The 51,594-nt window shown below is 38.8% G+C and overlaps 4 protein-coding genes across 7 annotated transcripts; 1 reads left to right on the forward strand and 3 right to left on the reverse strand.

The window, feature by feature from the left end:
• The first annotated feature begins 1,356 nt into the window (after positions 1-1,356).
• On the forward strand, positions 1,357-7,660 carry LOC126601914 (probable glucan 1,3-alpha-glucosidase). Its single transcript, XM_050268687.1, has 6 exons — positions 1,357-3,079; positions 4,927-5,200; positions 5,277-5,412; positions 5,931-6,141; positions 6,250-6,456; positions 7,033-7,660. Exons 1-6 carry the CDS (start codon positions 1,472-1,474, stop codon positions 7,399-7,401), a joined length of 2,805 nt encoding a protein of 934 aa, XP_050124644.1. The 5' UTR covers positions 1,357-1,471; the 3' UTR covers positions 7,402-7,660.
• Positions 7,661-8,470: 810 nt separating this feature from the next.
• On the reverse strand, positions 8,471-16,243 carry LOC126601911 (auxilin-related protein 2-like). The gene is made up of 8 exons (XM_050268684.1): positions 15,360-16,243; positions 11,876-13,556; positions 11,679-11,799; positions 11,475-11,575; positions 10,882-10,947; positions 9,906-9,995; positions 9,239-9,415; positions 8,471-9,045 (listed from the first exon to the last, which is right to left on the reverse strand). Exons 1-8 carry the CDS (start codon positions 16,004-16,006, stop codon positions 9,007-9,009), a joined length of 2,922 nt encoding a protein of 973 aa, XP_050124641.1. The 5' UTR covers positions 16,007-16,243; the 3' UTR covers positions 8,471-9,006.
• A 9,181-nt stretch (positions 16,244-25,424) lies between these two features.
• On the reverse strand, positions 25,425-35,648 carry LOC126601920 (ultraviolet-B receptor UVR8). 3 transcript variants are annotated; one of them, XM_050268696.1, is made up of 12 exons: positions 35,300-35,646; positions 34,834-35,020; positions 34,302-34,448; positions 33,970-34,051; positions 31,012-31,167; positions 28,921-29,094; positions 27,437-27,508; positions 27,197-27,328; positions 26,967-27,085; positions 26,481-26,566; positions 26,275-26,327; positions 25,425-25,803 (listed from the first exon to the last, which is right to left on the reverse strand). In XM_050268696.1, the coding sequence occupies exons 1-12, from the start codon at positions 35,421-35,423 to the stop codon at positions 25,717-25,719; spliced, it is 1,419 nt and encodes a 472-aa protein (XP_050124653.1). In that variant the 5' UTR covers positions 35,424-35,646; the 3' UTR covers positions 25,425-25,716. The 3 variants fall into 3 exon arrangements, with proteins under 3 accessions (XP_050124653.1, XP_050124654.1, XP_050124655.1); XM_050268697.1 differs by having other exon boundaries at positions 27,197-27,268; positions 35,300-35,644; XM_050268698.1 differs by lacking the exon at positions 31,012-31,167 and having other exon boundaries at positions 35,300-35,648.
• A 3,968-nt stretch (positions 35,649-39,616) lies between these two features.
• LOC126601923 (DNA polymerase delta catalytic subunit-like) lies at positions 39,617-48,139 on the reverse strand. Of its 2 annotated transcripts, XR_007615860.1 has the most exons (9): positions 47,775-48,139; positions 47,449-47,522; positions 47,264-47,346; positions 45,068-45,144; positions 44,296-44,432; positions 42,993-43,139; positions 42,732-42,823; positions 40,035-40,106; positions 39,617-39,923 (listed from the first exon to the last, which is right to left on the reverse strand). XR_007615860.1 is itself a non-coding variant. In XM_050268700.1 (7 exons), exons 1-7 carry the CDS (start codon positions 47,965-47,967, stop codon positions 42,761-42,763), a joined length of 774 nt encoding a protein of 257 aa, XP_050124657.1. In that variant the 5' UTR covers positions 47,968-48,139; the 3' UTR covers positions 42,533-42,760. The 2 variants fall into 2 exon arrangements, 1 of the variants encoding a protein (XP_050124657.1); XM_050268700.1 differs by lacking the exons at positions 39,617-39,923; positions 40,035-40,106 and having other exon boundaries at positions 42,533-42,823.
• Between the last annotated feature and the right edge of the window lie 3,455 nt (positions 48,140-51,594).

Genomic DNA, 51,594 nt, shown 5'->3' on the forward strand with positions numbered 1-51,594 from the left:
GAACAGAATTGGTGATTTTCTATGGCATGTAAATGCTTGACGTGATGTACGGATTTGGAAAAGAGAAAACGGTCATAACGTTTTCAGGGTAGAGATTACTTCTAAATGGTCATAACGTGGTAAACACGAGATAAATGTGAGTGTGCTCACCTTGGAAAGTGAGCTCATTGATCACAATTAATATCTGTCTACATATATATTTTGTAACCCCAAATAATTAATTAATTTAAAAGAAATTGAGTAAGCACACAAATTAATTATAATAAATGTAAATATGATGTCGATATCACAAGAATTGCTGAAATACCTATTTAACCGATTATTGATCGTAGTTTGTAGACTTAATTAAACAAACAATAGATTAAATTGGAAATTTGATTAAACTAAAATTTTTAGTAAAATAATTATAGAGGGTGAAAAGAGTGACAACTAAGAAGGAGAAGGATTTAGTGTTTCGCCTTGTGCCTTTATTTATACTATTTCAGGGTAGAGATTACTTGCATCCCTAGTGATACAATCATACAAGGATAATCTTATTACATTCTTTCATCTACTTTATACAAGAACACTTAATATATAAAATACTAGGAACCGGATCCCCTTCGGATCCAATAAAACTGAGCCTACTGAGCAAGCGATCCAGGACGTTAAAATTTGATCAAACGGCTCAGATCACCTGTTCAGCAGGCTCAATATATATGGATTCGGTTCCAAAATACTACTCTATAACAAAACTAAAATAAGAATAATAAAAAGACAAACAAACAAATATTTGTTCTAAAAACACTTTCTTTTATTTTAAAAACACTTCTAACGAGTCATAATGTGTTGGACACGAGATAGATGTGTGTGCTCACCTTGGAAAGTGAGTTCACTGAACACTGAGGGCTGGTTTGGTATTGCTGTGCTTTGAAAAAAAATTGCTGTAAGAATAAGTGGCTGTGAAAAAAATCAGCAAAGTGTATGGTAAACTTTTTTGTAAAAGTGCTTTTGGAAAAAAAAGCAATCTGATAGTGGGTCTTTTCATTAAAGGAGCACTGTAGCTCCGTGTGCTTTAAAAAAAAGCCAGTTTTCCAAAGCTGCAAATAGCAGCTTCAGCTTTTTCCTTTGATTTCAGCTTATAACCCTTACAGCTTTTTTTCATGTGTGTTTTTTTTTTAAGTACCTTATTCCCAAACCACGTCTGACACTGACCAAACGTAGAAAGAAACGAATGGAAGAATTACCTACTTGTCCAAAATTTATCTTTCTAAAATGTTATTTGTGTGAAAAAAGTTATTGGGCTGAAAGAGAAAAAAGCAAAAGTATATGGAGGCCCAATTAGTTGATACTTGGGTCACCCGGGTCAATACCCGAAACACCATCAGTGAGAGACTGACTGAGATCTGAGAAGAACGGAGGAGAAAAAGTCCTTCTTGCACATTTCCCTTGCTATTAGTCCTACTGAGAGAGGTATGAACAACGACAATCCATGAAGATGGAAATGGAAAGGCAGATCAGAATCCCCAATCGAAATCCGACGGTCTTCGTTTTCCTTCTACTCCTTGTCAGTTGTCAGCTGTGCTCCGTCGTCTCCTGGAAGAAAGAAGAGTTCAGGAACTGTAACCAAACCCCATTCTGCAAACGAGCCCGTGGCCGCAAACCCAGCTCCTCCTCCTTCGCCGCCCATGACGTATCTATCTCCGACGGTGACCTCACAGCCAGGCTTGTCCCCTCCGACGAAACCCTGGAAGATCAAGACCAAATCAAGCAATTGATTCTCACTCTTTCTGTTTACCAAGATGGGATCTTGCGGCTCAGGATCGACGAGGACCCCAAACTTGATCCACCCAAGAAGCGTTTCGAGGTTCCCGATGTGGTTATGCCGGAGTTTTTGAGCAAGAAGCTATGGTTGCAGAGGCTTTCAACGGAGACCATCGGCGGCGATGCAAGTCCTTCGTCAATCGTCTACTTGTTGGATGGCTACGAGGCGGTGCTCCGGCACGATCCCTTCGAGGTGTACGTGCGCAAAAAGGGAGGTAATCGCGTAGTTTCTATGAATTCTCATGGTTTATTTGATTTTGAGCAATTGAGGGTGAAAAAGGATGGTGAGGATTGGGAGGAGAGGTTCAAAGGGCATACAGATACGAGGCCTTTCGGCCCGCAATCGATTAGTTTCGATGTGTCCTTTTACGATGCTGATCATGTGTATGGGATTCCTGAGCGTGCTACAAGCTTTGCTCTGAAGCCCACTAGAGGTCCTGGGGTTGAGGTTTCTGAACCCTATAGATTGTTTAACTTAGATGTGTTTGAGTACATTCATGATTCCCCATTTGGACTTTATGGTTCCATACCCTTGATGATTTCCCACGGCAAGTCACGCGGGACTTCTGGTTTCTTTTGGTTGAATGCTGCTGAGATGCAGATTGATGTTCTTGGAACCGGCTGGGATGCAGAGTCTGGCATTTCTCTCCCTACGTCACAATCTAGGATCGATACACATTGGATGAGTGAGGCAGGTATCGTCGATGCCTTCTTTTTCGTAGGACCTGGACCTAAGGATGTAGTCCGCCAGTACACGAGTGTAACTGGAACACCTGCAATGCCACAGTTGTTTGCTGTGGCCTATCACCAATGTAGGTGGAATTATCGTGATGAGGAGGATGTTGAGCAAGTTGATTCTAAGTTTGATGAACACGATATTCCGTATGATGTTTTGTGGCTTGATATTGAGCACACAGATGGGAAGAGATATTTTACATGGGATAGAATGCTTTTTCCACATCCAGAGGAGATGCAGAGGAAGTTGGCTGCTAAAGGTAGGCACATGGTTACTATTGTGGATCCTCATATTAAGCGGGATGATTCCTACTTTTTGCACAAAGAGGCCACAGAAAAGCAGTATTATGTTAGGGATGCCACTGGAAAGGATTATGATGGGTGGTGCTGGTCTGGTTCATCATCGTATTTGGATATGTTGAGGCCAGACATCAGGTCCTGGTGGGCTGAAAAGTTCTCTTATGAGAATTATGTTGGCTCGACTCCTTCACTGTACATCTGGAATGACATGAATGAGCCTTCTGTCTTCAATGGTCCCGAGGTAAGTTACTTAATTGCCACTGTACCATGCTTTTTATTGAGATTTGATTTCTTTTTAGTCATATATTTATGCCTTATTATTTCAATATAATATTCTTTATTGTTATTCAATGTTAAGGCACATTTATTAAGTTCAGTCACAATAAAAAAGGTCGTACCCAGTAGCATCATGAACAAATATATGATTACATTAAGGAAGTGGGATTATGTAAGGAATCAGGTTTAATTGCCATAGCGACATTTTTTGTCTTTTGTATTCGCTTGGAATCTCTCACTGCATTCTTGGTCTCTAGTTCTTACATATTATGTTTGTTGCAGCATTGATATCTTTTGTGGAATTTCTTTGTGGTTAATATTTTCCCATCGAATGTACATTGTTTCCTTATAGACTAGTTTATTGAAATATAATATTAGAATAGAAAACTTTATTCGAGCAAGGATGAGGTGGGCATTTTGGTTTACAGGCATCAAGTTCTATAGTTATGACTCAACCATATCCCTGTACTAGCCTAGTTTGAGCAGGCAAATACTTTAATAATACTGCTGCTTGAGAATAATAGGGGGAAGTTGGTCAAATTTGAGGTTCTGAGAAGATGGAATTTTTAAGTTGGTCGTAGCACAAACCAATGTATTAAAAGCGTGAGGCGTGGGGCGTGAGGCGAAGCCTTACGGGACCTTAAATAATAGGGAATTGCTCAGAAAAACAGAGGAAAGAGGTGAGAAAAACAGAGGAAACAGCAGGGTTTTAGATATAAGAGTAACAGACTTGGCCAAAACGACGTCGTTTTGGGCCAAGTTATTTAAAAAAAATTAAAGACTTGGCCAAAACGACGTCGTTTTGGACCAAGTCTTTAAAAAACAAAAAAAAAACCCTCCTTCTCCGCGGTCGTCTTCCTCGTGAAGACGCCGCACACCTGCAACCCTAAACCCAGATGGCAGAGCTTGAAAACAGAGCATTCGACTTCGATTTTGGGTCGGGGATGGATCTGGGAACGCCCTCCAACCGCCTTTAGGCGCGCCTCAGCCGCCTAGTCTCGCCTTGACCACGCCTCGGCGAGTTTTCGCCCACTCCCACTGGGCAGAGGCGTTATCACTCCCGCCCCGCCTCCAAAGCCGTCTAGGCGTGCCTCGGGGCGCGTCTTTTAAAACATTGGCACAAACTGAAAATCCGGAACATACAAATGAATTTAACATTGATTTCTTTTCTTTACTTGTAAACCTTCTATTCAAATGTATGCTTAATTTAGGTGAATTACACTCAAGATTTCTTACCAATACTGTCTTCTATATTAGTTATGATGTCTAAATTTGCAATGGATTTAGGATTAACTTGTGGCTTCTTAGACTGGTTTGGAACTGATAACTGTATGTCTAACTCTGCGAATTAACTTTGGCCTATTGGTTGAAAACAAACAAGCGTACTAAACTCCTTGTTAGACTAGCCTAAATGCAGTCTCTAAAGCTTGAAATCAGCTCAATAATTTTTCCAAGTCAGACACCAGTACAACTTAAGTTCTTAAACTCCCTGGGAATCACTTACTGTGGATTTTGGAGTTTATAGTCCTGTATTGCTTATTTTATGTCTTGGTCCATTGTCAATAAAAGGATAGGCTTTAGCTCGTTTATGAACTATTAGTGAGACAATATGTGACTGACTAAGAATGAAATCAACCTGAAAGGATTAGAGAAACACTCTCAATTTTTCATTTTTTGCTGATGCTGCATTAGAGGACCATAGGAAATTGTGATTACTGAGTGTTTATGACTTGTTTGGTTAGCCCCTTTTTTTCGTTAATTTTAATTTCTAGTATACCATCTAACCATCTCATGATTGTTGACCATGACCAGGTTACAATGCCTAGAGATGCTTTACATGTCGAAGGTGTAGAACATCGAGAGTTACACAATGCCTATGGGTACTACTTTCACATGGCTACAGCAGATGGGCTTGTGAAGCGAGGTGATGGAAGGGATAGACCTTTTGTTTTATCGAGAGCAGTATTTGCTGGAAGTCAAAGGCATGGAGCAATATGGACAGGAGATAATTCAGCTGATTGGGATCACCTTAGGGTTTCAGTTCCAATGGTTTTGACGCTTGGTATTACTGGGATCTCATTCTCAGGTATCAAAAGCAATATTTTTGTATTAACATGAAGTTTCTTTTTCAACTGGTGCTCATGGCTGTAATGTTGTTACAGGTGCTGATGTTGGTGGTTTCTTTGGCAATCCAGAACCTGAGTTGTTAGTTCGTTGGTATCAGTTAGGAGCATACTATCCATTTTTCAGAGCCCATGCCCATCATGACACCAAAAGGCGAGAACCATGGTTATTTGGGTAGGAGTTCCCCTCTATAAGATGATTTTTGCCATTTTAGAATGTTCTCTATCAAGTGAATATCGTACTATCTAATTCAGACATAGGCCAACTTATATTGATTTAATTTCTCTTTGAAAGAAATGAAATGGAATATTTGTAGTACTTTTGGTGGGCAAGAATTCTATGATGGTTAAGTGCCTTTAGATGAACAGTGCTGTGATACTTATGCAATATGACCTGTTGATGCTGCATGAGGGATGTTAAACAACATAGCGTAAACTTTGGACTTTGGAGTAGACATGATTGTCATCATTTTATATGATCAGATTGCTTGCTTGGTCATGTTTCTTGTGAACATTTTAATGTCTAGAAAGATGATATTATTATTGCTTGAAATGTCACAGGAATCATAACCTGCTCAATGAAAAACTGAAACGTGTTTCTATCTGATTGAAAATTTGATAGGAACATTGCTGGTATAGGATATTACCATATTTATCACTTAAATCACTCAATGGTCTTTACCTTGATTACAGGGAAAAAAATACTGAACGTATTAGGGAGGCCATACACACTCGTTACATGTTGCTTCCATATTTCTACACATTATTTAGAGAGGCAAACACAACTGGTGTTCCAGTTATTCGTCCATTATGGATGGAGTTCCCTTCTGAAGAAGCTACTTTCAGCAATGATGAGGCTTTCATGATTGGAAGCAGTCTTCTGGTGCAAGGGATTTATACAGAGGTAGTATAGAGGCTGATATTACTCATTCATTTAGCTTTCTTCCCGTCTATCTGTTTTTGTGTTCTCCACTTTTGATACTGTTGCCATGATTTTACTTTGTTGTACTAGCGTGCAAGACATGCTTCAGTGTATTTGCCTGGGAAGGAATTATGGTATGACACAAAAACTGGAGTCACATACAAGGGTGGTAAAACCTATAAGTTGGACGTTAATGAAGAAAGTATTCCTGCTTTCCAAAGGGCTGGAACCATCATACCAAGGAAAGACCGGTTTCGTCGAAGTTCCACACGGATGGTGAATGATCCATACACACTGGTATGTTTTTGACTTTAAAGTTAAGGATATTTGATTATAATAGATAAGCTTTTGTATGTATAGAAGTTAGAACAAGGATTTCTGCATCTTTGATATAAAAATATCCATTAATGAAAGATGTAAATCCATTTGAGGGCTCATTGGTTGTCTATTTCCTATCCTTGCTTGAATCCCAGTCTCTTAGGTAAGCATCAAAGAAGATCCTCAGTTTTTAGTGTTTCCGCAAACTTCATCATGTCGAGAACATAGTTGAACTTCATCACGTTGATGAAATAGTTCCTGCCCATACGTCTGAGATGAACAATTTAGCAAGAAAATCTAGAGGGTGTGGCTTTTAAGATTGGGGGTTACTTCTGTATGGGTCCTAGTCATGGTCAATAGAAATCCACTTTTTTGCACACATGTCCAGCCTATGCCAATTTGTTTACATGTTTTAATTGAAATACGATTTAACTGTGAAGTTGAACACTCTTGTTGTTTCTTTCTGTAGTACCTTTTTCTAGTGAACTTTTCTTTGTAGCATGAAAAGTGTACGCTGTAGAGTGGATGGTTGTAATTTTTTTGTACATGCTGCAGGTGATAGCACTTAATAGTTCACAAGCAGCCGAAGGTGAACTTTACGTAGACGATGGTAGAAGCTTTGGATTTCAGGAAGGGGCCTACATCCATCGTCGTTTTGTATTCTCAGATGGAAAGCTCACATCTCTTAATATGGCACCCGTTGCCCCTGGTCAAAGTCAGTTTTCTTCTGAATGTGTGATCGAGAGGATTATTCTGCAAGGACTCTCCACTGGGCACAAAGGTGCTCTAATTGAACCCGCAAACCAGAAGGCCGAGATTGAACTGGGCCCGCTTCTCCTTCATTCAAAGAAAGGCCCAACTGCAATAACCATCCGCAAGCCGAATGTCCGCGTCGCCGATGATTGGGTGATAAAAGTGTTTTAGAAATTTAAATTTTTCCTTGCATTCCCATGCAGTGAACTGATAAACTGCTGGTAGGACGTTTTTTCTTCCTGTTTTTTTTTGGGTTAAGTGGGATGTTTCTTAGATTAGTAATACTGCAGGAAAACACTATATCCGTCAGATATACGTTTCCGTTTAGGTGAGTTCTTGTTGTGGTTCCTCCGTAAGTGGCGAATCGACACCTTAATAACTCGACCTAAATGGCGAGAGTGGAATTGGAATTGATATGAATTTCATCTGATCGGTCTTCGTTATGCGACCAAACAAACATCTAACATGTTTATTAGCGGCTTGCTTGACCCCTACGCTAAACGTAATAATCTTACTTCAGATGAGTGTCGAGTAATCGAACTTGAATACGCCACCAATTGATTCCATAATGCAGCAGCACCAATATCAATATCGGATTTCGGAGGCTCCGGTGGGGCAGGTCACCAACGGTTGACCTGTCGATTAGAAATTTGGACCACCAAATTTGCACTGCTGGTTCCTGCAAGCATATTCCACCGGAGGACGAGGAGGACCAGGAAAAGAAGCTTGTGAATCGTGGATTCCACTCTCTTTTTGCAAAATTTGCATGTGAAAACCCTAGGTTTGGATTTTTTGCCATCACCACCGCCACCACCACTGTCTCTGGGTTCTCATCTCTCGTCTCCCATCTCCTGTCTCCCTGAGTGAGTAGAGATGGCTCTAAGCTAGAGTTCGATGATGAAACCGAGTTTAGAGGGTTGAACAAGGAGATCATGAGGACAATCTTTTTTTGGTGTTTGAGTACAAGCATCTGAGACGGCTGAGATGTCGGCGGCCTCGGAAGAAGGGCTTCGATGTTCTTCTGCCATCCTGATTAACTAATTAGAAAATTTAGGTTTGATGAAAATATTGAGGGACATCAACGCCTTTTTATCTAGGGTTCGAATGAAAACGTCGATAAAAGTAAATTAACCACAGGTTTTTCTCAAATAAATTCCCAAGGGAAAGCAAGTTTTGCTACTCGAGCTTTTCCGAATTACCTGTTAATACCGAAAGAAAGCTATTTCGAAAAACAAAAGCATATACAAAGCAGATTGAATTCATCAAACTCAGAGCTCAATCAAACATTCACATACGAATAGCTTTGATGTCAATACAAATAATGGTATATATAGTCAACAGAATGTGCCATATCACAAACAAATACAAAAATATAAAGTGCAAAATCTGCTCCCCCCCACCACCACTCACCCACCTAAAAATATGAAGTGAACCCCTGAATAAAGATGAGTGCAATACCACAATATGGTATTGTACATCAACCAGCCTTTCCCAGAAACCGATCTTTTGAAAACCCTATAACCCCTGAATACCCTACACAAACAATTACAAGAGACCAAGGGGAATAAAGAAAAGGGGAATATAAGAGAATACCGACCAGGCATCTTGGCGGCCAACGGAAGCCTCTCTCGATATATTTTCAAATTCAATCAAAATTCCACCATCAGCGATGATAAGTCTTTCTTCTGGAAAATAAGCGGATATTCTTCTTCCCATGTGACAAAGGATTTGGTTGCCAAATTACGTAACCCGAAGCAAAAGAATCACTTGACAGTTTCAAAAAAGCTCCTCCGAATTGAACTTGTTCCAAGCTTCCTACATAGTGCCATAATTCCAGGAGTGCAATTTCAGAAGCTTGTACAATAATACTAGTGCCACACCAAAATAGACTTGTATAATAATATTAATGTTAAATCAAGTAACTGAATCGGAAATAAAACCAACTGTTATGGGATAACGACAAACAGATTTTCTAGAATACAGCTTCATTTATAAAAATGTTATATACCTTAAGAAGATCGAACACTTTCTCGGCTATATACTTCTGTTGAAGATTCGCACCCTTCTGTTGTACCTTATCAGGATGAATGCACAAAGTTGCCTTCCTATATACTTTCTTAACTGAGGCAGCAGTAATCATATCCGTTAAAGAAATTGGCTGCCAACCACACTCAGGCCAGAGCACCTGATGGTCATTCAACAATTCAGGTCAGTATAAGCAGCACAAGTTACAAACTGTGGAAATATTTCAATATTCAAAGTACATCCAATGCTATCAAGTAATTTAGCACAATTAAAAAAAAAAAAAAAACAGGTTTTATATATGCTCATGGGACTAAAATTGACAATTTAAACAACTTAAAACTGATTTGGCATTCTGCTAAGCCTCCCTCTCTAACTGCCATATGCAGACAAGAACACCAACATGCAAACAAACAAACAAAAATCTAATGAGCGTTCTCTCAAACCTCCAAGCACATGCCACGAAACCTCTTGAACACTCTCTAGTAGGACTTCACCGATTTGGCCATCGATCATAAGTCATAACCCACCATAGAAACCATTGTTCCGTAAAGAATATTTCACAACTCCAAACCTTGACACGTTTAAAAGAAAAAAAAAAAGAATTGTCATAATGTGGAGCTTAAGGATGGCAAAATATTATTCCAACATACATATTGCATGGTCGATAGCAAAGCACGCAAGTTCCCCTCTTTCCCTGCAGCCCAACGCTTGATCTCAACATCTAGTGTTTCAGCAATCCTCTGAAGACATATACAAGAATAAACCATCAGCGACAACTCTATAACTTCATATGAGCTTCAGTACAGCTCAGATGCTAAGGCATGAAGAGAAATAAACAGCGTGCAAATAAAAGTAAACATACACATACATACAAAAATTGATGACAAGCAAAAGTACTATGCCAATTCAAGAATTATAAAATCACACTTATAAGTGATAACACTAGCTTCCTAGGCAATATTAATCACAGATGTAACTTTGTGGCACACAAAATTAGAAGGCAAGAAATTGAGTTCTATATCTACAAAATGAGAACAACTTTACATCTTACGAAAACAATGCCAAAATATTTACATCTTTGGTTGGTAAACTCACACACATAATTATATGTACACAAATCGCACGTCAATATAGTTCTTTATATAAGACACTAATAGTTCGTGAGCATGTGCATGTAGGAGAAGAACTGAGTTGGCTTAAGATTTGTTAATAGTCTTTTCCCCTTTATGCTTCTTACCACAATCATCCCTATTTATTAAAGTTGTTTAAGATTTGTTTGGAAGTTTTAACAATATATTAGTCTTATTATTGCTTCTAAATTGACAAAGAAGATTATCTTAGTAATACTGCAGAATTCTAGACTAAAGAGAATAACTCAATTTGATTCCAAACTATAAAGGAATTTTTACGTTTTTTTTCTTTTTGTTCATTGTTTTTGGTCATTCCACTCAGTATTAGAAAGCAAAAGACAGGAAAGACAACCTAGCACAACCTTAGATTGAATCAACTCTAGGTCAATAACAACATGCCCAAACCCATATTACATGCAAACCCTAGTGTATACATCCAATTAAACAGAAAGATTCAACACATAGAACACATTGGAAGAATGGAAGATAGAATTACAGTTCTCTCCACTTGGTCTCTTTGGGCTTGAAGGTCCCTCTCATTCTTTTCAGCAAGTGCTTTCAACTGAAAATCAAAGACAACAATCCAAACTTCTCAGAAATGATAACAAAGTTAAACATAGCAGAGACGTGTGTGCATTATATAAATTAGTTCAGATCTGAGGAACATACAGTGAGATTCACAATGTTTTTCAACAATCCAAACCGTCAAGCTTTTAGGTCTTTTCCCAAAGATCATCCTTGCAAAATCACTCCAAATCCAAAACTATTTACCACTCAGTTAAATGGTTGTTATTTTAGTATTTTCTTGAAAATACCGTGTTCCTCTATTCTTCACTACAAGTCTACAATCGGATGTCTTATTTGTTTCCACTGTGTCTAAGTTTTTGCAAGGATGATCTTCAAATAATGAACTAAGAAATCGATGGTTTGAATCACTGAAATAAAATTCGGACAGGGTCCCACAAGGTGTCCTTCAAACTGGGTTATTTGGAAAATCCCTCAACATAAGGGGCCTGGAGGAACATGTATCTTTTCCAAATTTATTCAAGGGAACAAAAAATATGTAAATCTAATGAAGAAACCACATACCGTACGCTCCTGGGTCCTTTGGTGTCGTTCCAACCTGGCTCTTCGCCTTTCTTCAGTCTCTCCTTCAACTTCCTGGAACTCTCCTCCAGAAGATGGAACACCTTTTCACAAAAATTAGGAAAGTTAAGCAGAAGCAACATTTTACAAAGAAACACAAGAGTATTTACAATCAAATAACTGAACTGAATACGAGTTCCCAATTACCTCCAAAAATTGCTGAAAGATCATCAACAATATTTGTGGTTGAATTTGCTTTCCTTATGTTCGAGGAAGTAGTGGTCGATGCCTTTGGCACTTCAGGCTCTTGCCTATTCTGAAATGGATCCTGAAAATATACAGCCACTAGTCAAAACATGATTTTCAAACGCAAATGAAAAAGAATTTTGCAATATTGTCCTTACCGATGAGTTAGCCCTAGGTCGTGGTACACTGCTAGCTCGCCCCATGCTGAAAAAGTGCTCAAGATCATTATCACTCCTTTGCTGGTTCGCCCTTGCTGCAGCAGCAGCTCTTTCGCGAGCCTCTGCAGCAGCCCTTTCTCGAGCCTCTGCAGCAGCCCTTTCTACCGCAGCACGTTCAGCTCTAGCCCTAGCTGCAGCAGCTCTTTCTTTTGCTTCCCTCTCCTTTGCTTCTGCATTTGCTCTTTCTCTGGCTTCTGCAGCAGCCTTTTCTGCTCTTTCCTTTGCCTCTGCTGCAGCTCTTTCTCGAGCTTCACTTTGAGCTCTCTGAACAGCAGCCCTTTCAGCCCGTTCTCTAGCTTCAGCAGTTACCTTGTCTACAGCAGATCTCTCTGCTTTAGCCCTTTCAGCTTTCATGCGAGCTTCATTAGCTGCTCTCTCTCGTGCTTCCCTAGTAGCCCTTTCCACAGCTTGTCTGGCCATATCCCTTTCCCTCTCCATTTCTCTGGTTCTCTCCCTTTCCTTTTCAAGCCTCCTTTGTTCTCTCTCTTTCTCTTCCCACGCCCTCTCAATTTCCTTCTCTTTCTCCACTCTACTCTGTTCCATATCTTCCTCTTCACCTTCCCTCTGCAGACGTTCGCTGTCAAACCTCTCCTGTTTTTCTTGCATAACCTTCTCATCCCTTTCCATCTGTGCTTCTTTACTTCTAGCAGCCTTTGTACTTCCCCTCTCTCTCACTTCCTTCGCATGTCTGAATTTAGCCTCAGCTCTATCCATAGTCTCTTTCATGGCAGCAGCAACTGAATTCATCTCCAATTCTTCACCAGCAAGGCCATTAGCGTGTTCAGAAAAGTTAGTTTGGTTCTTACCCCTGGCAAAATCCTCAAGTTCATCAATTGGAGAGTCACCCAAGCCTCTCGCTGCAGCAGGGGCTGACTTCGGAGCTTGAAAGAACTGTGTAGAAGATTCAGTAGCCTTCTTTCTTGCATTTGTGGAAGCAGGGGAACCCATTCTTGCCTTTGAAACTTGCACTGGTCTTGGAGGAGGAGGTCTTGACGGTGGTGGAGCACTAGTGGGCTGAGTCATTAGAGGGATCTCTGATACAGTGAGCCATACATTATCCAATGAATCCATGTTTTCTTCAGATCTTGGAGACCTATCCACTTGTACATTTGTTTCCTTAGGACTAGCATTTACATAGGAAGGTGGAGACATATTTTGACCAGATGATCTGTGAGAATCGCTTGAAACTGTAGGCATATCAAACAAGGTCTGATGAGAATCCCAATGATTTCCAATAGGGGCCTTCTTTTGAGACTGGTTATCTGGACTTCTCACAGAAGGCTTCACAGTTGATTCTTTACCAGTTGAAGCTCTGCCATTATTTGTGCTTGTATCTGCCCTTAAATTGACATTATCATTTCCCCTGTAATTTCTTCCCGATGAAGATGTTGGGACTGACTTTCCAAGGCCATCAAAGGGATCAATATCATCAAATGCTCGCCCAGTATCAACAGATCGACTATCAACCTTCGAGCTTCCTGATTTCGAAAGTCTACTTATTTCTTCCAAGGGGTCACTATACTGCCCTGATACTACAAAAGGATCTTCCATCACATTGGAGTTTGTTTTAGACACATCATTGGCAGTCGTTTCATGGGGCCAACTGGCCTCTGAGGTTGACCTGATTCACAAAAAGACAGTACAGATGCATAAATGTAACAAGATTTTTACTTGAAATGAACATGAACATGCCATTGCATTAACACAGGAAGCAACACAGCTAAAAGTGGTTGATAAATTTAAATATAAATCACAACACTGCAAGTAAAAAATGAATCAACATCAATTTAACTGCATACATCTCGTCTACCCAAGAAAAAAATCAACAGTGAAAGATCATGAAATTACCCAAAATTAGTCGGTTAAAAAGTGCATGACGCCTTCATGCTAATATAAGGTCAAGCTTGCCTGAAACTTTTAATTTTAATTTTTTTTAATTAACTGAATGTTAACCATAGAATACAAGCTGGATGGATGAAGTGGAAGAGTGCATCCGGCGTGTTGTGTGACCGCCGTATGCCACTAAAGCTCAAGGGAAAATTTTATAGGACGGCAATAAGGCTGGCGATGCTGTATGGCACGAAATGTTGGGCGGTGAAGCATCAACATGTACATAAAATGGGTGTAGCGGAGATGAGGATGCTTCGTTGGATGTGTGGGCACACGAGAAAGGATAAGATTAGGAATGAGGATATCCGAGGTAAAGTAGGAGTAGCCGAAATTGAAGGAAAGATGAGAGAAAATCGGTTACGATGGTTTGGACATGTGCAAAGAAGGCCTACTGACGCTCTGGTTAGAAGATGCGACTACGGGACAGAGGTCCAGGGCCGAAGGGGTAGAGGAAGACCTAGGAAAACTTTGGAACAGACTCTAAGAAAAGACTTAGAGTACCTGGATCTAACGGAGGACATGACACAGAACCGCGCGCAATGGCGTTCTAGGATTCATATAGCCGACCCCACTTAGTGGGAAAAGGCTTTGTTGTTGTTGTAACTGAATGTTAATCAGTGCTCTTCCCTATGAAATAATATATGCATAAGCTCAAATACTATATGAATCAATTTGCATATATAAGACAATTTTGTCTTTCCAGATTGTTAATCTTATCAATTCATAAGGTTGATTATTGTTTAAATAACTGGTCACAATTGTGACAGGAAAAAGAATAACCGGTCACAAACAACTGAGCCTTCTCCTTATCTCTCGTTTGACAAAACTATACCTAATTTTTTTAGTGAATCAAAGAGGATCATGCATCATTTCCCTTCATAGTACAATATGACAATGAATTTAAAGAAATAGGATTGCACTTTCATCTGTAGAGTTTCTTTTCCTCCTTATGCCGCTGAGTTTGTGCCTTATTTTCACCCTACACAGTTCAGGGCAATCAAAACACAACATTGCGGAACCAAAATCTGAAACCTTAGCTTATGTCAAATGTAAGTACAGCATGAGTATCAGACCATAAATGATCTTCCAATGTCCATATCTCCATTCAACCGATCCAATGTCACCCACTAAAAGTGAAGAATAGCTTGATCTATCACTATCATTCATCAGGACTTGGGAATAAATGTCGATTCAACACAAAATACAGTGCAAGCCTAATACAGAAAATTTAGCATTTTATCAATCAGCGTCCATAATATATGAGTACAAACTTTCGAACTCAGCGTGCATGTTGATCCTAATGTGGGTAATGCAAATCGATCCAAATTGTTCATCATACAATATTCTGTGCTTAACCAGTTTTCGGGTACATATCCAATAGACAATTTACCAAAATTTTAGACAATGCATAATTCGCCTCACACAATTGATCTAATTTGAACTACTTATGCCTGATCAAACAAGAAAATAACGTGTTCCCTAAACATACAAGCACAACACATACATATACATTAATGATGGCAAACACCAATACCTTTCACTAGGAGCATTACCGCCTCCAAACCCAGGTAGCAAATCATCGAAGCCGGGCACGCCCTTCTCCACTTTATCCGATCCTCTGGAGCCTGAGCTTTTCAATTGGGGCTCGGCCTTGCCAAACCCGCCAAGAATGTCATCAAACCCACTGGCTCTACTACTCCCTTTGGACGGCGGCGACGTCACCGACGAGAAAATGTCCTCGTACTTAACTTTTGCAGCCGTGCTCTTCAGCCCCGGAACGCCAACGAAAATGTCGTCGTCGTAAACGGGTTTATCGTAAACGGGCCCCGAATTCGTGGACGATGACTTTGGAACCGAATCAGCAGACCCACCAAACATTGAATCGAAGTTGAAAGCCGCATCCTCGCCGCGGCTCTCCAATTTACCGGAATACCGCGCCGACCCGCCAAAGATATCGCCATAGTCTTGACCTTTAGAGGATCCGAAGATCGAATCGCGATCGTCGGCGATTGACCCACTAAAGGAATTGGTGGCGCGAGCTGATCGGGAGGTCCCAGTAGATCCGAGATCAAAATTTGAGGGCTTTGATGAAGAATTAGCAGAAGAAGCAGACATTGGGGCCGATTTGCCGGAGGGCTTGAAGCCGAAATCGGAGGCCAAGAGACCCTCGAAGTCGTTCATGGCGATTGGGATTTCTGGGTCTCCCCCCTCTCTCCTTCCTCCTCCTTGTGTTATTGGTTTTTGGCTGTACAAAAACAAATGGAAGGATCCCTGAATTCCCTCAAAGGGTAGATGTGCAATTATATGAAAAGTTAAAGAGGTGATCTTGTTGCAGAAGAGGACAGGGTCTGTTGGGGATCTGAGGGAGAAAAACTTTGAGAGAGAGAGAGAGAGAGAGAGAGAGAGAGAGAGGAGGTGGGGGAGGAAGGTAACAAGTATCTGATCTGCCTCTTTTTTACATGTTTATTTGTTTTTCTTTTTTCTTTTTTTGAGTTTTGAATCTTTCTCTTTGTTTATTTGAATTTTTCTTTGTTTCTTCCTTTCCTTCTTCCTCCGCCTTGCGTGGTGGTGAAGATGGTGTTAACACGATGAGAGATAAGGAAGACTTGGGTGGCTATTTTTGGTCAGTGAGATTAGACAAAGATCTTGGGAGCCTAAGCCGGATTTATTCACAAGAGAGATTCACCATGAGTAAATATTTCAAGTTTTTTCTTAAAATTGTGTTTTATTAATTTATTCATTTAATGGATATTTTAACATTTTTTAACTACATATTAACGGAAATGATTAAATAATAAATATTTAAACTTTAACAGCACAATGATCAAAATAAATCTTGCCGTATAACATAGTAACGTTTTTAACCCTTTTATTTATGGGTTGAATATACCCAAAATGACCGAACTAAATTGAATCAAACCAATTAACAATTGTTTGATTTGGTTCTGTTTCAAATTCAATGGTAATATTGTTCAAAACTGGACCAAATCCAGCCACATAAAACTAGTTAGTTCAAATATAATTTCGACGTCAAATCAAACCAAATCGATATGCGGCCACCCAGTCTGACACGCCCCGACCCCGATATTCCCCGAATACCAGGATAGGCACGTGCTGGCCGACACCCGAGGGTGACGAAAGCCATTAATTGATACAAAAGCTAGGGATAAGAAATAAATACGGGTTATGAATTTAAAAAGAATGAATTAACAATTTAGGAACGTGTTCAGAGCATACAACTAAACCTAGTCACTAACAAGAATTAAGATAAGATTGAATGAACAAATGAGTGGGTCCTACCCCGAGAGGACTTGAAGATGCCGCTGCGGAAGTATCTTGATGCCGGGATTATGTGCCTTCATCCTAAGTCCTGAATGGGGGCGCAAAACAAGGGTGAGTGGACCAAGTTTATATACATACATAGTACGAAAACAGTTATGAACATACTAACCCCCACAGTTTAATAATGAAAACTACTAGAATAATAAGTGATAAGCTTTTCAGAAAACTCTAGCATGCCATAAAACAATTCATATATCAATCTGCAAATCAATCTCATAAAATCATATCAAAAATCATATCAGAAATCGTATCAGGAAGCATAACATAAGTTGTGCTGCTAGTGAGTGCACTGAATAATAATACTCCCGGCCCAATGCCTGCACCTCAGTCTCTGTGCCCGTAGCCAGAGATATCTCCCTCCCGGCCCAATGCCTGTCTCCGTGTCCCTCAGCCTTTCGCTAGGGATTATTTCTCCCGGCCTCAATGCCAACACCAGATCCTCGCCCCAGGCGGCATAGTGTTTACTAGGTACGCACAAAACATAATTCATCTCTAAAATACAACTTCGTAACATAAATTCATCGATCCTCTATACTACGAAGAGGTGTTCGAAAGTCATTTGAAACACATTCTTAGCATCCTATCGTCATCGATCAGATAGTCTACCAGAATGAGGGTTCTATAGAAAATACAATATAATGAAAATAGTTCAAAATATATATAATCAATCATAATTAAATCATCATGCTTCCTATAAAGTATTCCTCAAATCAATAATTCTGCAAGGCATGCTATTAAATTATGCAATTCTATCAATAAAACATGCAATTTTTGAAGGTGGTCCACTCACAGATACTCCGTCAAAAGCTGCGCCACTAGCGAAGACAGAAACATTGCGATAATTGCCCCTAAGTACAAGAACGTACAGTTAATCAAACTACCCAACAATATAATTCTAGAAAATGGAAATGGGCCTTGGATTTGGATAGGTAAGGATCAAGAGGTGGTTTGGGCTTGAGCCCAACCCATACTTATCAACACACACACACATGCAAAGCATGCACTGCTCACACACACTTGCATATACATATATCGTGCACCATACACCATCACAATTACTCACACACACACACACACTTGCACGGACACCAACATGCCAAACACACACACAGACAGCATGCACACACGTATATACATATATATATATATATATATATATATAAATACACACACACAGACAACATGCATACATATATAAACACACACACAGAGGCAACATGCATATATATATATATATAGATACATACATATAAACACACACGCATGCACAGCATGCATATATATATATATAAGCACACACACGCACAGCATCATGCATATATATATAATCACACACACGCACAGCATCATATATATATAATATATACATATAAAAACACACAGACACAGCAAGCATACACGGCATGCACAGCATTCTCACACACACACACGGTTCACGCGCACACACACCACACACTCACAGTACCACCAACAAATAGCAAGGTAAAATAACTACCTGGGTTTAGGTTCGAAGGGATCCGCGCAATCCACAGCAACAAACTCGCCGGAGTTCGTTGTCGGAATCGGGTTCTTGGCATAGAAAAGAGATAAGGTCAAAACCCTCGATTTTGACCACAAAACCAACACAACAGTGTGTAAAATAGCATGATTAAACCCAGAAATTTGAAGAAGGAACACACTTCTCACCTGGGTTCGAGTTTTAGAGTTTTGAAGCTCTCAGCTTCAATGGCAGAAAAGTCCACAGTGCTCTGATGGCGCATGCAAGGGTACCATTGAGTTCGTTAGGTCTCAAGGATTCCAAATATATGGTTTTTGGGGTTTGATTTGTGAAGGAAGTGAGGTGAAAGTTAGAGAGAAGCTCTCGGAGCTTAGAGAGAGTGTGAGTTCCTGAGAGTTAGAGAGAGAGAGTGTTGGTTTCGGATATTAGAGGGAAAGAGAGACTGGAACCAAGATAGGTGTATAAAAATAATAAGGTGGGTCCCACGACTCACTATTTAATATAAAAAAATAATAAAAAGAACAAGTTTTTAAATAGAAATGGGTGGGGTGTTACAATCTACCCCCCTTACAGAAAATTTCGTCCTCGAAATTTAAAATCATTTTTCTAAACTGAAATACTCGAAAATCGGAAGAAGAAAAATATATAAATATGTACGTAACGAAGAAATCAATTCAGAGCAGTTGCACAAAAGGGAAAATGTCATCCTGTCGCGATCGGGTTACAATGATTCCATCTTTCGTGCCTCCCTGCCCATACTTTCTTTCTCCATCAGTGTACAAGTAGAAACATAATTTATAAAGATATAAAGTTGAAAACACAGAATAGCTTAAGGTTAAAAGCAAGTACTCAAAATACGATAACGTCAAAATGGATAAGTACTAACATGTAGATCGAAAACTCGTGTTGAACTTAAAACTGGAAACAGAAATACTTTCCCCAAAACATTTGTAACTTCGAAAATAAATAACTAGTAACGGAAGTTAAAATATTTATACTGAAAATCCAAAATCGGAAATGAAAGTGGGTCTTGCCCAAAAATTCGAAATGTCACGTACTCTGAGAATATATGTGTCTTTGGGTCGAGCCCCAAGACTAACAAATCCACAACAATTGTCGTAGACGGGTCTTCTTGCCCACTTGCTTAATGAACCCAACAAATAAGCTATCGATATCACAGTCTGCAGCCTGCAATATCGACCTCACATTTGTTGTCTCGATAAGCAAGTAGTAATTTCCTAAGGATGAATAATTTCACACGTCGTAAATTCGATCCTCCCGAATATCAGTTCACAATATTCCTTTGTCAGCCAATGTTGCCTGTGAAAAACTCTCATACCATGTCGTAAAAAGTGCCAAACACCATACCGAACAAAACAGAAATTGTAGTCGTAACACTCTATCCAGCACCAAGCATAATATCCTCCTCAGTTCTTCCAAATGTGACCAACTATTCCAGTGTTTTGCCAACAACGAACCCACTTGAAAACTGTACCTTAGGATTCAAGAGAAGTGTAAAGATTATCAGATTCTTGCCTCGACCGTGCTGTGGTGCCTTCCCAGAGTGCACCAAACAGATCTGCTAGAAGTGTTTCAACAACCACGTACTCATAAACAAAAGAGTCCTGGAGTGAAACAGTGATAAGATGTGTTGAAACGAACACATCATTTCATTGAAAAGATCTACTAGAGTACATACGATGACTATGAATTGTAGAAAGGTGATTGGTGATTGAATATCCTTGCGTGAAGATAGTGATTAGTGATGCAATCTACCGATCACCTACACTACAATCTTCACTAATCCCTTACCACAAGACGACTCAAACCTCAAGCCAAAAGAAAATCTTCTCGATAAGACTGGTAAGCTTGTGTACAGGTTATGCTCCAAATGTTCTTGCTAGTACCGTTATGAAACTAGGCTTACGCATCTGCCGAATCGATTGATCATGATTTCCTCACTGGTTGAGCGAGAAGCCATGTCGAGAAGGCTGAAAGAACACAAAAGAATTTGAGTGTCAGAACGAGTCCACTAAATCTAAAGTACAAGATATCTGGTTGAGTGAGAAACCATGCCGAGAACGATTTTTTTTTTTTTTTTTTTTTTTTTGTAATGTTCCGGCATGATCCAATTTCGCATTTAGAGACGAATAAGCAAGGGAAGGTGAAGATGTAGAAATAAGAGTCACTGTTTATGATTATTTGGTAAATCATCACAGTATGGTCAACTGGTTTCTTAGCCAAAAAGGAATTAGGTCTAAGCTCAAGAATAGTTAAGAACTGATAATAAGATTTGACAAGGCCAAAGCCATTTCGAGATTCACAATACTTTGTGAGAGTTGTTTTAAAGTTTAGAAATTAGACACAGAACCAAACCTCTGTATCAACAGAATGACAAAGAAGAAAGAAAAAAAAAACGAAGCAGCTTGCGTAAACATGCAGTGACACGATTGGCTACCTTAAAGTGATGCTCTTGAGCAAACAAAGCTCAATGAGTCCAGAGAAGTTCAGAGTAAAGCTCGATCTTCGTACAACGATGAATATAGTGAAGTCTCAACCATCACACTAAAAATTACAAGGCTGAACAGCTAGGCTGCAAGCAAGAGACTAAGTTCACCTTCACCGAAAAGTACGCGAACGAGGAACTAGGGTTTTATCGCCGAGTACCAGACTTGGTGAAATTCAAGGAATATGTTTATCCAAACAAGACTGAATCTTCATTATCCAAGTCCAACTACAACAACAACAAGAATTGCAACTCATTTTGGAAATTGATGAGAATAACGTTTGCTACCAAGGAGTTTCCCGAGAAAAGCAATTAATACAAACGAAGTCAACACTCAGAGAATTTGATGTGAAGCTAACAGTAAAAAAATTAGGAGCTTAACTTCGTCGTTGGAGTAAGCAAAAGGGCAAAAGGGTTAACGATAGAACAATCGCCGAGTACCATTCTGAAGAGCTACACGAATTCCCTCAATAGGAATGAGTCCAAGAACGTTGATTCAAATTCCAACTGACACTTTCCAGATTCGTCACAACCAACGTTTACTTGTTTTCTCCAACGTGCATTTCGAATATTTTAAGTAGTTTCCACATAGATGTGACCTTGCCCGCCATTCCTAGGTAACGCATATCACAGAGTGACATCATCGATTTCGATTTCCATTTCGTCTTAACCAACTCGTACCACTAATCCAAATTTTTTGATGTAGAGCCGACTCTGCCCGCGATTCCTAAGGAATGCATGTTGCAGAGCGGCATCGCCATTTCAGATCTATGGCTAGTCTTAACCAGAATTCCTCAAATCGAGATTTCTAAAACACGTCGCTGAGTATCGATACGATGTTAAAAGTCGTCTAACAAAACAAAAACGTCACCGATGAGGCACAATCCCGACAAAAATTCTTGTATTTCAACCAGAAGGTGACAATTCAAACAGAGAAAGATTTGCACAACTGCGCCGAAAGACAGCAAATCCAGAAGTCGTGACATCCAAATAATGTCATGACAGACACACTACGAGAGTTAAGGATAATCCTAAGTATGCTCTGAACAAAACCACGCTCTGATACCAACCTGACACGCCCCGACCCCGATATTCCCCGAATACCAGGATAGGCACGTGCTGGCCGACACCCGAGGGTGACGAAAGCCATTAATTGATACAAAAGCTAGGGATAAGAAATAAATACGGGTTATGAATTTAAAAAGAATGAATTAACAATTTAGGAACGTGTTCAGAGCATACAACTAAACCTAGTCACTAACAAGAATTAAGATAAGATTGAATGAACAAATGAGTGGGTCCTACCCCGAGAGGACTTGAAGATGCCGCTGCGGAAGTATCTTGATGCCGGGATTATGTGCCTTCATCCTAAGTCCTGAATGGGGGCGCAAAACAAGGGTGAGTGGACCAAGTTTATATACATACATAGTACGAAAACAGTTATGAACATACTAACCCCCACAGTTTAATAATGAAAACTACTAGAATAATAAGTGATAAGCTTTTCAGAAAACTCTAGCATGCCATAAAACAATTCATATATCAATCTGCAAATCAATCTCATAAAATCATATCAAAAATCATATCAGAAATCGTATCAGGAAGCATAACATAAGTTGTGCTGCTAGTGAGTGCACTGAATAATAATACTCCCGGCCCAATGCCTGCACCTCAGTCTCTGTGCCCGTAGCCAGAGATATCTCCCTCCCGGCCCAATGCCTGTCTCCGTGTCCCTCAGCCTTTCGCTAGGGATTATTTCTCCCGGCCTCAATGCCAACACCAGATCCTCGCCCCAGGCGGCATAGTGTTTACTAGGTACGCACAAAACATAATTCATCTCTAAAATACAACTTCGTAACATAAATTCATCGATCCTCTATACTACGAAGAGGTGTTCGAAAGTCATTTGAAACACATTCTTAGCATCCTATCGTCATCGATCAGATAGTCTACCAGAATGAGGGTTCTATAGAAAATACAATATAATGAAAATAGTTCAAAATATATATAATCAATCATAATTAAATCATCATGCTTCCTATAAAGTATTCCTCAAATCAATAATTCTGCAAGGCATGCTATTAAATTATGCAATTCTATCAATAAAACATGCAATTTTTGAAGGTGGTCCACTCACAGATACTCCGTCAAAAGCTGCGCCACTAGCGAAGACAGAAACATTGCGATAATTGCCCCTAAGTACAAGAACGTACAGTTAATCAAACTACCCAACAATATAATTCTAGAAAATGGAAATGGGCCTTGGATTTGGATAGGTAAGGATCAAGAGGTGGTTTGGGCTTGAGCCCAACCCATACTTATCAACACACACACACATGCAAAGCATGCACTGCTCACACACACTTGCATATACATATATCGTGCACCATACACCATCACAATTACTCACACACACACACACACTTGCACGGACACCAACATGCCAAACACACACACAGACAGCATGCACACACGTATATACATATATATATATATATATATATAAATACACACACACAGACAACATGCATACATATATAAACACACACACAGAGGCAACATGCATATATATATATATATAGATACATACATATAAACACACACGCATGCACAGCATGCATATATATATATAAGCACACACACGCACAGCATCATGCATATATATATAATCACACACACGCACAGCATCATATATATATAATATATACATATAAAAACACACAGACACAGCAAGCATACACGGCATGCACAGCATTCTCACACACACACACGGTTCACGCGCACACACACCACACACTCACAGTACCACCAACAAATAGCAAGGTAAAATAACTACCTGGGTTTAGGTTCGAAGGGATCCGCGCAATCCACAGCAACAAACTCGCCGGAGTTCGTTGTCGGAATCGGGTTCTTGGCATAGAAAAGAGATAAGGTCAAAACCCTCGATTTTGACCACAAAACCAACACAACAGTGTGTAAAATAGCATGATTAAACCCAGAAATTTGAAGAAGGAACACACTTCTCACCTGGGTTCGAGTTTTAGAGTTTTGAAGCTCTCAGCTTCAATGGCAGAAAAGTCCACAGTGCTCTGATGGCGCATGCAAGGGTACCATTGAGTTCGTTAGGTCTCAAGGATTCCAAATATATGGTTTTTGGGGTTTGATTTGTGAAGGAAGTGAGGTGAAAGTTAGAGAGAAGCTCTCGGAGCTTAGAGAGAGTGTGAGTTCCTGAGAGTTAGAGAGAGAGAGTGTTGGTTTCGGATATTAGAGGGAAAGAGAGACTGGAACCAAGATAGGTGTATAAAAATAATAAGGTGGGTCCCACGACTCACTATTTAATATAAAAAAATAATAAAAAGAACAAGTTTTTAAATAGAAATGGGTGGGGTGTTACACAGTCCCAATCACATCCAAAAGCTGACTAAAGCGTATGATGAAAACATCGTGAAATAAAAAAATTTAAATGCCTTAGGTAATGAGCACCTTAACAATGCATCTAGTCAAAACACACGATGGTTTCCATGCATCCAGGGAAAAACTAATGAAAAAATTTTGAAATTTTTAAGTTTTAATAAAAATGATAAAATAAAAAGTAAAATAAATAGTATCGTTATTGATTTTTTATTATTAAAATATAATTCTTCGTAAAAATGAATAATACCAAAACAATTTCATTAAAATTTCTATAAACATAACATGGCTGAAGGTTGCAAACCGAAAAATCGCATTAAAAATTTTATTATATTTTTCATCTTTACTATTAAATATTTAATAGAATTCTCTTTGTTTCGATAAAAAAATAAAATAAAATAATAAAATATTGTCAATTAAAAGAGGGCAAAAAAATCATCACACCTATCAACAAAATAATCACACCACATCTTTAATTATATCAATTGTCCTCATTTTTTCTCTCAACTCCCTCTCTCTTGTACGTTTTTCTTCCAAATAAAATAACCACTCTGGCGAAATAGGTACCTAAAAACAATTACTAAAGATACGAAGAATCTCTTCAGCGACAGAAAAAACCATTTTAATAGCCACACGCATAGCATATATAAATTGCTAATATGAATAAAAATGTGTAGATGCAGTCGGGCATACCGTGTCCCGACAGCTCTCAACAAAACACACCTCCTGTATTTCGGCGTCCCCAGCCGACATCACTAATCGCGCCCGTTTGTGAGAGCAGCCGAAGATTAGGATGCCGATGCCCTCCTCAAACAATATGACAGTGGAAAGCAATACGAGAGTGGAAACAAATCACCATAAGATTAGGATGCCGATGCCCTCCTCAAACAAAAACTGTTAAACCCAGCAGGGTTGTTTGGTATTCTGTCTACATAATACGCAAGACCGGAGGAATACATGCATTGTCTTTCCAAAGGTGCAGTAATTTAAAACCAGGGGAGATGAGGGTACATGTTACTAATGCGGTCGACTGGTTCGATCGCTTACAGCATTTCCGGAATTTATAAGCCAGTAGGGCAGGTCGTCCTTGTGTCTTCATTCATTTCACAGACTCGCGTACTTTCCCAAAGACGGTCAAAACCGTGTGCGTTTGACGTCGGATTCAGGAACACTTGCATCATTCCCATTACCCCCGACTGAAGTAGATGCTTGCCCTCGAACCTGCAGAAACAATCATGTCAGTTACTTCTTTGTGTTGTTAACCTATCTTCTCAATTGCATAAAATGTTATAGCTCCTTTATCAAATGTTCTAACGGTATAACTTCTTGGGGCCATTTCCAAAAATTGAAAAATAATGAAAAAAAAAAGAACTTGATATTTTCAGTTTTGTTGGAAAGTGGTTCGGCTGCTGCATATCGTACCCTTAGCCTCTGGATTTGGTTAGCAAAATGTAACCTTCGTGATTTTCTATATGTTTCTGAGTTAAGAAACTCCCACGACGTGAACCTCTATAATATGATCGTCTTCAAGTGCCCAACTTTCGCAGTTGATTATGGATTCTGATTCTATGACAATCTGATGAAAACATGTTTTTCCCCCTAATTGCCTAAGTAATCTGATTCTCCGTGTGCCGACAACTATGTGTCTATCTAATCCACTTGGATGTTGAACACTATGAGACACAAACTTACAGTTTCATCAGGAACAACTGCATATCTCACCGATGGTGACACCCAAGTTTTCCCTGTTCAAGAGAAGCAAAAAAAAAGTCACAAAATCTGAAGCTGTCAATAATGGAGTTCTCAAGTCGCCACAATACATAATAGATACATAGGAGAACTTTCAAGGGGCCATATTACATAGGAATTTCAAGTGAGGATGTGAGGGATTACTGCACCTGTAGATGGATCAACTTTTGAAGATTCTATTTGTTGCCCGGTAGATCCATCAACACTCAAAGACTCTATAATCTTTGGAACGTTCCTTCATTTCAAAATGTTTGTACATCCATCATCAGTTATGAGATTACATAAACGAATTTGTTTATGGACGCTGAAAAGAGCAATCTTATTGAGAGTGCACCAGTTAGAATTCCAAGAAATAAATTCCCCTACCTAGCTATTTTTTAAGCTAAAAATGCGTATAATCAGGCCTATATTACCGACAATATTAAGAAGTTACATGTGCATAATTGGTCAAGAGTCTATATTTCATGATTTTCCATATGTGATGATTCAGAAACCTATAAGCGCCATGTATTGTTGCTTTACTAATGTTCCCAACATCTTAAACTCCTCCAATGTGGAGCAAAAATTATCCCAAATTCTAACATATATTAAACAGATATATGGTGTAGGAATTTGAATAAATATATCAAAATTACCGATCAACAGATTCCCCATGCCCAAGCTGTCCATTTGTGCCTCTCCCCCAGGAGAACACATTTTGTCTTTCAGTAACAGCAAGTGTGTGTCTCCATCCACAAGATATTTTAACTACTTTCTGCCAATGCAAGATGGATCACTTGATTCATTACCAAAAAAATTCTCCCAGATGACAAATCAAAAGAAGATAATCTCCACCGAACTGAATATTACGGCAATGAGAATGTACCTGCTCATTTGGAAATTCAACTTGCACAGGAGAACAGTGATCGATGTTGTCACCCACTCCAACTTGTCCAAACTGTCCATGAAATAGAAAAAGGCAAGTAACGAACCCCAAGGGAAATGAGGAACTGACTTGCTAATAAGATGAAGTGACAGAAAAGTAAAAGCTTAAAGGGAAAGGAAAAGAACAATCATTCATTAACGAGGAAAAATTATTTATAAGTGAAAATAAGGGAATAGAAACCTTATTCCAACCCCAGCCATAGAGTATTCCGTCAGATGTGAGTGCCATGGTATGCCTCCAACCACCAGCTGTCTGGTAAGATACAAGCCAGAAAAGTTTTAATCCAGAGGACTGCAAACAAACTGTTTCATCTATCATATCCAAGTGACTTTCTAGCCAACACCAATTTCTCTAACAATGCTTCATATGTCAATCAGCAAGAGTCAGTGCATAATCTAGCAGATGAAATATATTTCCCGAAATAAGTTCAATGAAATTAATCCACATTCAGAATTATGTGCAAACAGACACACACACACACACACACACACACACAAAGTCTACCGCTTTAGCCTTTGTTTTTTCTTTAGGTAGCAAGGAACAATAGGTCTACACATTGTGACCCTCATCCCCCTGCAGATGCACCAGGGACAGATATGGTTTGAGATGCATGTGTTGGGCACTATTGTGGAGTGGTCAGGTCCCCAAAGAAGGGGGCACTGTTTGAATGTGGAGCGTATTTGGTTTTATCATTAACGTACCTCCAAGGTAAGTATTGACATTGTTGAATAGAAAATGCTCAATCATCTATACATGTCATCCGGTTTATCAGTTAGTGATAAATCTAAAACAAGAAGGGTTGTAGATTCGCGTCAGGCTCAAGCTCAACCCTGCCAAAAAGATGAAGATCAATACGAGAATAATGTTTGACAATGCGCCCAATAGCCTATTCCCTACAAGGAGCTCGGAAATGTTTCAACTTTTTTATTTATAAAAGGTTCATAATGTTGATGGTATGTCTGATCTCTTGGTCTGAAAACAACACAGGGTATACTGCTAGATTGGGATATAAATGAGAAAGAAGTCTCATGAAGGCATATGTTTAATGAAGATGCCAGCTTAACCAGCTGCGAAGTATCTTCTTGTGGGAAATGGACCAAATGGTTTATACTTCCCGTCAGTAGCTCATAGACACACGGACCTTAAAAAACCAAAAACGAAAGTATGTCCTTGTGGTAAATGGACTAGATACCTGTTTCTGGAGAAACTAGAATATTGAAGAATTGTCAGCAGCATCTTGCAGATTTAACTTTCACCCATTCAACTATTGCTGCCCAAACCATTTCATTACTCTCCATTCTAAATTTGTTCAGTAAGCTCCATGCAGTATGATCAAATAACATAGAATTTAATTGACTATCAGACAATCATTGGACCCTAAAAAGCTTAAGCAGTGAGGGAATGGACCAACAAAGACAGATCAATCCCATGTGGTTTGCAATTTAACAAATAATACGGGTGTAGAGAAGATAGATTTCACATGTCATAAGAGCTCTGATACCATACGTGACAACCACAGATGCCAAAAAGGAATGAGAAAACAATAATATCAAATTAACAAAACACAAGGCAGGAAACTTAACTCAAAACTAGTACCAATGCTGCTTGTATCTTTATACGAATCAATAAAGCATTATATTAGAGTCTAAAAGCTAAGAGATCACCTCACAAATAAATTTGTCACTCAAGGCTTCTAGCTCGTGAGGAACAAGGTGATCCTCAAAATCCCCATGTCCCAGTTGACCATATTTGCTCCAACCATATGTGTACAATCGACCCGATGAGGAAACAGATATCGTGTGCCTCCACCCACACGCAACCATAACCATCTTCTCACTCTGCATTTTTAGAAGTCACAAATTGATCTGTTACGCAATTGAGAAAGCAAAGGCAATAGAGGGATTTGAACCAAGTAGATTCGAATGAAAATAGGACATTTGCAAATATCAACCTTATAATATAAGAATCTAGCATTAAAAAAACACCTATGGTTTGATGAGAGGAGTTTTTAAGTGTCGCGTCATTAGTTTAGTTAAAGAAATACTGACAAAAAAAAGCGTCCAACTACAACCGGGAGGGTGCAGATAAATATCAGCACATCCCATAACACTTAAAAATGAATTATTAGGGTAATAGTTGGTAATATTTTCGTTTTGATTTTTACTTAAACGATAGAGAAGAAAAATGAGGGGAGAGAATAAGGATGATGGATGTGAATGGGAAAGACAAAGTGTATGTGACCTAAACAGCTGTGAGATTACTATACAATTTAAGTAGTTCTAAATTGTCTAAGAAAACAACTTTGCCTAGTGAGAGTGGGCTATAGACTAGCCTAGGCATTTAGGAGGGGCGCCAGAGGCTTTGTCGAGGTGCCACCTAGGTGCTTGAATTCTTTTTTTCTTTTAACAGCCCACACCCAAAACAAAGCCGTCACGGTTCGGATGGACTTCGTCGTTCTTTACCAACTAAAATAGAAAAGACTGTATCACATCGAGATGTCTATTCGTTTTCCGCCCCCAATGAGATGGAGAATTTGTAACCCCCTATTTATACTGTACTTTTTGGCCCTTCATCTTGCGTCGTTCCAACAACCGGCGGGGAGCACCTCAGTATACGATCGTGCACAGTAACTGGGGGGCGTGATTTTTTTAAAACTCAAATTCTTCTGTCTTCTCCCACCTTTCTTTACTTCAAAATTCCAAGTCTCAAGCCAACAACACTGCCAATCTCCAATCTCACCCGTCAATTTCGCAAAAGTTCACAACAAATTTGTAAGTTTAAATTTAAGGTTAGGGTTTCTCACCAACATTGGGGTTTATGAAAAATTAAAAATTCATGCTAATTTTATATTTCTAACTTAGTTTCTATTAGTTTATTATATTATTTTATATACAACTATATTATTAAGTAGTATAATAATTTTAGGTACCGTGAATGCCTTGGCTTCGCCTTCGCCTTCCAAAACAAGATTTCCAGTTGAAATCTGTCTGGAACAATACTCCCCATTGACACCATCCCTAATCATATAGCTTTCCAGCTAAAGGGTCAACTCGTGTTTCTGTTGCCTATCAAAGCAGAGCCTGCTTTGACAATCCTAGACAACAAAGCACATCCATTAGATGGAGCCCTGGCACGGATGCTGAAGCAACACAATATCTCCCTTCCAAAGCCTAATCACTAATCCTTTACGAAGCTCCCCGACTACTTTCAAGACAACGCCACTTCGAAAGATCCAATTCTCTTTTGTAATTTCAACTTAGTAAATGGGCACGTGGCTCACTTTTGTGGCAAAATTTGACCATTCACCAACTTGCCCAACCCCCAAAATCTCCAAATTCCATGTTTTTCTTCCCTTCATTTTTGCTTAATGTTGAGATTTAAGTTCAACAAAGTGTATGTATTCATGAAAAAGAATTACAAGGGAGAGGTCTCATAAAAAGGAGACAAAGCAAGGAAGGAAAAACCTACCCAATAAACAAATGCAAACAGCTACAAAGTAGTAGCTAGAGAGAAAAAGGCTAGCCCTAGATACAACTCACAAGAAATCTCCTAGAAGACATAAACCCTAAAATTAAGGAATAACACTTTAACACAAAGTGAATAACACTTTTAACACAAAGTGATGGCCACCCATCAGTTTCAATAGTTAATTTTAGACAGCATAAGCCCTACTTAGTTTCAGATCACATTTACTTAATATCATAAATGATGGCCAAAAGCAGAATAAATAAAAAGCACCAGATCTTAAGACTTACATTAACCATAGAAACCCTCTCCGGAACCATGCGATCGTTCCTATCACCTAGGCCCAAGTTTCCATATCGGCCCCAGCCCCACCCATAGAGCGACCCATCTTCTGTGACAGCTGCAGTATGTTCAGCACCAGCAGCAACCATTTTGACAGATAACCCCTGCAACAAGATAAGAAAAAACTCATTGCATAACCATTTCAGGGAGGTAGGCAAAAACAGTAGTTTGTAGGAAAGATAATATAAACCGAAATGACATAAAGCTTGAATTACAACAGATTGGCCACAGAGATATCCAATCAAAGCTCCCAACTACTAAAGAACGTTACAAGAAAGAAAGGAACAGCTCTAAGTTTATTTAAAAGTGAATAACATAAGAATGCGACAATCTTACTCTTTCCCCTACAAAATTTACTTCTCCACCTTGTCTTAAATATTTTTATTGTTTGCTGCCCTTAATATATCCAAAAATTAGTCAAACCTCACACTCCGAAGAGTATTTGCCTTCTTAACAGCCCCAACACCCATGTCATCCACAACCATAAAAAATACCAATTTCAACGCAAAAAGGACCCCGATCCAAATAGTACGTAACCTAACCCACGGTTCCAGAGTGTGCTATAAAAAAGTAGAGCAGGTAATGGGAGCTTAATGCTGACAAGTCGACCAATCTAAGAGTAATATGTGCAAGAACACTGATCCTAAACCTGAAAGTAACAAAATTACGATATGCAACCCAACTAGACATTAGGCTTTTAAGAATAAGCCAGACTGCGAGGCAGTGATGATCAGACTGAGATTTGATAACATTTAAACGTGAAAAAATCGAAAGTCTAAAGTGATTGCCTACTAATTGAAAGTTAACAAATAATAGTTACGTGACGTGGGATGAGAAATGGTATGCCAATCAAAAGTTGGAAAGAACATCCAGCATCAGATGGATTGGCATCTTCAGCCTAAAGGCTTGATAAATCTTGATCAGCATAATTCCAATATTAGTGTTATAGAGGGAGTCATCAAAGAAACTAATGAAGCAACATGCTGGATGGATCCAGTTATTAATATCTTGAAAGATGAATGGAGCCAAACTAAGACCAGTACCGCCATTGTGTATCACCAACTCTGAAAGAAAACAAACCAGAAAAAAAAAAAAAAAAAAAAACAACAACAACAACAGAAAAAGAAAAAAACAAAACAAAACCAATCATAACCAGCCGAGCCCATTTAGTGGGATAAGGCTTGGTTGTTGTTGTATAACTTAAAGATTAAAAGCATCCCACAAAAACCAAAGGCACTGCATTTTTTGAAAAGTCAGTTGATTCTCTCCGCCAACAGTTGACATTTCAGAAGAGAGACAAAAGAGGGTAATGTTAGGGTAAAAATAAACCAATTAGTTCTTACATGTCAGAGACAGAGAAAATGCCACAAATTTAACCCAAGTATATTGTTACACATTGTTAAACAAAGAAAGATCAAGTCAACTGACCAAGCTGAAGCATAATCACTGAACAGAATAGCATGGGTAGAACTTTCCAGTTTCACCAGAATGAACAGAAATTTCAACCATTCAATGCAGGGCAATTGGATAGCTTGATAGACGGTCAAGTCAAACCACTAGACATTGTAGTAAAATACCCAGAAAAATAATGCAGAGACATGAGAACACGGTTTCGACCCCTGAGAAGGCAATCCACAAATCAAAAGTGTGGGATCGTGAAGCTGAATATCTATATCAGGAGTCACAGTCAGCCGGAAGCACAGAATATTTTCAGCACCGTTGATATGAATGTCATGGTTTCTGTGTATCACACATCAACGTCTAGAAAACTCAAGCCTTGGCAAAAATGATCCTTCGAGCAGTTGGAGTAAGTTGGCATAAACTACTCAGTGGAGAAAAATATTGTTGATTCTCTCAGCTTTACTTTTGTTTGATAAATAATGTTAGGGTGGTTTTTACAGAAACTAATAATTATTGAGTCTCCCTAAGCTACAAAGCTATGAAAAAATCTGCATTTTACAAGCACACCAATCTTCTAAGCCATCTTATGAAGCTTAAAAATAGGGTCACATAGATTTCTAGCCCGAATGGAAAGTGGAATTGTACGCATTATCAGGATGAATGCAACATCCTTTTTGAAGAATTGGACTGAACAAAATATGATGAACCTGAGACATTGGATCTATAACTCCTAAAGTTTACTATTTAACTTTTGTGTAAGGTTACAAAAAGTAAAAAGGGGAAAACAAAAATTGGAAGCTTATTAACCAAACAAAATGTTTTCCTAGAATCAAATTTTGGTGTCATTACTGACATTTAGACAAGCGAGAAAAAGGTATCTTCCACTTTTGAATCTCACCCATCAAGCATCACAAGCCCTACTGTCAAAGTGGAACCTCCACGCACGCTTGGCTCGGTAAAGCTATGTACCATTTTACTTTGTTTTCTGCCCAACGTCACAATTAATTAGATGGTCTCTCCTCCCTTCTTATAAGTTCTTATAAGAACTCTCTCATCAATTTATCTGCAGTGGCGATTTTTGACTCTCCTAATTTGTAAACTAGCGATCCTCCTCCTTACTTTTATGCTTTGATAATTCGATCAAAGCAAGGACATGAAATAGAGTACAAAGTAGGAGTACGGAATCACTGCCGCCCTTTCTCCTAGATCGTATTCCCTACTTGACGTTCTAAGATGGACAAGAAATGGATAGAAATACTACTGCAAATCCGTAGGATCAAAGTTTCCTTCCACCCATCTAATCTTTTCTCACTTTTTCCACCTCTGGTTCCCAAAAAACTTAAGAATAAGGGTTACCCCTAATAAGGGAACCCCAATTCTTTCTTCAAAGTTGAAACCCACTAACACTTTCAAAGGCCCAAGTTCTGTGTCTCCTAAATTTACTTAATTATACGCGTAAGAGATTAAGACCAAACAGGAAACAAGAAACAATGTAACTAAAATACCTGAAACGCTTGAATTTTCTGTGGTACAAGAGAGTCTTCAGTGGTACCAAGACCAAGCTGACCATTTTGATTTCGCCCCCAACTGGAATAAAATGTGCACCAAAAACAAATCATTAGGTCCATTTGTATAACCCCTGCATGAATCACAGGTGTGGGAAAGACAAGGGCATCGGGACAAAGAAGAATATTGTAAAGGAGATATACCATGATAGAAAACTATTGTAATCGACATCGTAACTTGGAAATTAAGTTACCATACCATTTTAAAAATAGAATTGAGAGAGCGTGGAGAGTGTGGAGAGCGAGAAAGAGTTTTACAAAGCACAACTAACCTTTGCACCTCACCTTCCATCGTCACTGCCAAACAATGACTATCCCCGCAAGCAATTTGCCTTATCTTAATACCATGTAATGCTTTTATTGGCTGAGGTGTAAACAAGTCACTAGAATTACCATGACCCAATCTCCCAAAGTCACCCCTGGAAATAGTAAAAGACTTAATTCTTATGAAGCTGCAAGAATGCAAGGAAAAAAAAAAAAAAAACCGAGCAATAACAACTCACTTAAGTGAATGATGCCCTTATTACCATACCTCACTTTGTCTATGAGATTTATTCAAACCTTAACATGATATATTCTTATATTTACATCAATAATTACGACATCAATCGAATAAAAGTGTGAAATAAAAGTTCAAACAGGAATGGGAGTATGAGCACCGGTGCCTATAAATGTTGCTGTTATGCTTATGATTGTAATCCTCAGAAGATAGCGTGTGATATATACCAAGTTTTAAAAAGCGGGCAAACACAAAAAAGAACAAACTGGGAACAAAAACACAAACTTGGAAGATAGAGAACAAACCATCCCCAACTATAAACTTCCGAACGAGAGTTGGAGTAAGCAATTGTATGATCAGCTCCACAAGTAATAGACACTATTTCATGGCCGTCCAATGCGCTTAAATGCGTAGGTAAAAGTCGGTCCTCGGCATCACCATGGCCTAACTGCCCATCCTCTCCTCGTCCCCAGGAGCAAAACACATTTTCAGCTGCGCATTACCAACAAACGTTTATTATAGTCCCGAATCGACTCCCTCTCCGCCTATATATTTTTATGTATATATACTTATGATTTGCAGGAAGATGACACCAAACAAGTTAAGAAGTAACAACAATTAGCTAGGACGTGAAGCAGCAACTGAATACGTATATAAATTAAGCAATCAAATCAACCAGAAAGGTTGGTGTTTGGTAGTGGGGATTAGATTTAGGATTTATGAAACAAAGAAAGAACAAGGAAAAGGATAAAACTTGTAATAAAATCTTACAGAGAAGAGCAACAGAGTGACTGGCACCGGCGGAGATCAGAAGAACGCGGCGAATTGGAGTTGGCGGAGCAGAGAGTACTACTTCACTCCCTCCCGCCCCCGCTCCCGCTCCCTCCTCTGCCATTTTCACAATCTCTCGGGAGGACGAAGGACTTCCAAATTCCCACAAAGTGATTGATCTTTCGGTAATTATGTAATGTAAGGAGGAGGGAGGGAGAGAGAGAGAGAGAGAGAGAGAGAGTTGGGGCCCGTGGGGGTTTAACAGGTAACTGTAATGAGGTCGGTGGAGTAGTTAGGAATGATGACTTGCTTGTCCAGAAAAAAGTGGAAAGTAAAAACCTCAAGAAAGCAAGGAAGCAAGGAAGGAGGAGAGGACAGCGTATATATTAATGCAGAACGGAAACAAAGGCATTCAGTGAGGCGGGGCCCATCTATTTGCCTTCTCAACCACACGTCTGTCTCCGTCTACTCTTTTACCATCTTCCTTCCGGAGGCAGATTCTGCCCTCCCACTTCCCATCCCATACCGTGCTCTTCTGTTTGTGTTGTAACGGTTAAATTACGTTAATATTTTATATTATTATTTATTTTTATTTTATTATATTTATAAAAATATATATAAAATATTAACGTAGTTTAGCAGTGATCACGTAAGATAGAAGGGCACGAAAAATGAGAGGATAGAGAATCTGCCATCCTTGTCCTTTTGACTTCTGAACTTTTTAACTTTTTCGTTTCTTAACTTTTTCGCTTTTGAACTTTTGACTTTTCGTGTTATAGATAGAAACTAGAAAAAGTTGAGTTTCTCAAGTTAAGCTACATCAATATTTTATATTTTTATTTATTTTAATTTTATTATCTTATAAAAAAATATAAAACATTAATATGGTTTAACAGTAATCAAACAAAACAGGAAAGTATGAAAAGTGGGAGGACAGAAAATCCTCCCTCACCTTCTCTTTTTGACTTCTGAACTTTTTAACTTTTTCGTTTCTTAACTTTTTGAACTTTTGACTTTTCATGTTATAGGTAGAAACTAGAAAGGTTGATTTCGTTTCTCATCATCCATGGACCATGAGCATGGCATAAATAAAAACAACCTTAACGAAAAAAAAAAAATTTTATTTATTTTAACGAAAAATTATATTTTTATATTAAAAAGTTAATCTTTATACTATTCATTTTACTTTTTATTTTGTCATTATCATTGAAACTCAAAATTTTCAAGTCATTTTCATTAGTTTTTCTATAAATAAACCCTTTGGTGTGTTGGGCTGACCAATCCACTACTTTCCGATTGGCAAATTTTTTTAAGCTTTTAGATTTAAACTAATACAACATAGCAGAGCTGAAATCCACTAATCATTAATCAGACATAGAAGTGCACGTTCGTAAAAAAAAACATAGAAGTTACGAATGAAAAATTACTCAATTGCAATTCATTTATACGTTTGAGTTACGGATGTAACTAGCTTTTTTTAATCTGAAGCATCATTGGTCATCTCAGATTTATGGGCATGGTCTTTATTCTCAATAATGTTAGCAATAAGATCGTGTACATAAAGTATGGAAAAATGTAAGTCATTCAGTACTACGGTCTGGTAGTATTTCTCTTTACTTAGAAATGAAATGTCCTAGATTCGAATCTCATAGATTATCTTTGTAAAAATTCAATTCAATCCGAAATCATTTGTCTATTTAATTATCACAATAAAATTTCAGTGTTTTTTATAGAACAAAGTATTCGTTAATTTATTTGAACTCAATTTGATGTCTCATATATTTCCGATTTGGCTAATATTTTGAAAGGAATATCTAAAAGATGCAACTTGAAAAATAGATGGTTTGGCTCATTGAAGTTTAATGTGGTGTGAGCCCTACAACTAGTTCCTATATAAAAAAAATGAGAATCCTATCACTTAAAGGCCTCCTATATACATATATATAACGAGAAATTAAAGTTTGATTATTATTGAATATAATGAATACAATCTTTTTAATAGAGATAGGGTTTTTTTTTTTTTTTTTTTTTTAAGGAGTCTTATATATTAATTAATTTGTAGGGGGAAAGACTAGCTAGATAAGTTTTGAAAAACGAGTGTTAGTTGGGTGACAAACAAAACATTCGAGACTTGCTGATCAGTATGAAAGGATGATTTATAACTTTCGAAAGAATTGCTTTTCGTTTGGTCATGATTTATAACTATTACAAGAGAGCCTACAGAGAGGCAAGCACCAAGCTAAACAGACAAAGTCAAAAGTATGGGGATACATCAACGATGATTAGGGGTGGGCAAACGGGTATAGGAATCGCGGGTCGGGGCCGATAATCAAGGTTCAAGGCAGGTAAGGGCCAGTTCCTAATTTTTAAAAAGAGAAACGGGCCAAGCCGGGCTGGATCGGGGCTTTAGAATTTTAGGGATGGGCCGAGTCTAGAAGAATAAAAAAATGGGTACCCAGGGGCCCGTTTGGGTAACATCCCATTTTAAAAACATTACTGTCTCACTCTCCGAGGCTTCCCGTGAGTTCTCACTCTCGACAACTGAGAACGTTGTCAGACACCCACCCTCACTTTTCGCACCTGCATGTACTTATCAGCTACAAAAATCCTACAAGTTCATAATTGCATCAACATATTAAAAAATTAAAAAATTGATCTCTCTCTCTTTAAGTTCACCTGTTGGCTACTGGGTGTGGCAGAGCCAGGGATTCTCAATCTCGATGCTTTTTCTCCTTCTCAGAGAACACACACACCCTCAATCTCTCGATTCTTCTCCCTCATTCCTCTCCTTGTTTCTTTTTCCCCATCTCTGCAACTCTCCTTCCCGGAGTAGACACACCCCACCGCGACCTCCACCATAGTTTCTCACACCTTCTCAAAGACTCTCTCCTATCCTCAGTCTCTTCCCTCTCTCTTTCTCTCTCCCCCAGTCTCTCTCTCTCTCCCAACGCCTCTGTCTCTGGTTTCTCACACCTTGGATATGTCAATTCTCGACCTCCTCCAATATGCTTAAGAAGCAAAACTGGCAAAGTTAAAAAAAAATAATAATAACACCAAAGATTGGCGGCAATCGATTGCAGCCACTTGGCGAACATCGTGACACTTCGCAAATTCGAATTTGTAGCCAAAAGGATGCAGTCGAGAGGTCGGAGATGACACTCAGAGACAACGCTTGGAGATGGCACTCGAAGGCAACAAGGAGTCATCGTTGGAGATGGCGCAATCGAGAGGAAGCAAGGGAACGGTCTTAGCAATCCTATGGTTCTTGGGGAGTCTCGCTAAGACTGTTTAGTAAGCCCGTTAGCCTAGGCGAGTGAGACTTTATCCCATTAAAGTTAGTCCCGGTGAGAAACAAACACTGGACTACCTTACCCTTTAATCCAATCAAATCTAGTGAGAGCTAAAGATGCCAAACAAACACACCCTTAATTCTCTACTTTGCTGCTTTGCTGCTTTTGAGTCCAAGCCTACGTTTAGTATGCAAGCTTGAGCTACGCTAAAGGTTAGAAGCCAAAGCCTTCGGTTATAATAAATAGTATAACACACTTTGGTGAGTGGAATCTGGAACTCGCTTGTCCTTACATTGTGCATATGATTTGGGGCTGTGGTAGTGGCTGGTTGAGATTGCAGGGGTTAACTGGGTAACCCCTCAAAGATAATTTGTCTTAAGTATAAGTCTTCAGGTAGAGGGCAACAGTTTTGTGGAGTTTTGCAGTCCTAGCGGTTTATTGGGTATTTGGTTGGGACAAAAAGAAAAACTTACTAGAATTATAGTGTGGATGAAGAAAACACTTAAGAAAGAACCAGGTTTGAACCATCTTTATGTGTTTCTCCTTCTACTAGTCATGGCAGCTCGTTGAAGTACACCAAAAATTGGGTGAGAGATCCAGTGCTAGTCGGAACTGCAGTGGTCCTATCGGTGTGCTACAACTTACTAATGGTAAGCGCGCTGACTTTTTGTTTTCTTTTGGGTTGATTCAAACACACGCAAACACATGGTGCAAATTCGAATGAAAACACTAACACATCTGCTAATTAGATTTCAAAATAACCTTTTGTCTGTATGTTTATTTTACATCTTGCTTTTCTTTTTGTGTGATTTTAGCAACGGACCACTAATGAGTACCCTGACTTCCCGTTGATTTGGCTGAATGCGTATGTTGTCTCCATTGGAGCGCTGATGGACACCATAGTGGCCGTCGCGCTTACTGGGAGTACAACGTATGCATGGATGCTGGGGTTGAACGTGAAGTTGGCATGCTACCTGTATTCATGGGGTTGAACGTGAAGGGAAATAACATAGAGAACACACAGAGGTTTTTGGTTGAATTTGGATGATTTCCATTGATCTCAGTGTATGGCACTATTTATACAGGTTTACAGAGAGGCTATACAAGCTTTGACAATTTGCACAAGGAATCAATATTTACATAGAATCAGGAATCAATATTTAATAAGGTAAATGAATGTGATCACAAAATCATCTTTCCGACACATGATTTCGTGGCCTGATGAGCATGATTCTCTCCATCTTGTCTATCGCCTTGCCACTCTTGGAGAACACATTCTGTCTTTCAGTAACAGCAAGTGCGTGTCTCCATCCACAAGATATTTGAGCTACTTTCTGCCAATGCAAGATGGATCATTAGATTCATTACCAAGATAATTCTCCCAGATGACAAGTCAAAAGAAGATAATCTCCACCGAACTGAATACTACAGAAATGAGAATCTACCTGCTCATGGGGAAATTTAACCTGCACAGGAGAACAGGGATCGATGTTGTCACCCACTCCAACTTGTCCAAACTGTCCACAAAATAGAAAAACGTAAGTAATGAACCGGAAGGGAAATGAGGAACTCACCCACTTGCTAATAAGATGGAAGTGACAGAAAAGTAAAAGCTTAGAAGGGAAAGGAAAAGAAAAATTATTCATGAACCAGGAAAAATTATTTATAAGTGAAAATAAGGGAACACAAACCTTATTGCAACCCCAGCCACAGAGTATTCTGTCAGATTTGAGTTTCTACAAGTGAAATTAAGGACTGCAAACAAACAGTTGCATCTATCATATCCAAGTGAATTTCTATCCAACGCCAATTACTCTAACAATGCTTCATATGTCAATTAGCATGAGTTGGTGCATAATCTAGCAGACGAAATATATTTCCCGAAATAAGTTCAATGACCCACATTCAGAATTATGTGCAAACAGACACACACACACACACACACACAGTGTACTGCTTTAGTCTTTGTTTTTTTTTCAGGTAGCAAGGAACAAGACACAGATATAGTTTGAGATGCATGTGTTGGGCACTATTGTGGAGTGGTCAGGTCCCCAAACATCATAAAAGAGGGGGTTACTGTCTGAATGTGGAGGGTATTCAGTTGTACATTAACTTATACAATTGACACCTCTTTACTAAGTAGCTATTTCTGAAGAAACAAGAATATTGAAGAATTGTCCAACCCTACAGCAGCATCCTGCAGATTTAACTTTCACCCATTCAACTCTTGCTGCCCAAACCATTTCATTACTCTCCATTCTATATTTGTCCGGTAAGCTCCATGCAGTATGATCAGATAACACATAATTGAAATTTGTTAAAAACTATGGCATGGACATCATTCAGCACCAGCCAATTTTTTTTTTTTTTTTTTTCCAATTATCTCAATATTTTCCAGGAAAAATATTCAAACATATAATTGCATATCCAACACAAATTTAGGAATACAATCAAAGAACGTGAACACCAAACTTTGTATGTGGTTTGACTACTTGCCTGCACCTACATCAACACTCAAAGTTCACTCTAAAGCACAACACTAAATCAAACTAAAGTTTTACCGTGCTAAAGCTGCAAACAGTGTAATTCATATAGATTTCATGCCCAAACAAAGGAAGTTCACCGATTGTCTTCCACCTCATATAAGTGATAGGCTCATGCATACCTTTTGGTCCCACTGTTGTAGCATGAATTCAAAATAAACCCTCAATGTTCTATACTTTATTATAAGCAGATCCCTTAAGAATAATAGTTATATCAGTAAACTATTCTTGGGTAAGCCATTCACTTAAGGATGCCATATGGAACCCAACGTTCTAAAAAACTAGTATTGAGACTAGCCTGGGCGGGGATATGAAGAAAGAACAAGGATTGTCTGCCCTCCTTGTTCCCGTGCCCTCTTGTTGGTCACGGTTAAGCCACGTCAACATTTTATATTGTTTTTTTTTATAGAGATAATAAGACAAAAATGAATAGTAATATAAAATGTTGACGTGGCTTAACCGTGATCACACAAATAGAAGGGTATGGGAGGGCACGGGAACAAGGAGGGCAGACAATCCTTGTCCATGAAGAAAACGCCTCTGCCAAGCAAGAGTGGGCTATAGACGAGCCTAGGCGTTTGGGAAGCGAGCCTGAGGCGTTATCGAGGCGCCACCTAGGTGCGTGAATTCTTTTGTTTTTTTTTATACAGCCCAAACCCAAAACGACGTCGTTTTGCGCAGGGTTTTTATAAAACTCAAAACTCTTTCGTCTTCTCCCACCTTTCTTTACTTCAAAATTCCCAGTCTCAAGCCAACGCTGCCCTTCTCCAATCTAACTTGTCAATTTCCCACAAGTTCTCAACAAACATAATTTTAAGTTTAAGGTTAGGGCTTCTCACCATTGGGGTTTATGAAAAATTAAAAATTCATGCTAATTTTATGTTTCTAACTTAGTATCTATTAGTTTATTATATTTTTTATATACAATTATATATTAAGTGTTATAACAATTTTAGGTACCCTCACACCTCGAGGCTATCCATGGAATGCCTTGGCTTCGCCTTCTCCTTTTAAAACATTGATGGAACCATAGAGTACAGTGATCAGGTATACTCTAAGGCGGGCTGTCACCTTCCAAAACAAGATTTCCACTTGAAATCTGTCTGGGATAATACTCCCCATTGACATTATGCCTAATCTTATAGCTTTCCAGCTTAAGGGGCAATTTGTGTTTCTGTTACCTGTAAAAAAAGAGCCTGCTTTGACAATCCTAGACAACAAAGCACATCCATTAGGTGGAGCCCCAGCACGGATGCTGAAGCACCATATTATCTCTCTTCCAAAGCCTAATCTCTAACCCTTTAGGAACCTCCCCGACTACTTTCAAGACAACGCCACTTTGAAAGATCCAATTCTCTTCTGTAATTTCAACTTAGTGCAGAATTTACAGATGAAAGAAAAGCAATCTAATGAACACAATATGCATTGATGGGGGATATTACATTGTCTGAGGGAAAGTTGTCCCTAAAATTATGCAAATTTTATTTGTACCTTAAGGTCATAAACTATGTTAAAATACTACAACATAGGGCTTACTGTCAGATTTCTAACAATGCCATCTAATACTCCGTTAGATACTGTCATGGGCACATGACTCACTTTTGAGGCAATATTTGACTGCTCAGTGCTCACCAACTTGCCCGACCCCCAAAATCTCCAAATTCCCTCTTTTTCTTCCCTCCATTTTTGCCCTGATTTTGGACAGCATAAGCCCTACTTAGAGATGTTGGGTGGTTCAAGGGGTAGAAGGGAATTTTGCCCTTCTGTTAACAATACTTGGTTTCAAATCACATTTACTTAATACCATAAATGATGGCTAAAATCAGAATAAAGTAAACAGCACCGGATCTTAAGGCTTACATTAACCATAGAAACCTTCTCCGGGACCAACAGATCGTTCCTATCACCTAGGCCCAAGTTTCCCCAGCCCCTCCCATAGAGCGACCCATCTTCTGTGACAGCTGCAGTATGTTCAGCACCAGCAGCAACCATTTTGACAGAAACTCTCTGCAACATGATATAAAAAAACTCATTGCATAACCATTTCAGGGAGGTAGGCCAAAAACAATAGTTCTGTAGGAAAGATAATATGAACCAGAAATGACATTAATCTTGGATTACAAGAAATTGGCGATATAGATAGCCAATCAAAGCTCCCAACTACTAAAGAACGATTACAAGAAAGAAAGGAACAGCCATAAATTTATTTAACACTGAATCACATAAGAATGCGAAAATCTTATTCTTGCCCCTACAAAATTTACTTCACCTTGTCTTAAATTATTAATTGTTTACTGCCCTTAATGTATACAAAAACTAGTCAAACCTCACACTCCAAAGAGTATTTGCCTTCTTAACGGCCCCAGCACCCATGTCACCACAACAATAAAAAATACTAACTTCTATGCAAAAGGAACTCTGATCCAAAGACTACCTAGCCCAAGGTTCCAAAGTGTTCTATAAAAAGTAAAGCAAGTAATGGGAGCTTAATGTTGAGAGCTCGACCAACCCAAGAGTATGTGCAATATATTAAAAAACATTCATAAATCTATCACACGAATGAAAATTTGAAAATATAAGAATAAATCATAAGCTCTAAAGAACAAGTTAAAAATAAATGTGGACACAGATACAACTGAGGTGAAGACATGAAGGTAAAATGAAGAGGATCACATGGTATGCAAGTAGCAATATCAGATTATTGGATAGAGGACTTTGTCATAAGTTCTAAATTCAAACATGATACGGCTGTGTTCTTAGCTTATCAAACTTAAGGGGGGTACTTAGCCTAAAACAAAAATACATTTTTAGTCAATTAACAATAGTGTTTCCTCAAAATCACAAGGTTTCCTTCCCCTTTCTATTTTAACTAAAGAAGATTATTTATGTTCGATTGTATTACCCTCCAAGCCAGTAAGACGTCGCTTTCTGTATCGAAAGACATCACGTCAACACCAACTATTGGAGTTCATGACTTAACAGTGATGACATTACAAATAAATGATATTTTATATTCTGCAAGGTAAGTAGGTTGCCTACCTATAAAACAACCAAAAAAAGGGCAATTTGTTTCAGAAACAGCTCTTTAAAAAAAAATGTACCATGCAACACGAAAATCACTTAAATATTTTATTTAAGATACTCAGAATGAAAGGAACTGAACCTGGATAACAGGATCATGGATAGGCTCAGGAAAATGACCTTTACGGCCGGCACACTCAATATCAAAGCTCAATATTTGAAATGGAGCCATCTTCAAAAAATTCCCCTTCTGGAGTATGGCTGATAAGGTCTGAATATCTAAGAAAATGGTTTGTCAAGGACAGATAAATCAAGTAGGAAAGAGCTCCTAATGTAAATGGCATTCATTACATGCTTCACCAAACTCCAAATACTGCCTTGAATGGGTAAGGATACAGGCAATATAACTCTAGCTGGCAGTACAACAAAGGCATAGTTGTCTTATATTGTCCATCTGGGTCCTGCACAGACCTCAATCCAATTTCCACCAACTATGACGCAATCAATCATTAAACGAGGAGCAAAAAGAACATTGCTATCATATCATATGTCATAAATTTCTTCATAAAAGGCCATCAATTAGTATGCCTTTTTCAAGAATGCCTGGCAGATTGGGGGGAATAAAACATTATTAGGCATAAGCCAAATGATGGAAACATTGCAGTACACGTTAATATGCAAGGTGCAAGACACAATATGAGAACTGCCCTCCAAATATATACTTTACGAAGAGTAAATTAGATAAGTACAATGATACAAAAGGAAAGACATGAAAGGAGTAGAAGAACATTTATCATCGAAGAAATTATGAGATAATCAATCATAAAATGCATTCCCCTGCATGTAGGTGTTTCATTCAAGAAATTAATTCAGATCCTGCCAGTTCTCGAATGTTAATGAAACTGAAATTTTACCCCGGCAGCTGGCCACCATTGTTGGCAAAGCAACAACAATTGTGAGAAAGGGTTCAGAATCCTGCTGCTGGTAATACATGATTGACACGCCCCGACCCTGATATTCCCCGAATACCAGGACCGACACGTGCTGGCCGACACCTGGGGGTGACGAAAGCCATTAATTGATACAAAAGCTAAGAATAAGAAATAAATACAGGTTATGAATTTAAAAACAATGAATTAACAATTTAGGAACGTGTTCAGAGCATGTAACTAAACCTAATCACTAACAAGAACTAAGATAAGATTGAATGAACAAATGAGTGGGTCCTGCCCCGAGAGGACTCGAAGATGCCGCTGCGGAAGTACCTTGATGCCGGGGTTATGTGCCTTCATCCTAAGTCCTGAATGGGGGCGCAAAACAAGGGTGAGTGGACCAAGCTTGTATATATACATAGTACAAAAACAGCTATGAACATACTAACCCCCACAGTTTAATAATGAAAACTACTAGAATAATAAGTGATAAGCTTTTCAGAAAACTTTAGCATGCCATAAAACAATTCATATATCCATCTGCAAATCAATCTCAGAAAATCATATCAGAAATTATCTCAGCAATCATGTCAGGAAGCATAACACAAGTTGTGCTGCTAGTGAGTGCACTGAATAACAATACTCCCGGCCCAATGCCTGCACCTCAGTCTCTGTGCCCGTAGCCAGAGATATCTCCCTCCCGGCCCAATGCCTGTCTCCGTGTCCCTCAGCCTTTCGCTAGGGATTATTTCTCCCGGCCTCAATGCCAACACCAGATCCTCGCCCCAGGCGGCATAGTGTTCACTAGGTACGCACAAAACATAATTCATCTCTAAAATACAACTTCGTAGCATAATTTCATCGATCCTCAAATCAAATAATTCTGTAAGGCATGCTATTAAATTATGCAATTCTATCAATAAAACATGCAATTTTCGAAGGTGGTCCACTCACAAATACTCCGTCAAAAGCTGCGCCACTAGCGAAGACAGAAACGTTGCGATGATTGCCCCTAAGTACAAGAACGTACAGTTAATCAAACTACCCAACAATATAATTCTAGGAAATGGAAATGGGCCTTGGATTTGGATAGGTTAGGATCAAGAGGTGGTTTGGGTTTGAGCCCAACCCATACTTATCAACACACACACACATGCAAAGCATGCACTGCTCACACACACTTGCATATATATATATATATATATATATATATATATATATATATATATATATATACATATATAAACACACACACACACACACGGCATGCATAAGCATGCACTGCACAACGCACACACTGTACTCTTCATCAGTACACAAACATACACAACACACACGTGCACCATACACCAACATACCAAACACACACACAGACATCATGCATATATATATATAATCACACACACGCACAGCATCATGCATATATATATATAATCACACACACGCACAGCAAGCATACTTACACACACACACACGGTTCACGCACTTACACACTTGCACATACACATACATACACGCACAGTATACACGGCATGCTCACACACACCCACAGTTGGCATACACACACACGGACACACACACACTTGTACACACACACACCTACGAACTCGTCGGAGTTCGTCGTCGGAACCGGGTTTTTGGCATAGAGAAAAGGTAAGTTCAAAACCCTCGATTTTGACCTTAAAACCAACACAAATAACATGATTAACCCCAGAAATTTGAAGAAGGAACACAATCTTTACCTGGGTTGGAGTTTTAGAGCTTTGAAGCTCTCGGCTTCAATGACAGAAAAACCCACGGTGCTCAGATGGCGCATGCAAGGGTACCATTGAGTTCGTTAGGTCTCAAGGATTTCAAATATATGGTTTTTGGGGTTTGATTTGTGAAGGAAGTGAGGTGAAAGTTAGAGAGAAGCTCTCGGAGCTTAGAGAGTGTGAGAGTTTTTGAGAGTTAGAGAGAGAGAGAAGAAACAGAAAAAGAGAGAGGTTCTGAGATGTGTTTCGGGAAGAGAGGGAAGAAGGGAGAGATCTGAGAGCTGCCACATGGCAGTCTAAGAGAGACAACATTTCTAGATCAAAGGTTAGGATTAAAAGAGAATAAGGGACTAAATTGATAGATAACAAATATGTTCTAGGGGAAAAATAGAAATAAGATGAAAAATGGGGGTGGGGTTTAACAATGATACTCCTCTTCTGCATCATTTCAACACGGCAAATGAATTTTGGTACCCTGCTGTTCCTGTTGACCTCTCCCATCCTCCCCTGTTGAATTACCAAACACAAAAGACAAAACCAATTAAAGTAATGCAACTTAACAAAAACAAAGACATCTGAGCTGCTCAAGAAATATAGTCAAAACATTACCTCAAGAATTCGATGAAACCTAGAAATATCGTCAGGAGCAGGGCCCCTCGATAAAAATGGCAGCGAACTATGTCCTAGGATAATGCGACAACTTATAAGACTCGGAAAAAGGCATATCTTAGTTCAGTTTAGTTTGGTAGCATATATGATTCCCGTGCAGCAACATAGAATACTTGGTAAAAGTTGCATTTCTGAGAACAAATAACCAACATGCTTGACCGAAACAACAACGCGGATGCTTTAGTAGTACAAAATTCCAGGTTTATTCAGGTTTCTCAGTCAACAACCAAACATTGTCACAGCAGAAATTAGGAGCACAAGCTAACCTTCCTTTGTAACACCAAAAATCCGGATAATGATGGCAATGGGAGAGTGGCGGGCCTCAGTCTCGAAAGGGGCTTCGTCGAGGAAGACGTCATCGTCGACGAATTCTTCTTCTGCGGACGTGGCCCGCTGCTTGGCTGGGTTCGCCGCCGGTTGTGGCGGCGCTGGCTGTTTTCTGCTCATGCCTTTGTTCATCGCCTTCGATTTTGCTTTTGGGGTTCTCCAATTGTTTCGAGAGTAATGTGCGAACTCGCCCAATAAGACCCGTGTGATTATTTTCCCGCCAATTTTTTGTGTGTTCCCCTTATTTTCCCTTACACGGAATATTCCATAAAATTTAAAAGAGTTCCTCAAACTGGAAGACTGGAAAGTGGAACCCTCCAATTCAAATGGGCTTTTAAAATAAAATAAAAAATCATCAATTTAATCTCTGAAAATGAACTTTCCGTACCAATTTGGTCTTTCTGTGGTTATTCTGTTAAATTTATGTTAGCGTGCTAATATGACAAACAAATAGATCCCATTTATCAATCATATGACACTAATGGCGGATTTAGAATTTCGACCATGCAAAAAAATGCGTTATTCATAAAAATAGTTGCAACAAATAAAATCGAAACTAATTCAAATTGGAATTATTGGGAATTTAGAGCGAAAGTATTTTGAATCAAATTGTTTGTTCTACTCAATTAACCAACACATAAATATAAAAAAACATAAACTATCATAATTAATCATATCAATATTTTCACTTTTCATGCAATAGATAGAAACTGGAAAGGTTGATTTCATTTCTCATCATCCATGGACCATGAACATGGAATAAACCCTTTGGTGTTGGGCTGACCAACCCTAAACTCTGGGATCGGCCCATTTGTTACTTTGGTCCTCACAACACACAAACAATTTAAAATCTAAGGTTAATTTCAAACTAAGTGCGTAATGTACGTACGAAATATAAACATCGAGGTGCTCTCAAGTCAATTAGGTATTGATCAAACGTAGAAGTGTACGAATGAAAACTTACTTGATTGCAATTCATTTATATGTTTGCATTGCCATCCAGTATTACGGTCTGGTGATATTCCTCTTCATTTGGAAGTGAGGGTCTTAGGTTCAAATCTCGTGTATGGTGAATTTGATATCAAATTAAGCTGCTCATTGTGTGGTTTAACCGAACTCTCCCTCCCCAGTATAAAAATATTGATCTACTCAAAAAAAACACTTTTCAAAAATTATACGTTTGCATTATAGATGTAAAATAGTTTTTTTTTTTTATCATAGGCATCATTGGTCATCTCATATTCATGGGCATCATGTTTTGCCTTAGTAGTGTTAGCAATAATATCATGTACATAAGCATGAAGAAATGTCAATAAAAAATGGTCTTACTCGTTCATGAATTTTTCACATTACGTTTAAAGGAATGTGAGTTAGTAGGTGTCCGGTTTTAAAGGAATATGATTGGCATAGTATGATATATTTCATTGTTTCACATGTCACGAGAATTAAACTTATGCAAACACTTGCTAAATTATTACTTTTGCCAATAAATTTAAGGAATTCTAATGAAAATAGTTTAAAAACTTTGAGTTTTAATCAAAAAGACAAAAATGTGTTATACGTGAATAGTACCATAAATGACTTTTTAGAGTAAAAATGTATTTTTCATTAAAAGTGAATAGTACCGGATATGTTTCGTTAAAATTCCCTTAAATTTATACAATATTATCGAGATTTGCAAGAGGCAATAAGACCATACAAAGCAATAGACGTTTAACGCGCTTAGGCCCTTGCGTGCAAATTTTGTGCCCCACACAAGTTAGGACACAAATCCTCTCCGGATATGAGCCTAGGGATCAATAGATCCGGGCTATTGAAATTTGATCAAACAGTTACAATTATTATAACTTTTAGGGAGGTTCCCTATTTGTAACCCGTTTGATCAAATCTCAATGACTTGGATCTATTGATCCCTAGGCTCAGATCCGGAGAAGATCTATGTCCCACAAGTTAATGAATAATGAACTAGCCCAAATATGTAAACAGAAAGAGCTAATAACAAAGTAAATAACTTGAAAAATCAAATTCCACACAATTACAATAGCAAGGAAATATGAGATGCACGACCAACAAAGAAAACTCACAAACATAACTTATAAGAATTCTAATAGTAATTTAATATATGTATTGTTAATCCTAAAAACTACCAAACATACGTGGCGCGTAAGCCGAGTAATTAATAAGCTAACTACATCATTCGATTGTGTGCAGGGCATGCCAACTTGTCGGCCGAGCTCTGCCGAGTAGTAAAATGTGTTGATGTTGCGTTAAGCGCGCTGCTGACTTCTCAATCTTGTGACTGCGATCGAGGAAGGAACGCGTCTCGGCCTTCGAGTTGTAAAGCCTGAAGACAAGGCTACTAGTCTTGCGAAGTTCACGGATCGTCGGCGTCGGGTTCGATCACGGTGATTATATTCGTAAAAGTATAAGCACGCCGAATTGGCACCAAACTATAAGGACATATACTCAAAAGAGATGTATGTCTTGATGGTGAATGTGATTCGACCGTCAGAATGCCGAACTCTAAAACTTACTTGTGGATATCCAATCATAAAACAACTTGGTGTTCAATGCGCCGAGCCTAGTAATCTGTAACACCTCACTTCGTCGCGAAGGCTAGTGAGATGACCCCTGCCAATAAGGACTCAAAAATCCTTCTTGATCGAGACTTGGATAGATAACCAGTCGGCCTCGACGCAGTGCTGTTTATCCAAACTAAAGGTGCTCCACGATTGGCTGATTCTACGACAACAATGTTATTTCCAAGGTTCTAAAAAACGCTAGGCGCTAGTCGGGCGACGGGCTAGCGTTTAGCTCCTAGGCGGCGCCTAGGCAGCCTAGGTGGATTTAGGTAAATTTCTTGTATATCTTGTAAATAAGTGCATATTGACACCTAAAAAAAAACTATACTTGTATGGATAATAAAATAATAATAAAATGCAAATTAGATACACTATTTCCATAAGTATTGGATGAACTTGTAGTACATTCATCGTTTTCAAATTAGATACACCATTTCCATAAGTATATCACCATGAAACCAAAAAAAAAAACACACAATTAATAAAAAATAAATTAAAAAAAACCTCCTAGGACCGCCTAGCTAGCCTAGCCGTCCAGCCCGCCTAGGCCCAACCCGATTTTTCCCCGCGAATTGTCTAAAAACGCCTCGGTTGCTAGGCGCCCAGAGCCTAGGCGGCCGCCTAGGGCGTTTTTTAGAACACTGGTTATTTCTCCAAACTGAAGATGCTACCAGTTGCCTTCACAATGTTATTTATCCAAACTAAATATGTGTCGTCAAGAAAAAGAAAATAAAAATGTCAAGGTTGTTGAGAGGTTTCGCATAGAGCGAGAGTTTGCGCATGACAGTTTATGTGTTGAATTAGAGAGAGCACTGAATGATGCACGCTTTTCTCTATTTATAACAATAAACTCTCTCATGGCCAAGCTAGAACCACACTCAGATTATGACTCCTTAACTTAATTTAACTAGGACTCGGCCAATCCTAATTCAACTGGGACTTTGAACCCACCTTTTAAACGAGCCAAATTCATCTCCCGAATCTCAGCATCCTTAGGACTCCTTATCATACTAGGTCTCGACTATTTCACCTTTATCCGAAATAATCCTCTTCATATCTAGATTCGGCCAACCTTAACAGGGCCGGTCCATGACAAGATTCTAAACAAACATCTATGGGGCGAGCATATTTCTGAGCTCGGCCCAAAATAACATTTTGATTCCAAACATGTATATGA

Source organism: Malus sylvestris, chromosome 15 (genome assembly GCF_916048215.2).
Source record: "Malus sylvestris chromosome 15, drMalSylv7.2, whole genome shotgun sequence".
NCBI lineage: Eukaryota > Viridiplantae > Streptophyta > Magnoliopsida > Rosales > Rosaceae > Malus > Malus sylvestris.

Excerpts from the sequence above, each read along its gene's own strand:
- LOC126601914 (XM_050268687.1), top strand. The coding sequence starts at position 1,472 with ATGAAGATGGAAATGGAAAGGCAGATCAGAATCCCCAATCGAAATCCG. Across the intron at positions 5,413-5,930 it reads CGAGAACCATGGTTATTTGG|GGAAAAAAATACTGAACGTA; the intron begins GTAGGAGTTCCC and ends CCTTGATTACAG. Across the intron at positions 6,457-7,032 it reads TGAATGATCCATACACACTG|GTGATAGCACTTAATAGTTC; the intron begins GTATGTTTTTGA and ends TACATGCTGCAG.
- LOC126601923 (XM_050268700.1), bottom strand. The coding sequence starts at position 47,967 with ATGAACAAAGGCATGAGCAGAAAACAGCCAGCGCCGCCACAACCGGCG. Across the intron at positions 44,433-45,067 it reads AATGGTGGCCAGCTGCCGGG|ATATTCAGACCTTATCAGCC; the intron begins GTAAAATTTCAG and ends CCATTTTCTTAG. Across the intron at positions 42,824-42,992 it reads AGAAGGTTTCTATGGTTAAT|GGCAAAAATGGAGGGAAGAA; the intron begins GTAAGCCTTAAG and ends GTCCAAAATCAG.
- LOC126601920 (XM_050268696.1), bottom strand. The coding sequence starts at position 35,423 with ATGGCAGAGGAGGGAGCGGGAGCGGGGGCGGGAGGGAGTGAAGTAGTA. Across the intron at positions 29,095-31,011 it reads AGAGGGTTTCTATGGTTAAT|AGTGAGAAGATGGTTATGGT; the intron begins GTAAGTCTTAAG and ends CTAAAAATGCAG. Across the intron at positions 27,509-28,920 it reads GTGACAAATTTATTTGTGAG|ACAGCTGGTGGTTGGAGGCA; the intron begins GTGATCTCTTAG and ends GTATCTTACCAG.
- LOC126601911 (XM_050268684.1), bottom strand. The coding sequence starts at position 16,006 with ATGAACGACTTCGAGGGTCTCTTGGCCTCCGATTTCGGCTTCAAGCCC. Across the intron at positions 11,576-11,678 it reads TCTTTCAGCAATTTTTGGAG|GTGTTCCATCTTCTGGAGGA; the intron begins GTAATTGGGAAC and ends TTTTGTGAAAAG. Across the intron at positions 9,416-9,905 it reads TGCTATCGACCATGCAATAT|GTGCTCTGGCCTGAGTGTGG; the intron begins GTATGTTGGAAT and ends AATGACCATCAG.